This window comes from Leptosomus discolor, chromosome 20 (assembly GCF_034619465.1).
Source record: "Leptosomus discolor isolate bLepDis1 chromosome 20, bLepDis1.hap2, whole genome shotgun sequence".
Classification (NCBI taxonomy): Eukaryota; Metazoa; Chordata; class Aves; order Leptosomiformes; family Leptosomidae; genus Leptosomus; species Leptosomus discolor.
Window position 1 is genome coordinate 1413813 of NC_141410.1, and position 72089 is coordinate 1485901.

At 44.6% G+C, this 72089-nt stretch overlaps 1 protein-coding gene across 1 annotated transcript; it reads right to left on the reverse strand.

Annotated features, from left to right (window-relative positions):
* Positions 1-22787: 22787 nt before the first annotated feature.
* Positions 22788-35373, reverse strand: LACTBL1 (lactamase beta like 1). Its single transcript, XM_086476272.1, has 6 exons — positions 35235-35373; positions 33706-33815; positions 30840-30997; positions 29685-29932; positions 25542-25647; positions 22788-23766 (listed from the first exon to the last, which is right to left on the reverse strand). Exons 1-6 carry the CDS (start codon positions 35338-35340, stop codon positions 22788-22790), a joined length of 1707 nt encoding a protein of 568 aa, XP_086332398.1. The 5' UTR covers positions 35341-35373.
* Positions 35374-72089: the final 36716 nt, after the last annotated feature.

A 72089-nucleotide genomic window follows, 5' to 3' on the forward strand; every position in this document is an offset into this window, starting at 1 on the left:
GGGTACAGCTTGAAGGCAATTACACAGGGAGGCAGAGCCAGACCACACAAAATGAACAACAGCCACAAGGTGTGTTTTATAACATTCAGACTAGAACACATGGAAAAGTTTTTTCTCAAGAGGATGGTGCAGCCTTGGTAAAGGTCACCAGAGAGGTGGGAGATCTCTGTCCTTAGCAAGATTCAAGATTTAACTCCATAAATCCATGTGTATACTGATCTGGTATTGGGCATATCCTTACTGTGAGGAGGAGACTCTGGTGATCCTGTCCCTGTCCCACCAGCCCTGTTGGGATCCTGTGATTGTGTTCTTTGAGGTCACTATATTTCCAGGGCTATGTCACAGAGCCACAGAATCACAGAGTTTGGAAGGCATTTCTGGAGACTGTCTAGTTCAACCTCCCCACTCAGAACAGGACCAGCTAGTACAAGCTGGCCAGGACTGTGTCACTCAGGCTTTGAATATCTCAAAGGATGGAAACTACAATCTCTCTGGGTAACCTATGCCAGCTTTTGACCAGCCTCACAGTAAGATATACTTTATGAGGAACTTTCTGTATTTAAGCTTGTGCCTATTGCCTCTTTTCCTCTCAGTGATACCACTGAAAAGAGTCTGGCTTTATCTTCTGAACTCCATTCCATCAGATATTTATGTACATTGATGAGGCTTCCTCTGAACCTTCTCTTTTTTTAGGCTAAAGAATCCCAGCTCTCTCAGAGCTCTTTGTAGGCATTAGAGGTGGATGAAATAAGGCAGTTGGGAGCAAAATGATTGCTGCATACATCCTTATTGTCAAAGCACGGGACAGGTCTTGCAGGCCAGGGTATTTCTCCAACACGCACAAAGTGTGTTCATCCCTGCAGGCCCAGAGTATGACAGTATGGATATGGGGTCCTCTGCAGCACTTTGGCCTGGACTGACAGCAAAGACAAGAGGATGGAGTCTGGTGCTCTTAGAAACAAGCGGAGGGAAGGGGAAATATTCCTGTTTTATGTTTTACCTGATTGAAATGTTCAGTGAGAGAGGAAACACTTGGTCTTGTTCTTCAGCGAAGAAAATGTCTGGAAGAGGAGTGAATTGGCTGAAATACATCACAAATGTGAGCTGTAAAGCAGTTGCACACAGACGTGATATACAAAGGATTGTCTAGTGTATAATCTGTCCTGGTTTATTTGGTGATAGGGAAGAATTTGTGAAACAGGAGTGTGCTCAGAAGACTCTAATTTCAGGTTTGTTTTCAAGAACAAGCAAGGATTGGATGGGCTCCTGTGACTAATTCAGATTCACAGCATACAAAACTGATGCAGCTCAATAGACTTCATTGTCTTAACTGCTTGAATATTTAGAGAATGTACCCAAATATCTTAGAACAAAACCAAGAATCAGAATGAATATTCAGACCCTTGTTCGTAGCAGAGAAAAGCACTCTATACTCTGGAGACCACTTTTTGACTGAGTCTGCAAAAATAGCTAATGTTGACATAGCAGCAGATATTTCCCACAAACCTGTAGTGACAGGAGCAAGCTTTCTGGATTTCCATCTCTGAGCTTTGTTATACCCCGTGGAGTCATCTTCAGTACATGTCACTGCTTGCTGGAAGAGCACCGTGCTTGCAAGTCTGCAGCTTTTACTAGGGTTGTCTGTGCAAAATCCCAGAACTGCAGCACTACAGGGATTAACGGCGACAGCGCTCCAAATCCAGCTCTCCGCACAATTATTTATGTCACCTTCTGTCACCCTGCTTGGAAGCTGCTGCTGTTCTGGTAATTCCCAGAGAAATCTGGACCCACGAATGTTCTGATGTAAATATAATCCTCATAGAGGCTTGTAATATCATCCCCCTCCCACAAGTCCTAATCTTATGAGTTGAAATTCCTTGACATTGTACATAATGGTGCCCATAGCTCCCAGCCTGTGTGACCCTTTAAAGTTGAATAGCGCTCTCTCAGTAGTTTTGAACTTTGAACATTTATTTTAGGTTTTTTCCCAAAAGATGGAGCTGCGAGACACAGTCACCATGATTTGTTCCAGGTGCAGATTCTTCAAAGCTTTTGCTCAGTGAAGGTTGGGCCAAAATTTTAATGTAGTCTTTTGTGGGGTTATACAAGGCACATCTTCCCAGAGCAGTGGAGTACACCATTCAGAAGTATTAATTCCTTTTCAAGTTCAGGAGGAATGTGGGGGACAGGTATCATGTAGCTTCTCACCTATCTACTGTGATATGCCACAGAAGATCAGAAAAGTGATCTTTCCTTAGGAGATTGAAGGTCACCTGCAGACCCCTGGGGCTTTCATATCCTCAGAAGCATCAGTTCAGAGCAGAGTTGGGACAGGGTGGGTCACTGCACACACTGAAGAATGCATCAGGTCTATCAGCATCTCTGATATCTTCAAATCTTCTCTGCAAGGTGTTCTCAAAAATCCAGTAAATATGACCTCACAAACCCCTGTGCCAAACCTCACAAACCTCTGTAGAGACAGAAAAGAAACACAGCTAACTCCTTTTTTCAGGCAGGGGGAAATGAGAAATGCTGTGTTGAAAAGCTAGTCTGTAAAGCATTAAGGTAATCTAGGGTACTACTACAAAAATAAATTACAGTAGGCAAGAGTAGATAAGTACATGCCCATATTTTAGCCACTGGTATGAAAAGCAGTTAACCCGTAGGTCTCCTCTAAACCACAGCAGGCCACATATAGCTCCTTGAGTTCACAGGCACACTTATCAGTCTTTTCTTGTATCATACAAAGTTTTTAAGGCTGATGAGTTGGGATCAGTTTTACTGTCTCCTCAAGTTGCCTAGGAAAAGGGAAATCTCTGCAAATCCTCAACTTCTTTGTGGCTGACACCAGCACTTCTCATCTGATCCTTTGAGACACTCATCTTTGCTTCATCTTGAAGGAGCCTTTCTGAATGCCCTTCTGCCAGATTAACAGCCAATAGTGTATGTTTTACACCCTTTTCCTCCTCCCTTGACCTCGAGGTTTATGGTTAGAGTTTATGAAGCAGGGAGTTTCTTTAACCCAGGCTCAAATTCTGGCAAAGATTTCCAGACCTTACCTTTCCCCTTACATTTCACACAATAGTTGAGTCTCCTCAACAAAGATGAAGTGCTGCTGACTTGAAGACCTCTGAAGATGTTGCTCATGCAGGGATTTTACCCTCTTTCCACAAGGAACTTTTTTCCTGGAGCAAAAAGATGAGCCTGAATGGGAAACCAAATGCTCTAACTTCAAAAAGCAGAAGTGTCTCTTTCTCAGTGGATTTTCCCTACCCTGTTGGGGTGAAAAGCTATTAAACTCATTAAGCAGTGCTTTCTATGGTGTATTGATTTCTAGCTCAGGTAGGGAAAGAACCACATCCTGCTGGTTCCTGGCCAGGAGATCAGGCCAGGGAAGACCACAGAAGAACAAATTCCTGCCCACCTAAAATGCAGGATGGGGATAATACAGGAGTGTGGGACACCACAGAGGGCCCATAGCCCATGGCATGTGCAGTGCAGCATACCATAGGCAGGACTATGTTCCAGTTTGTGCATAGAGATACAAGGGATTAAGCCTGGACATAACACTGCTTTTCTTGTCTACCTGCAGCCTAAGTGGTGGTTCCCATAATGAGTTTACAAGGATTTCTGAAATTGTGATCATGAGACCAGGAGTGAAATCACAAGTTGAAAATTCTGGGAATTCCAGCCACAATGTGCTGTTGTATTATCTCTGTAGTGAGCAGTGTAAGCAACATCAAAGAGATGCTTGTATCATATTTATCCAAAAAACCTCAAACCCCAAACACCTTAATAGGCAATTTCTTTGTCTTCAATAGACTATATTAACATCTATTTATTGTAATTTACAGTTTTTATATACACTTACATCCGCATATAAAATATTTTTTTAAAATATATTTACTACAATATTTCACAGAGTAGGAAGAAATTTGGGTTGTTCTCAGCTTCCAATCAGAAAATAAGGACCATTGATTCATCAGGAAATGCTTCCTAGCTGTTCAAATAAAATAAACATTTCCAAAGTACAGCCTAAACACGAAAAGAAAACTACATCTTTAAGCAATGTTATTGAAATCTCCTCCCATTTTAGTAGGTGTGTCATTGCCTTAGTACTTACTCTGTTCTAACATTGCTAAAAAATCAACACAGATGGCACATGAATTTCTATTGCAATGTATAAATAGGAAAGACATTACTGTAAAACCTTCCATGCTTTTTTTTTTTTTTTTTTGGTATGTGCAGAACACAAAAATTGAGCTTGCCAGACCTAATCAAAGGACTCCTCACAATAAAGCTAGCTCCTGTAACTTGTTTGGGGCTCCATGAGGAGCACATACTGCTCTTCCCCTCTCCTTCTCTTCCTCACTTCTCTCCCACAAGACCTCCAACCTGATAGTGAAATACTGTGGGCAGCTATCTGACTGGAGCAGGGGAGCTCAGGAGATGTTTTGTAGGAAAGTCCACTGTTGACATCCTCTCTAACTCCTAGATTTATATTTGCTGTAAAAAATATAAAGAGACCTTTTGCCATCTAAACGGTCTCTCTGAGTATATCTGTGCCTAGCGCAACACCACTTCTACCTGTTTCATTTTGTGGAGTTGTATGATTCAAATGTGCTATAGAGCTGATGGGAAAAGTGAGGTTGCTAAGGTTTGTAAGGCAACAAAAAAAAAAAAGGCAGATTGGCTTGCGAATGCCTTCCTAGGTGCTAATTTGAGATATAAACCTTTAGAAAGCCGTGAGTCAAAACTGCAAAAAAAATTCTGTATGAAAGATTACTGATGAATGAAGACGTACCTACTGTGATCATGGATGCAGTTCCAATAGTATGATGTCCTAAAGTGGGATGATTAACCCACAACACTGCTGTATTTATGGTGACTGCACAGCTGCTTTGCCAGAAAACTGAACTGTAGAAATTACTTTGCCAGTATTTCAGGTACAGTAAGTGATAACAAATCTGTTCTGTTTCTCAGGAATCCTGGTTTTTTCCTGCTCATTCTTCAATTAAGAAATTTTAGGGAAATGCCTGCCTTTGCCGGAAATGTGAAAATTTACCCTATGTCCACGATGAATAACAGGAGAAAAAGTAGTCAGTAGCTCATAAAATATCCTCAGATACAATTTTTTTGAATTGTTTATTATTAAACTCTTTTGTATAAAATTCATCTAATAAACCTGACAATTCTGCCATAAGGACAGTGCTGTTCCATTCCAGTAAATGCCTGACTGGCATTTCACAACATCACATGAGCTATAGAGAGAAAAGGATGGGGAAGCAGGTACCTGATAATGCATAAACCTATCTATTAGGGAAGAAACCGTTTTCCTGGCAGTGTCAGGAGAAAGCTCTTCCTTCTGCTGCAGCTTTGTGTTCCAGCGTGCACTGATGACCTTGATTCCCAGTGTAAAGACATGAGTATATTGAGATCTCTTTCAACACTACCTGAAATACAGAGTTAGATCTTCAGCCAAGAACAACTGGAAGGCCTCCAACCACTCACCCCAGATGTGTATGGCATTTTTTTTTTAAGTAAAGAGGCTGAACATAACTTGCAGAAGGGAAAACACATGGGCAGTGTTTGTTCTGATTCCAGGTAGACATGGGAGATCATGTCCTGAGCATTGCCAAAATGCTAGGTACCAAAGTGGGTATTGGCCATTGATTTTTCGTATTGGTGTGAGATGAGTAGTGTTGGTCAGATGTACTACATGACTGCCCTTTCCACAGAAAGAAATATGTAGTGTGAATAAATTCTCCAAAGCCAAAAACCAGATTAATGGAAGAGCTGAGCAGAGGATCACAGTCCTTACCTACTTGTGTCACAACTATGTTTGTCGTGAAAGTTCAAGTCCCAATGTTTTAGAAGTGCTCCTGCTCTTTCTTTCAATTCTGAGTTGGGCTGACCCAGCCTGGCTGCTGGGATGACAGAAATTTCTGTGGATGAAGGACCTCCTACTCGCAGAAGGGAAGTGCTCACTACACTAGATCAGGGTGTCTGAGGCTTTGTCAATCAAAATCTTGGATAGAATACCTCAAAGGATGGAAATACCTCACCTCTGGTGTTCTGTCCAAGGGCTGCAGAAATATTTGGGGAGAGAGTTTTTCCTAAGAGCCACCCTGAACTTCCCAAGGTAGAAGTTGTGGCTATTGCCCCTTGTCATATTGTCTGGCATCACTTAGTTTTCCTCTGTCCTCTTTGTAATTGTCCTCCAAGTAGCTGCAGCTGCTAGTAAATCAGTTCTTCAGCCCTCTCTTCATCTGACTTACCCAGCACAGATCCCATTACCTCTCCTTATAGTTCCTGTAATCCAGGCATGATCACTGTGGTCACCCTCCACTTGATTCTCGTTTTTCATCATCTCGGGATCTTCCTGGGCAGCTGGGAAGAAGCCGGGAAGATACATGGTAGAGCTATTAATTAAAGAGGTCTTGTTAAACTGCTGAGAAATTATGGCCCTGTTCACCTGGGAGACTTGGCCCTAGTGCCCTTCAACTCTGAGCAGAGGGATGAATCCATGGCCTACCTTGTGGCATTGATCTCTTCTCACACAAGAATCCAGGTGCTCTGCACTGGACACAATTAATGCTTAGGACCTTACCTACAGGAATGGATTTGCTATTTCTCTGAAACCAAGTATATAGGAGGTCTGTGGCACTTTCAGAAACCATCTGATATTGTTCAGTCAAGGCAAAACAGCAACGCTTCTGTTCTGGCTGGACATTTTTATAGGATCATAGAATCGTTTAGGTTGGAAAAGACCTTAAAGATCACTGAGTCCATCTGTTAACCTAGCACTGCCAAGTCATGTCCCTAAACATCACATCTACACACCTTTTAAATACCTCCAGGGACAGTGACTCCACCACTTCACTGGGCAGCATGTATCAAAGCTTAACAACTCTTTCAGCGAAGAATTTTTTCCTAATGTCCGATCTAAACTTCCCCTGGTGCAACTTGAAGCCATTTCTTCTTGTCCTATTGCTTGTTATTTGCGAGAAGAGACTGACACCCACCTCGCTACAACCTCCTTTCAGGTAGTAGTAGAGAGTGATAAGGTCTCCCCTCAGCCTCCTCTTCTCCAGCCTAAACAACCTCAGTTCCCTCAGCTGCTCCTCATAACATTTGCACTCCAGACCCTTCACCAACTTCATTGCCCTTCTTTGGACACGCTCCAGCACCTCAATGTCTTTCTTGGAGTGAGGGACCCAAAACTGAACATGGTATTCAAGGTGCAGCCTCACCAGGGGGCACGATTACTTCCCTAACCCTGCTGGCCACACTATTTCTGATGTAGGCCAGGATGCACCTGGGCACACCGCTGGCTCATGTTCAGCTGGCTGTCAACCAACACCCCCAGGTCCTTTCCTGCCGGGCAGCTTTTCAGACACTCTTCCTCAACCCTGCAGTGTTGCACGGGGTAGTTGTGACTCAAGTGCAGGACCAGGCACTTGGCCTTGTTGAACCTCATAGAATTGGCCTTGGCCCATCAACCCAGCCTGTTCAGATCAGCCTTTCTACCCTTAAACAGATCAGCACTCCCACCCAATTTGATGTTGTCTGCAAACTTACTGAGGGTGCACTTGATCCCCACCTCCAGGTCATTGATAAAGATATTAAATAGAACTGGCCCCGATACTGTGCCCTGGGGAACACCACTTGTGACCGGCCACCAGCTGGATTGAACTCCATTCACCACCACTCTCTGTGCTGGACCATCCAGGCAGTGTTTTACCCAGTGAAGAGTACACCCATCCAAGCCATGAGGAACCAGTGTTTCCAGGAGGATGCTGTGGGAAACTGTGTCAAAGGCTTTACTGAAGTCCAAGTAGACAAAATACATAGCCTTTCCCTCATCCACTAAGTGAGTCACCTTGTCATAGAAGGAGTTCAGGTTAGGCAGGTACCTTTCATAAGCCCATGCTGGCTGGGCCTGGTCACCTGGTTATCCTGTACATGCTGTGTGATGGCACTCAAGATGATCTGGTCCATAACCTTCCCCAGCACCAGAGTTAGGCTGACAGGCCTGTAGTTCCCCAGATCCTCCTTCTGGACCTTCTTGTAGGTGGGCATCACATTTGCTAACTTCCAGTCAACTGGGACCTCCCCAGGACTCCTGGTAAATGACCAAAAGTGGCTTGGTGAGCACTTCTGCCAGCTCCCTCAGTAGTCTGGTGTGGATTCTATCCAGCCCCATAGACTTGTGTGTGTCTAAGCAGTGTAGCAGGTCACTAACCATTTCCCCTTGGATAATGGGGGCTTCATTCTGCTCCCCAGCCCTGTCTTCCAGCTCAGGGGACTAGGTACTCAGAGAATAACTGGTCTTGCTATTAAAGACTGAGATAGAGAAGGCATTAAGTACCTCAGCCTGTTCCTCATCCTTTGTTGCTGTTTCCTGCCACATCCACTAAAGGATGAAGGTTCTCCTTAGCCCTCCTTTTGTTGCTAATGTATTCAAAGAAACATTTTTTATTGTCTTTTATGGCAGTAGCCAGATTAAGATCTAGGTGGGCTTTGGCCCTTCTAATTTTCTCCCTGCATAACCTTTTGACATCATTGTAGTCCTTCTGAGTTCCCTGCCCCTTCTTCCAAAGATCATAAACTCCTTTTTTGCCTGAGTTCCAGCCGAAGTTCTCTGTTCAGCCAGGCTGGACTTCCTGTCTGGCTTGTCTTTCAGCACATGGGGATGGACTGCTTCTGTTCCTTTAAGATTTCCTTTTTGAAGAATGGCCAGTCTTCCTGGACTCCTTTGCCCTTCAGGACTGCCTCCCAAGGGACCCTGTCAACCAGGCCCCTAAACAGGCCAATGTCTACCCTCCAGCAGTCCAAGGTAGCAGTTCCGCTGACCCCCCTCCTTACTTCTCCAAGAATCGGGAACTCTATCATTTTGTGATTGCTATGCCCAAGACAGCTTCCAACCATCACATCACCCTCAAGTCCTTCTCTATTCACAAAGAACTGGTCCAGCCAGGCGTCTTCCCTAGTTGACTCGTTCACCAGCTGTGTCAGGAAGGTCTCTTCCACACATGCCAAGAACCTCCTGGACTGTTTCCTCCCTGCTGTATTGTATTTCCAGCAGACACCTGGTAAGTTGAAGTCCCTCATGAGAACAAGGGCTAGTGATTGTGAAACTACTCCCAGCTGCTTACAGAATATTTTGTCTGCCTCTCCATCCTGGTTGGGTGGTCTATAACAGACTCCCACCATGATATCTGTTTTATTGGCCTTCTCCGTAATTCTTAGTCATAAACACTTAATCCTATTGTCATAATTATTAAGCTCTAGGCAAGCAAAACTCTCCCTACCATATGGGGCTACCCCACCACCTCTCTTTCCTTGCCTATCCCTTCTGAAGGGTTGATAGCTATCCATTGCAGCACTCCGGTTGTGCATGTCATCCCACCATGTTTCCTTGATGGCAACTATATCATAATTTCCCTGCTGCACAACGGCTTCCAGCTCCTCCTGTTTGTCGCCCATGCTGTGTGCATTTGTGTAAGTGCACTTCAGTTGGGCTATCGATCCGACAACCTTTTTGGGGATAGAAGTCCTAATTCCTACATGACCATTCTCAGGCACTTCCGTGATTTCTAACACATCAATAACACACAGCACTTCTGGATATTTTGATGCTTTGCAAAGGTCATATTTCTTTCACTAATCTTCCTTTGTTAGATGGAATGAGGCCTATTCTGGTTCATTTATTATGATTTGTATTTTTTAAAGCTGAATTGTGTATTGTGTATCGTATTTTAATTTGCTTAGTAGTTTCCTGAGTTATGTTATTTGTTGGGAAAAGGTCTTTGTAAAAATATAACTGTTGGGCCCAACAGATTCCCTGATGTAACACTTCAGTGCTGATACGCAAAGATTACAATTAGCAGTCGAGGGTAACTAGAGCATTATGAGGTTATGAGGATTTCCTCATTGTAAGAGAAATAGGAAACAATTTCTTAGGGAGAAGCTGCAAACAGCTGTGGATGACAGAAAAGCAGGTCTTCAGTGTTTACATGAATCATAGCTACATATCAATCTGGCATTCACTGCTGGGGCTGGGACAACTTCACATACCAGAGTCTTTAACCGCTGTATGACAAAAGCAATGTTTTGTATCTCTAGATGATCTCAATGTCTACACCAAAGCTGGGCAGAGAAGTCCATCTGACAAGAAGCTAATATTACCACAGGAGGCCGGGGGTTTGTATGGTTTCTTACTTTGAAAAGAACATCCTAGAGAGGGGACACACTCCGGAGCAATTTCTGAGGATAGGATGGAAATGGGAAAGAGGCAGAGAAGAGATTGGTCTTCAATGTCTTGTTGGGCAAAGAGATTCTGTGGGACAGAGTAAAGATTTTGCACAGGGATTATGTTATATGATTGTGCTGTTGAGGTGCTTAAATGATTGTTATTGACTCCCAGATGTCACCAAAAAGTTTCTGAATGCATTGAGGGACCAACATAAACAATGTCATCTAGAAAGAGTATTCCCTGCAAGCTTGCCCCAAATCTAATCACATTTTTAGTTTTTGGGGTTTTTTATAACAAAAGCCCCTTCAGCAGAGCACTAACAATGTCAAAAAGGGAACTGTCATGGCCGTGAGCACTTTGCATACAACAGGTCTTTCCTGCAAGTGTCTTCAGGACATTTCCTGTCCTCATAGGCAGCCCTGTATGCTCGCAACACATCAGACTCTGCTTCTCTAAAGTCTGCTTTCACTGCCATCCATTTCTCCCTTATCTTTTCTAAGTTTCTGGTACAAGTGTTTATCTATCTTTTTTCTTTCTACTCCCTTTCACCCTCACTTTTCCCCTGTTTGTGGTAAACTCAATGATACATTTTTAATTAGATGAAAGAAAAAACTGCTGCAAATATGTTCATTTTAAGCATTGCTTTGACTGTTCTGAATGGGTTCCAGGGGGCATGCTTGCAGATGGTACATAGTGTAAAACCAAAATGTCAGCACATAGTGACTTTAATTACATAAAAGAAGTTTTCTGGTATGTCTTACCCTTGTGTGGGGGGGTAATTGGTGATTGTACCCATGACCATTTTGAGCATTTGTTCTCTGCGCCAGGAAGCACTGGGTGGTTACCAGGACACCTAGCGTGGACTGGCTTACTTCCCTACCACTCATGTTCCAGGCTATTGGAGTGACAGATTAAATCCCAGCTGCACATCAGCAGGAGCACACTGTGGTGCTCTAGCTACCCCAGAAACATGTGAATCTCCACTACAGGTGTTCTTTCATATTCATTCTCTTCCCAGTTCATCAGTGCCATGTGCACTTTGTGAACATGCTTGTGCTCTGCTTAGCCTTGAACTCACATTGCAGATAAGCTCCTGATAGCTGCCAGCAGCACCACAGTTTCCACTACAGAGGATCACTCTTGGGAAATCCTCCAAACACCTTGCAAAGACCTCACTCTTTGTCTCAGAAGCAAGGGCGTCAGGGCAATAGGATGTTACCTGTGCTTCTTCCCTCCAAGGACATACCAGAAAAGGCCAAGGACAACAATCCTGTTGCTGAACCCACTGCCTCCTGGAAGAATTAAATCACCCTCCATATACAGATCGACCAAAGCTGACTGTAAAACTAGGAAGCCTGCCATCCTGGGAGCCTTCTAGAGACTGTACACATGTCTTTGTAGGCATGTCCCATTTTTGCATGCATTGCCATGGCAAAAAGTGACCATTACCCCAGTGAAGTCTGGCCCCTCCTGACTCTTACAGATCCGTCAGGAAAGCACCCAGCACAGATACAGGACTTTCTATGGCATCAGGTGACACTGGAATAGGGCCAGACTGTGTGCCGACATCTTCCAGATTGGACAAGAGAAAGGGAAGATGAAGGGTCCTTTTATTCCCTTATCCCTTTATTTTCCCATGTTTGTTCCTCTCCAAAACCCCTTGATCCGTCCTTTCACCCACTTCTCCTAAATATGTCATAGTAACTCTTATGCAATACTCAAGTGCCCTTCTCCTGTGTCCTATAGTGTGTTCCATACCCCCAGCCAGTAACCTCACTTTGTAAGGTGGTCAGAGAGAGCATGCCATTTTTTGTCCCAGTTTGTCCCAGCTATTCTGGCATGCACCAGGGAACACATACACACATGAACAGTGTCACGTGATAAAAGACTTTTCTGCACACTCACAAGGAAGGAGCACAGAGGTGCAACAGCAGGTAAGGGAACCAGAATAACACCCCTGAGGGAGTTTATCTGTTACAATAAGCACAATGTTAACAGATGTTCAGGGATGATGAGACTGAACCCAAAACAACCCCAGCCAAACATGCTGGCTTAGGAGAATCTGCACTGCACACTATCACAGTGAAGTTTATTGGCAGGAGAAGGTATGGCAGCTCAGAGGCTGCTTCTCACACAAGTTGTGAGAAACAGCCCATTTTTCATTCTGGAATTGGCCTACTATTGTCAGCAAGAGATCATTTCACCCACAGTTTGAGTGAACGCAGAACACAATGTGCTTCAGTTGCCTGTTTGTAAGTACATTGCTCCGATGTTTCAGATTTTCTGTTTAAGCAGCTGCTTTTGTTATGTCTTCATCTCTTCATCAATATATTCAATAATTACCTTAATGTAATTGGAAATCACATTTTTATTCCAGGCAGTATCTCAGAATCCCTTTACATTCTGCTCCCTCTTGTGCACATTTCATCCTCCTGCTGACTTCTCTCTTCCCATGTTTTTTCCATAGCCTTTTGTTAGCAGGATCCTATTGCATCAGGCCATCAAATCCACAGTGCTCAGGTGGAACCAAAATTAAATGAAATGTGCTTGCCCATCTCTAGCAGAAATATCACTCCTTAGAGGAAGAAACTGTGAACTAAATGAAAACAGACAGAGAAACTTCCAGGAAGAGTTGGCATCAAATCGTGAGTCTGATAATGGGGTTCTGGAAAAGGAATGACTATCAGGGGAGGCCTAGCATCTGTCTGAGAGCAATTATCAGCAGACCACAAGTGGGTAGGGTGGAGGCATTCCCCTCCCTATTTCTCTCCTGCTTTCCTGATGTGGCACTGTGCAATGCAGAACCTGTGCTGAAGGCAACAGCATGGGAATGAGGGACAAGTGCAGAAGTCATGAGAGATGGACACTCCAAGAAGGACTGCAAAGCCAAGAATAAGAGCAACAGGGAGGCTGAGTGACATCTCCGCGAGAGGCTGCATGGCAGAGGTCAGTCTGGACTTGCAAGCCCCATCCAATTTCCTTCCAAGCGCCTAGTAAAAGCAGTTTGGCACGAGCAACAGGCAGGAGGATTGTTCTGATATGTAAGTCTTTCTCTCTCATACTGATCTTTGTGTTTTGATTTGGGATGAATGACCAGAGCTTTCAGTGGCCAAACGCTCTGAAGATAGGTGACCTTGGGTATGTAGTGGACTTCCAGTGGGATTGGAAAACAGGAGCTTGCAGGCTGTCAGGACACAGGTCTATAAGTTTCCCAAGTGGCCATGATAAATAATTAGAAAACTGCAGGTTAAGCACACCATTTCAGTGTTGGCTGAATCGTATATTGAACTACTGTTGCATTCTTACAATTCCTGCTTATACTGCTGACAAAGGACCTTGAATCCTCCTGTCCAGTTAGGAAAGTGAGACTTTTTTTTTTTTTTTCCTCTGTGTTCTGAGATGTCATTGAGTGTACTTGGGCATGAAAGATCCTTCTTTTTTTTTTTTTTAATAATTTTTTAATGTGGCTGATGCTATAGACTGCAGTATTACAGTATTTCAGCCTGGCAATGCCAGCACTGTCTGTGCAATAATTCTACCTTTACCATTAAAACTATATCTGCTTTTTAGCTGTGAGGGGATGGACTGGGTGTGCCAGAGTACAGCAAGTTAAGAAAAAAGTGCTTTCCAGGATAATCTATGAGAAATGTGAGCTTAAGGTATATAATTTGTTTCAGGGTCTGAGAAGAAGGAGTTGGAAGGTGTCTGCTCTGTGTGCTGGATTAGCCAGAAGACACACAAGCTTGAGAAATGAGTGCTGGGGGTAAATGAGACATAGCTGCAAAAATGAACAGGAGAACGGTCATCCCTATGTCAGCCATATCAGTCAGAGATGGCTGATATGAAGAGAAGCTAAAGCAACTACACAGAGTCTGAAAAGGAGTAAGAAATCTGACAGAAAGTTGAGGGCAATGGACAGACAAATAGCTAGAAAGTTAAGCAGTCTATTCCCAGCCAGGACACGTTAGTTGGTCACTTGGTTAAAAACTGGACCACTAGTCCAGTGGACTTTCTAGTCTCTTTCTGTACTGACAATTCTTCAGCTTCTAGCTGGCAGCCATCTATTTGCCCGGCTACCAGGGGGTCAGAATTGACCAGGACAGGCAAAAATGTCACTCTTTGTGAACAGGAAGCTGATCTGAGAGAAGTGTGTTCAGGCCCCTTGGACTCATTGCTGTAATGAGAAAAAGACACCTTGTCTCAAAGGAAAACGGTGCCATTGGCATATTGGTGCAGAAACAAAGTTACGGAGAGATGCTGATAGAGAGTTGTCCAGGATGAGATGAGAATTTTAGAACCTCTCCTGGCTCCAACTGGAGGATGTATAGTTTGGGCATGGGCTTTAGGTCATGCACAGCATTTCAGCTTTGCTGCTGCGAACTTTGCAGTACTTCCAGCCCTTTTTGGACTGATTTTTTTGATATTTCTTACTGGAATCCTCAAACAAAGAAAATAATGAATTTTTCTGATGACTGATTTTTTTTTTTTCCCCCTCTGTTTAGGGGAAACTGTGGTAATCATGAATCCCTTCCTTCCAAGAAGTGTCAGATAATAAAACTATCTGAGAGGTGCTTTACCCAGTAATTTTTGTCTTTTCCTCCACGAACTCAGTTTTGACAATTAGAGTTGGTTAAAAAGTTTTAAGATGGAGGCATCTTTCTACTCACATTATAAGACTGGTCATATCATCCCCTCTGAGCTGCTGATACCCCTGAGTATTCTACTGGAACTGCATTTACTGATATCAAGATGCAAGGACCCCATTTCAAAAAGGATGTAGAGAGACTGTAAAGAGTCTAGCTGAGGGTGATCAAGATGATGGTCAGTGACACATGACGTAAAAGGTCTGTTTTGTCCAGCTGAGAGGAAGGGATGGTGGTGTCTAATAGCAGCCAACAAACTTTTTAAGGGCATTTACAAAGAGGACACATTCAATTCCTTTTTTGGTAGAATTTGACAATATGTAAAAAGCATAGGCTGTTCAGTTTGAACATCAAGAAAAGTTTAATGTGAGAAACGCGGTGCAACTAGGGTTCAGGTATCAAAGCAGTAGGAAATCTTTGTCCTTGGTGGTTTTCAGGACAAAGCCATTGCCAACCTAATTCGGTGTTGGGAATAGACCAAGTACATTATGATCAGTGTCCATGCCAGCTTGTCCATTAGTGCACTTTGAATATTGCATCTAATCTGTGCCATTCCCATCCCCTTTCTCCAAAGTACTTATTATCTCTGTCTTCCTTCTCTAGGGAAGATACAGGAAAGTGTCATATTAATTGGGCTGAAAACTACCTAGATCTATAGACTGGTTATTCAGATCACTGCCATTGACTTCTTTTTCCCCATGATCATTATCACAGTGCTCTGCCTGATAATTGCCTGCTGTCTCACCAAAGAACAGCCATCTTTGAGGAAGCCAAAGAGAAGCAAAGGAAGATGTGAAGATATCAAGCTCAAGAGAGATACGCACAGGAACAGCAGAAGGCAAAAAAAGATCCACAAAATGTTGTGTATGTCGTCAAGAGAAGATACATGAATCTGCCTGATCTCTTGGGTGTGTTGAGATATAGCATTTCACAGTGATAGCAGCTTTAAGTAAGTTATTTAAAAAGCACACACAAACAGCTTTTCAAAATACTTTGGTATCTTTCACAATTATCATGCCCTTTCTTAATTTGAATTTTGACTTGCTATTGAAAATGTTTTCTGGTTTTCCCCATCTTGTTTTCATTTTAATAGGGAGAGGACATCTATGGAGCTACAAGGGCCTGATGTGATCAGCTTTTGTTATAGTCCCTTCTATAACCGTATCTAATCAGTCTTAGTCCAGCTGTTTCATCTGCAGGTCACTGGATAAATCAGTGAGACACCACATGCCTGCAGTCCTTTCTCCAGCACAACTATCTGCCCAGTGGTTTTGTGCCTCTACAAGCATTTTCTCTGCATTCTGCAGCACTTCACATCTGCTCTGCATCCTGAGGCTGGTCTAATAATTTCTGGTCTAAAGACCATGTGGTAATTGGACAAAATGGTAGCTGGTTTTTAATAACAATATCCTGATTCCGAGATTTTAACCAAAGGCTACCTCAACCACCATATTCAACACATACCTATCTTTCATCTCCTTTGTCCTCAAAATTGCTATGCTAGCTTTCACTTTTCGAACACTGGGGACTATCATCATAACTGCCTAAACAAACACTGGCAGACACAGTCTGGGGGCTGTAGGCCATTCCTCTGTTTGGCAATGATTACCAGGACAAAGCAAACTGTACATTTCAAATACCAAAAACTCTCTGTCTCATGATGAACAACTGAAAAACATAGAATAGGCTACCCACTATGGGGCTTGACTGCCCCCAGTAGGTCACAGAACATCACTTGTGTGAATATTCTGGGAACACATACCTGGGAATACTGCCTACTGCAAAAGTTACAAGTAAAAGTGCCCCAATTTATGAAAATAGACATCATTTATAGCTTGTTAAGAGAATAATACGGAAATGCCTGGTTCGTATTACCTAGAAGCATTGACTTGTCAGGGTCATAGTGATCCAAAACACTTTCCCTCAGTTCCCTGAGGGCATCCAAACCAGGACAAATCCTACTGAGCCCAAACCTAGGCAACTCTTCACTGCTTTCAGATGACTAAGGCTCAGCTCTAGCTGCACTGCCTCATTCAGATTGTGGCAACAGATGGAAAAATGTCGCCGGAAGCAAAAAGCAGAGCCTTTCTTGGTCTCCTCACTCATTTTTCCCTTTTTACTTCAAACCTGAAGACCCTGAGACCTATTTTCCTTTATCCCTATGTTGAGACCTGACGTTAGCATCAGGCTAGCAGATCTCTTCTTTCTTTCTAGGAAATGTGGAGTCCTTTGTCTTGCTCCCTCCCTCTTCAGGTTTTCCAGTTCCTGATGGGTGATAGTCTTTTGTGGGCAATTTCTTACACTTTTCAGTCATTATATTCCACAAAACAAAACCAAGCCAAATGCCTGGTTAAATAGCATCAGATGGTATGAGTTGCACTTCAACATGTCCCACAGGAGCAATCCCTCACCTAACAGCATGCAGAGTTTTGTCCAGGGTCCCTGGCAGTCCATAGGGATGTTGTTAACAGTGTTTCTAAGACAGTCCTCTCTGCTTCTGAGCTCTACTTTTGTTTAATGCTTTGTCTCACTCTCATTTCCTGATTCCTGCATGTGTCATGGTAGTAGTGCTCATGACATGCTGGATGGTGTTTCAAGCAGAGAGGCTGCTGTGGAGTTCTGGTGTCCACTGGCTAGACCTGGTGCCCATCATCTTCTAGGGTGTCCATATCCTGCTAAGAATCTTCTTCTACATGAGTTCTGACATCAGTCCTATCATCTGCAGTGTCTCCTTCTCATTTCCATAGCTATTGCCAAGATCTGGTCTGCCGCTGAACTGGGTGTGCCATCTTCCCCTCCCCTGGGATTCACTACAAGGCCAGGACACCACTACAAGATGCTTTTCACTTGAACACGTTGTTCACATTATGACACTGGACTTCAGATAGTAGCTATGTCTCTTACTGATTTTGGAAACTGCCCGCAGAGCGTGTCCTCCACAGTCACAAGGTCAGGAGCACAAAAGTAAGACAGGGCTGAAATTAAGAGCTCTTTCATGCAAACACAGGATTTTGCCTGGTGAACTAAAGTAGGGGTTGTCTTTGCTGGTGATATACTACTGTTATGTTTGCAAGGATGAACCCTACAGAGAGACGTTGCCACATCAAGCCAGAACCTCACCTATTAGATGTAAATGGAGATTGTCTCACTTCTCTGAAGACAATGTTGGAGATTTTCTGGAATCTCTTATCATCTTGACTGCTGAACTGCAGCTCTGTAAACTGAATCATGACATGTCAGGCTCTTCATAAAGGAAGAATTGAATGAACAAAAAAAGATTAAACTTGCAAACAGGCTTCTAGCCTTTTCATTTTGAAACATACATGACCTTACTTAGAGTGAAAATCACTCCTAATAGCAATTTATATTGAAGCCTCCCTGCTAACTGTGAAGTACTTAAATATTTGTTGATATGTACGTTGTCACATTGCTCTGGTTGAGGAGAAGTATAAGTATGAAAAAATGAAGCATGTAGGGATAAATTGCTGTTTTCAAAATGTAAGTTGAAGGTTGGAGCTTGAGATCATTCTTACTTGAGCTAATATTCCAGAAGGTGGAGTTCTAAAAGGGAAGTTGTCTTAACTAAGGTTATGTTAGCATGGGACGACAACAAACATCACCATGTGAACTGCAGGTCTTCAGGACAATGTTGATGCAATAAGTTGAGAACTGGCCAGTGACCTGGCAGGCAGATTATGAAAGTGTTTCACTTGTAACTAGAAGAGTTGCTTGTCATAGTGAAGGCTGGGTCCATCTCAACTAACTGGAAGCTGGGGATTCATAGAGTGTGATTCATCAACTTATTCCAAATATGTGCTTCAAGACAAGATGAATCCTCTCTACTGACTAGAGTCATTAAATCACAGAATCATAGAGTCACAGAGTCATAGAGTGGTTTATGTTGGAAGGGATCTTAAAGATCACTTAGTTCCAAACCCCTCTGCCATGAGCAGGGACATCTTCCACTAGACCAGGTTGCTCAAAGTCCCATCCAATCTGGCCTTGAACACTTCCAAGTAGGGGGCATCCACAGCTGCTCTGGGCAACATGTGCCACTGTCTCTCCATCCTCACAGTGAAGAACTTCTTCCTAATATCTAATCTAAATCTCCCCTCTTTCAGTTTGAAACTGTTACCCCTCATCCTATCACTACACTCCCTGATCAAGAGTCCCTCCCCACCTTTCCTGCAGGCCCCTTTTAAGTATTGGAAGGCCGCTGTAAGGTCTCCTTGGAGCCTTCTCTTCTCCAAGCTGAATAACACCAACTCTCTCAGCCTGTCCTCATTAAGGGAGGTGGTCCTGTCCCCTGATCATCTTCATGGCCCTCCTCTGGACCTGCTCAAGCAGGTCCATGGCTTTCTTGTGCTGGGAGCCTCAGAAATACACGCAGCACTGCAGGTGGGGTCTCAGGCGAGAATCACCTCCTTCAACCTGCTGGCCGCACTTCTCTTGATGCAATCCAGGATGCAAATGGCTTTCTGGGCTGCAAGCGCACATTACTGACTCATATCTAGTTTTTCATCCACCAACACCCTGAAGTCCTTCTCCACAGGGCTGCTCTCAATCCATTCATTGCCTGGCCTGTATCTGTGCTTGAGATTGCCCCAACCCAGGTGCAGGATCTCACACTTGACCTTGTTGAACTTCACGAGGTTTGCATGGATCCACCTCTCCATCCTGTCAAGGTCCCTCTGGATGGCCTCCCTTCCCTCCAGCATGTCGACCACACCACACAGCTTGGTGTCATTGGCAAACTTGCTGAGGGTGCACTCGATCCCACTGTCCATGTCACCAACAAAGATGTTAAATCTCGCTGAGTAGAAAGGAGTTTAAAGGGACTAGCTCAAATGTAGGTCTTTATATTTTGCCAGTTTAATCTTGTTCTTAATGTCCCAGAACGTTTCAATTTGTAGATTAAATACAGTTTTAACAGACACTATTACAATATTACATGCTTTCACCAGTGCTCCTTAGAGCAGAATTTGATGTTTTGTTCCTGTCTGCTGCCGAGTCCAGCCTGGGAATGTCCCAGTGCCAGCCCTGCAGTGTCAGTGGTGATGTATTGTCATCACGGTGGGGGGAGCTGTGTTCGGTATTGATTTTGTATCTATTTGTATATATTTCATTATTTTCTTATTATTATCTTTTTTTCATTATTAATATTTCATTAAAGCTGTTTTAGTTTTCTTTTCCAAACCGTAAAGTCTCTCTCTTGTTCTCTCTCCCTTTCCCTTTTGGGAAGGAAGAGGGGTTAATAGAGAGAGTCTGTCATTCATTAGCGGCTTGCCCAGCCTCAATCCGTGACACTGGTTCTGCTCTTCTTAGGATACTATTAGGCATGAAGTGACAGAAAGAAATTGGACATTTTTGTTTGTAGCTTTGACTCAGCATTGTGACTCTGGCTGCTCTCCACAGATGACTGGAAGTCCTCCAAAACTCCACCTTATCCTCCTGCATGCCACACACAGCCAAATCTTCTGTACAGTCATCCCAAGTTCTTCTTTCTCCTCTCCATACCAGATAAGGACACTGTCCTGCCTACACAAACAGGCAGTGTAGGAAGCTCTTGTTTACCTTCCAAGTGTGACCCAAGATTTGGTGAGATGAGCTCTACTGCAAGTGTGGGTTCACACTACGAATGGCAAAGAGCTGTACTTTGCTGTTATGGGAATGAACAAGAACACCAAAAAGTGTCAGTGTACAGATTTGAGAGTGACTCACTGGAAACAAAAAGGCTTGTCAGTGTCTGCATTACTGATGGAAAAGTAAAAGATCTTAACCTCTCCATCAGACAGATGGAGACGGTCCATTGTGGTGTTTCTTCCTGACCAGTGAGTGACATGGGATATAAATCCTAATTTTTCTTAGAAGCTTTTAAAGGTAGCTGTTGGGTAAACAATCACATCTTTTGTTAGAAAGTAAGAACAGCCCCAAACTGACACTTAGCCCTCACTCAAAATGAGCAGGGTTAAACCGCTCAAATATTTTGCATTCAGACATTACATCTTGTGAGCTCAAAGCCCAGAAAGCACTGTTGTATCAGACATGCTGTGACAGAGTGTAGGCACCTCTACAGGAAATCGACCATAGTGCAACATATCTGCCTGCACGTGTACCTTTGGGCATGATCACACACGACAGCAGCAAAAATTTGCACAGAGTTTATTGCTCTTGCCATAGCCCAGATTAAATACTTGAACATATGAGGCTGTGCAGGGTATGAAGTGTAATCACATACAAAGTCCAGAGGAAACCAATATAGCAGCAACCATGACTGCCTGTAAGGCAAGGTTTACGTTATTTCGTATGTTTATCAGGGAAATGAAATTGTCTAAAATAAAAGGCAGGGAACCGAGTTTTTGAATCATAGATTTCTAGACCTTCAGTGATGGTCTCTCTACTGAAAACTGAAGCTGAAGAACTGCACACAGAGTGAAAACAGTGAAAGACAACAAGAGAGAAGTGAGGCATGGAGATTTATTTTCTCGTCCTCTCTGAGATGTATTCACTTTCAAGACTCTGTGTGGACAAGCAGCAGAAGGAGGTCATTCTGCAACCTCATACCAGTTATGTTATGGGAGAACACACGCTTTGAAGGGTCTTTGATCGTATGTCTACCCTTTTGCATTTCCTTCAGGATTTCCATGCTATACAGCCGTTGCCATACTCTGCAGCTAGGCTATTTTAAGGTAAGAGTTACCGTGCCCTGACCCTCTGCTTGCTTTTATTTCAGACTCTAGTTAGGGCCGCAATCGCAATACTCTCCTAAACTCGAAGGAGCATTGCAGGAGCCAAGAAGCCTCAGTCAGTGGTACTTGCCCTGTCTGGCACTCCTGCCTGACACTGTTCCCATCACAGTGATGTAGTGCTGGCCTTTAATGGCATATCATCTGTCCTGCCTGCCTTGGCATTGAGTGGGCACAAGAAGGCAGAAGAAAATGCACCTGTGGCTTTGCAGATTGCTTGCAGGTGCATTTGTCCTGAATGTAGTACTCCCCAGGCTAATGCACTTTCCCTTAGCGTCCTCCCTCATACCCATAAACACAATGGGTATGTATCCATACAGACACTCTGCCCAAAACACATGTACAGGTCCCCACACATCCTATATTTAAACACCACACTCACACACTTGCCTCTATACTGAGATAGTCGCAAACCTGAGTCTAGCTGGAATATACCCATATATGTTCACAGGAGTAAGGTTCAGCTTCTGTATTAAGTGCTACAATATCCTTTGTGTTACCACCGCTTTTGCAGAAAACCATGGAGCTTATACATAACCACATTCCTGTCTGTTCTTTTCACAGTTTTCTTGCTGTGACCCAGGAAAGAAATGGACCCTCATTTCCCAGGTATCACAAGCAAGGCCTGGTAACAGGCTGATGCCGTTTCCTAGCACATAATGATTTGGCAGACCCAGGTGAGGAATCTTGTTCATGGTAGACGGGCTCCTGAAGAGCCCTGGAAGAACCCTTGGGGTGAAGAAGATATATTTTCTGAGAGACGCGGAAAATTCTCAGCACTTTGATGATACCAGTCAATCACCACAATGGCCATCAAACAGACAATGTAAGTGTGGAGACTGAATTGCTCGGCTTCTTTTTATGGCATCCAAATGCCATCTCTCCAGCACATTCCCACCTTCTTTTTTTTTTCCTGCAGGCATCCCCAGTGGCTAGCTGGCCTGTTGTGCACTGCAAGGGATCGCAAGTAATTAAAGACATTTTAAAAGTAGGATATGACATATTTGTTAGGCAAAAGAGTAATTTGCCACCATCTTTCCCTTTTAAATGGCATCCATAAAGCCACACAGACAGGAAAGTCTGGTAAGACACAGATTTGGAGCCAGCTCCCAGAAGTGGTCAGAAAAGTAGAGGGGATATTTAGCTATAGAATACAGGTTTACGAAGTACACGCACCACATTGTATGTGTTCAGCCCTGGTGCATCAAAGCCAGGAGACAAACCCTTGCGATCAAATGGATAAAAGTTAAAGAGCTGCCCATTTTGGGTCTCCAGTGAGATGGAGGCAGAGCCCAGGTGCAGAACACATGGGAACTCCTTGTCAAAAACAACTTGGAAAACGCGATCTTCCAGGTGGTGGAGCTTGATTGTCCGGTACTTTTCAGGAATCAGCTCTTCCACGTGTGGCCCAAACTGCTGCATGACCAGCACCCCACCAGGTCCAACTTTAATCTCATAGAAAGTCAGGTTGGAATAGGTATAGTAGCCAACATAAGGGCCTGGACTTGGAGGAGGAATCAAGCTTTTCTCTGCCTCTCTGAATGCTGTCTCCATGGCAGGAATAAGATGATCATATGTCTGAGTCACAATATCTCCACCCTGAGGCCTAGGCCCTGCCATCAGCACAATGAAGCTCAGGCGGAGCTTGGGGATAAGAGAGAAGGTAGCTGAATAACCATCGAGGTCTCCATCCTTCCTGATGACGTCATATCCCAATTGCTCATTAATCTCCCAGGGTGTGCCAGTCTTGTTAGCAAAGTATTCAGTGGAGCACTTAAACAGAGGGGTTAGCATTGTCTTCAGTGTGTCAGGCTCTAGGAGACGACGGTGGTAGGTGCCTAAGAAGACCATTGCCAGCTTGGCAAGGTCAGCAGCTGTGGAGTACATCTGGCCAGAGGGCCTGTACCAGCCAAGGTCATAGAGAGGGGCCGGCTGCCGGCTGCTGTAGAAACCCACCGCCATCTGGGAGCGGATCGGTGGCGTGATGTCGAAGCCAGTGTCCTCCATGCCCAAGCGGTCCAGGATGTTCTCTGAGATCCAGCGCTGGTATTGCCCCTCAGCTGCATGGTCAGCTAACACGTGCGCCATCAGTGAGAAGGCCAAATTGCTGTAGTGGCACCTTAAAAGGAAGAAGAATATATCTGGGTCAGCCTTACTTCAGTGATCCAGACTGTGCAAAAACAGTGTCTAGGTCTCTCTTCTCCAGGGAAAAATTCTTATTTTATCAGTTTACATGCTAAAGAGAGAGCAGAGACGGAGGAGGGACAGAGAAAAACTGAATGTTGCTGCCCTGATTTGTTGTTAGGTCAAAAAAGAGAAATTTCTTACAGGAACATCAGCAGAGCTATTTAACCACTATGTACAGAAAGAGAGCTGGAGATGGAAAAGTAAAAAAACCCACAACTTTATGCAAAACCCTATGTATTTGCCTATCCTGTTTATTGTTTAAGATTGTGCACCAAAGAATATATCCATTCTTTTTAAGAGCAGAGTTGAGAGCTACAGGTGCTTACCTTAAAGGTCTCAAAATCCCAGGCAAGCCTCTTTGGAGATTTAACATGGTATAATCACTTAAGCACCTAAGCTACCTTAAGATGGTAAAAGCACTTTAAAAGCACTTAAAAGTCTACAAAGCAGCATCCAGCAATGTTGACTCATTAAAGAAACCTGAATGATTCAGAGCCTTTATACTTGAATCAAGCTTAATGGCATGAAGACATGAATGGGCAACTTTTTTTCAAACACAATTTCAAAATTCATGTTTTCAACCTTGTTTGATGGTGGTTTTTTTAATTCTCTGAAGCCACACATGTCACTGAGGCCTATTTAGGTCATAAATTTGATACTCACTTCAATGATTTCCAGTCCATCTAGCTGAATAAAAGCATGATGAACATATATATTTCTTCCCCAAGAAAATATATATATATATATATATTCTGGATCTAAAATTTTATATCTGAAAAGGAGCTGAATTTCAACATAACCCCAAAATTTTTAAAATTTCTATACCAATGATGTGAATTTCCTTTAGGAAGAATGATCTGTTAGCTGTGAAGTATATTCAGAAAGAGACAGAGTTAAAACTATCAAGATGTCAAGTTGTAAGTGGTGGAGAGACTATGAGTGAATAACCTTATGTATCTTAATGGTGAGCAGAATATAAATACAAAAGAAGATGATGGCAATAAAGTCTTAAAATCCTTTAAGGACCATCTGCTGTAGTCTTCTACATGACACGGGACAGAACTAATACAAGGTTGCCATGATCAAGTGATTGAGTTTTTTAAGTTTGCAAACTTCAAGTCATGGTGAATCCTCAGCAACCCTAGGAAAAATATTTCAGAATGTAATTCTATTCCCTAAAAGTTTTGCAAACTTCAAAAGGTTTTTCCCAGTTAGTCTGAACCCTTTCCCTCACCTGCTCCCCACTGGATCCTGTTCATATCTTTGAGTCTTCACAATTCAGGTAACAAACACTTAACCAGCTATATAAGTTGTTACAAACATTAGTAGAACTTACAGATAATTTAGAGACTTGCAAATCACTACAGACATGGCATGTTTTTAAGCAAAATCTATGATGATTTAACATTAACATTCCTTTTCCCTTTTGAAAATCTGCATCTTTCACAATTTAAGGCTCATTGGACCTAACTATAGTAGTTTCATTTGCCTCACCTGGGCTTCCCACTCAGACTCTATACACATTAAAAAAACCCCTGGCACTTCCAACAGTCACTCTTTCCAGCCTGACAGGTGTACGGGTAGATGGCTGAAGCGTCCTTTTGGAATGGCTGTCTTTTATCCACTGGCCATGGACACTGCAGGTGGGGCTAATATCAGTGGAGAACACAAACCCAGACCAAAAGCTCATAAGTGAATAAATCTGACCTGGTTCCTGGGTCAGCAACCAAGACATCATCTTTCAGGAGAGCCAGAGCGTCTTGCGTATTGCCCTTCCACAGCAGGCTGGTAGATCGCAGCCTCCTGGGCAGACCTGTGCCATGGAAAAGAGAAGTTAACAATTTGAAACAAATCATGGTCCAGGAAACTTTGAGTCTGATGAAGAGTGAACAAAAGGCAAGATTCAACGGCAAGATGGAAACAATAACGTTGCACACATGTGCTATATACATAAATGTGCTGCAAAGACCTGTTTATACTGGACTGCAGGATGCAGTATTCAAGACATGGACTACTAATCTGAGTAATGTAAGTCTCTGGTGGGTTGACCCTGGCCAAAATGCCAGGTGCCCACCAAAACCACTCTATCACTCCCCCTCCTTAACTGAACAGGAGAGAGGAGAGGAAAAAAAACCAAACAACAGGCTTCTGGCTTTGAGATAAGGACAGGACATCACTCAACATTTACCTTCATGGGCAAAACAGACTCGACTAAAGGAAAATGTAATTTATTACCAATTAACTCAGAGAGGAGTAATGAGAAATAAAACCAAATCTTAAAACATCTTTCCCTCACCCCTCCCTCCTTTCCCGGGCTTAACTTTGATCCCGTTTTTTTTCTCCCTCCTCCCCCCTAGTGGCACAGAGGGGAAAACAGGGAATGGGGGTTGGGGTCAGTTCATCACTCTGTTGTTTTCTGCCGCTTCTTTCTCTTCAGGGGGAGGACTCCTCACACGTTTCCCCTGCTCCAATGTATCTTCCCTTCACAGGAGAAAGCCCTCCATGACTTCTCCAGCGTGAGTCCTCCCATGGGTTCAGTTCTTCATGAACTGCTCCAGCGTGGGTCTCCTCCATGGGGTGCAGTCCTTCAGGAACCGACTGCTCCAGCGTGAGCCCCCCTCACGGGGTCATCAGCAGCAAACCTGCTCCAGCGTGGGCTTCTCTCTCTCCACGGGCCACAGGTCCTGCCAGGAGCCTGCCCCAGTGCAGGCTTCCCACGGGGTCACAGTCTCCTTCAGGTATCCACCTACTCCGGCGTGGGGTCCTCCACGGGGTGTAGGCAGTCATCTGCTCCCCCGCCCATGGGCTGCAGGGGCACAGCCTGCCTCACCGTGGTCTTCACCACAGGCCGCAGGGGAATCGCTGCTCCGGCGCCTGGAGCATCTCCTCCCCCTCCTTCTTCACTGCCCTTAGTGTCTGCGGGATGTTTCTCTCACATATTCTCACTCCTCTCACTCGCTGCAATTCCTGCTGCGCAACAACTTTTTCACTCTCTTAAATATGTTATCACAGAAGCAAAAAACGCTGTCGCTGATGGGCTCAGCCTTGGCCAGTGGCAGGTCTGTCTTAAAGCCGGCTGGCATTGGCTGCATCTGACATAGAGGAAACTTCCAGCAACTTCGTACAGAAGCCACCCCTGTAACCTCCCCCTGGCTACAAAAACCTTGCTATGCAGACCCGTTACAAAGTCCTACCCAGCACCAGCTCTGGGTTGCTTCCTCTCAGGAAAAATATTTTGATGAATGATTAAAAATAACTTCTATCCCCAAGTGTATTTTGGAAGAGAAGGGCGTATTGGGTGTTAGGGAAATCCCTGTCCATATTTCCATGTGACCGTATGCCCTTGACTACAAAGGCGTGTAACAGACCCTTTAAACAAGTTTTTGTTCTTTACACCTCAGTACAGAGGGATTAAACTTCTCTGAACAGTTCAAGGCTTGGCAAAAGTATTTTTAGCTTGCTTTTTTTTTTTTTTCCCTCCCCAGCTTTAGCAGTATCTATTCAGGTTTTCTGAATGTAGAAAACCTGAAGCTCTTTTCAGTTTTAATTCCACAACACTGAACATGGTTTCCCTAAAAAGCTTTTGGTCAGAACTTTTTAAAAAGCCACAGCTCCTTTGCACAGGATCTGTGGGTTGCCAAGTCCAGAGCTTAGATTACAGCTGGAATGAAATCCTCATTTCAGTTAACAGCTGACTTTGATTTAAAGGTTAGGAGGAAATTGGGAAGGGTACATGACAGAAAAATGACTTGCAATCCTCTGCTTGTCCAAAGCTGAATGAGGCCCTATTCTTTTGTAACAGCAGCACCTGTCTTGCTCAATTGGCCTGGCCTTGGATTTGAACTCGGATGACAGCACTTTTTCTGCTTCTGGTCTGTGGTTATTTGTGCAGCTGAAGGACCAGCTCAGAGATGCACTGGGCATCTTCCGGTAGACAATGGGCTTCTTCATTTCCTACTTGTCACAATGGCAGCAAAGAAAATGTTGCACCGCTGGGAAAGTTCAACCAGCACCATGACAGCAGTGCAATGTCTCTCTTGAGGTTCATTAGAAATGATAAACCAGAGAACGTGTGAGCATAACAGAAAATCCACAGTCGTTGATGTATACCTCATGGGCTGCTAAGTGATGCGACAAGCATGCTGTTAATAATTTACAACAGCATCTCATACCGCCATTCATATATATTTGAAAATCATAGTCTTAACAAGCAGGAGCTTCCCTCTAGCAATGTACCCATCAAGGGCTGAAGAGAAAAATCTTTGGAGTTACTTTTGTAAGATGCAATGTAGAAAAACCCAGATAATGAGGATATATTATATATCAGTTTCCACTGGAAAAATTTAGACGAAAACCACTTTACAGTATGTCATGCAGTGGTTCTGTTCTTGATGCTAAGCAGAACCTATTTCTTTTTGGTTTTTAACAGACAGGAAATGTAACATGTGACCTCAACATTCAGTTGATTTTCTGCTGGGATTTTGAAACTGTGCTTCTACTTCTGCTAAATTGTCAGGGACCAAGCTGGTTGGTGTGCCCTGCTAGTATGGTCTGGGAAATTCGTGCTACATTGTAATAAAAAAAAACAACAAAAACAACATAGGAATGTAAAAGGAGCTAATCAGGGGCACAAATTCAAATTCAGCACGGTGATGGAAGCAATGGAATGGCTGCACATTACAAGGAATTATGCTATGTCCCAGTATGTTTTTGTGATATACTTTCTACGAGTATTTCTACCTCACTAGGTGACATGGAACTGCAGCAGGGCTGGGAGCTGCAGCGCCAGCACACACTGCAAGGAGCAGCCAGACAAGCGTCAGGTGCTCCTGAGAGTCGGAGGGGACCCCGCAGAGATGGTGTCCCTGAGGACATCATTGGGCTGGCTAGAGCAAGACCTTGTCTGCAGGGAGAGGGGCTGGGCAGGGTTGTGCACACATCTTTCTGCCTCCTGCTGCTACTGGCCACTTTGGGTTGTTTGTTTGTTTCCAGATTTCAGTTACATAATTCCTTTTTTGGGAAACATTTATTTTTATATTGGCTTGCTTCAAGTGATGCTGTACCCTGTTCTGAGGTATTGTAATTTGCCTACATGCTATTTTGATCTCATGTCCTAATTTTAAGGCATTTATTCCAATCTGGAATAATGCAGGTGCTACAGAGTTTAATCAAAATGCCACATGAGATATCAGCACAGTCTCTTTGGCCATAAAATCCTGGAATCTCTGAGTCGAGTATTAGCAGCTTTATTTCTAAGAAAGGTTAAAGTTATCCTGAGTCCGGTGAGCTCCTTCTACCTTAATGTAAGAGTTACCCAATTATGAAGGTAGCAGCAGATTAATAGTCTTCCACCAGCAAGTACAAGGCTATTAATAGCTCAGGAATCCCAGATCAGGAACCACACTGACAGCTAAATTTAGCTCAGTGATCAAGGTCTATCTGTCAAAGAAAGGAGGTTTGATGCCACTTTGACCCTCAACTCTACATCTCAGAAAAATGAGAGAATTCTAGGCAGGAGTACAAACAAACTGTTATACAACCGGAGCCTGATTTCACATCATGCTACTGTGTTAAAGGAAATATATATTTCCCAGCCCACAGTGCAGCTTGGCCCCTCTCCTAGCAGGTGGTCTGGACAAGAGCTTTTGTTTAGCACTTCACGAAGCTGCTGACAGCTTGCTTCCAAGGGTCCTGCCTGACCTCTGGGAAGTACAAATGTGCAGGGTCCATACTGGGAAATAGCCTCAACAGCAACCATTTTATCCTTGGCATATGGTCTGTTCTCTCTGTGGTCTCTTTCAAGTGGTATAGCGGTGGGCAGCAGGCAAGCAGGTAGCAGTGTTATCTCACCTGAGAGCTGGCTGGCCATTCTGCGCAATGTAACAGGTGATGGCTTAAGTGGCATTGAGCCTTTGTCCAAAAAAATCAGCCCATCTGCTCTGTATCTTTGTTCTGATTCCTTGAGCCTTCCCAAAGGGTTCTTAATAACAAAGTTCTGGGCATAGCGTTCCAATGGGTCATCAAGAGATGTGACTTTTCCTTCCTCCCACATTTTGTACAACATAATAGTGGGAAAGATCTTGGAGACACTGGCAATTCTGTTAAGGAACAAACATTTATAGAAATTAAGTATTAAGAAACCCATGAAACAAGAGGAAAAGATTGTCAGTCTCTGCAGCACAATCAGTTAGCGTATTTGGCTGTTAACGGAAAGGTTGCTATTTTGAGCCCACGCAGGGACAGTTTCCCTTTACCTGCCAATGGCAGGAGGATTGGAACTAGATGACCTTTAAGGTCCCTTCCAACCCCAATCTTTCTATGATTCTGGAAGAAATACCACGAGGTCACCTATGCAGGGTTTTTACCATGATACAGGGAGGGAAACAGGTAATCACATCTGCTGAAATTTTCCGAAATCATTTCTTTTGAGGACAACATTTGATAGGGGTTTGAACCAGTTCAAAGATCTAAGATACGGCTTTGACTTCACTGGGAGAATGAATAAGCACACAGGCCTACTTTACATATTCAGTAGATACTCTTCCCAAACCTCATTTTGTGAGACTGAATATTTTTTTTTTTAATCCTATGGCACTGTCTCCTTACTGTTCACAAAATCTGTGCTAGCTCTCAGTCTTCACGTTTGTGCTCTAGGCCTCCTCAAAGCATGGAGACATTCCTATATAAGGAGTAGGATGTTTTCACATCCTTCAGGGTGGTCGCTGCTATTCCAATTTAAAATATTGTTAGATTAAATTAAAAAAAAAAAAAACAAAAAAAAAAAAAAACAAAGTAAACTACTGAGCAAGCCACGAGCATATGATAATTTAGAGACTAGCTGAAGCATTGTCTCACAAAGTTTCAGTGTAACCCAGAAGAGGTTTCTGTGGTGGACCTGAGACCGTAGAAGACATGGTTTCTAACAGTGGCTGTATTCCCAGATATCAATCTCCATATATGTATCTGCTCTTTTTCTAGCTCTCGTGCCTGTGATACACGTCTCACCTGAAAATAGTGTACTCATTGGGCACCACTGAGGAGGGGTCCGAACCATTCTTCTTCCCAAAGTTGCCTGTCCAGAGCACAGTTTCATTGTAGATAACAATGGCAGACATGGCAGGGAGACCAGAGCTGTGAATCTTTTGGCGCAACATCGTATCTACCTGGAGAATGATGGGAAATTAAGAATTTTCAAATTAAGAGTCTTACAATGCATCTAGTCTGTAACAGAAGACCCAAACCATCAGCCCTCCTTACTTCCAAGCACTTGAGAGTGAGTTTTTCAAATGTGTTTTGGCAAAAGAAAATTTAACTGTACTGATCCTTTGAATTGCTTATGCTGAATTATCCAGTATCTTTCAGTCTACATGTCCATCATGTAGAAGGCTGTGGTGTTCATCCTTGTAATACCTATGATGCTTATATGATTAAAAACAAATGCTAAAACCTAATAATTATAATATCTTCCTTTTTAAATTGTACTGTGCACATCTGTTCTTTGCATTAGTATTTCCAGACTTTCCAAGTAGTCCGTGATACTTTTCATGCCATGAAACATGCTAGAGCTTGGACTCATGTTTAAACTGCAATCTGAGAAACAGCACTGAGAAACTAGAGGGCTGTGATTGCTCTTTGCTCCCTGTTGTGCCAAGGTTGTGCAGACCTAATCATCCATCTATGCTCCACCAACATCCTGCAAGCAGAATGCATTGGTCCTGCTCTTTTATAACTTTTTCAAACCTATGTCGTCATTATGCATAAGTTACCTTTCACACAGAAAGGTTAAGACATAAGAAATGGCCTTCCAAGCCCAGCATTTGAAACAAGAAAGGTCAAGCCGAGTCATGTCCTCGAGACCTCTTCACTGCATGGACTGGTGAGGTGCACTGTCAGCCAGCAGTGGAAACATCCAACTTCTGCCAAATCCTTCTGTAGTGATTATTTGCCCTCCCCTGCCCATGTGTCAGTGGTCTATCTAGTACGGTTAGGTACATCAGCACCTCCAGAGAACAGACGAGTCTCATGTCAGTGATCATGATCCTCTTTAGAATTTTCTCAGAAAGAGTCTGGCATGTAGACCTGCCTGGATCTGCAGAAAGTTGACAGAAATACGTGATGCTCTTCTAGACTTGAGTGTCATTGAATCCAATACCCAGTGTTTGGATTTGGCCACTAGCATGACTATTCTGAGGAAAATGTAGGCCTTTCTAATAAGCAGAAGTGTTTACCCTTAGAAGAGAAATGTTTCCTTAAGCCTTATGCACGAGTGAATGTCACTCTCCTGTTTCAAGCTGCCATGGGCTAAGAAAAAGTCCTCAGCTGTATGCAATATAATTGCATCTGGTACTGTCCAGAGTCCGAGTTCCAGGGTCCCTGGCCTGGCACAGGACGGTACCTTGTCTCAGGTAGTGCAAGACCTTTAGTGTGGGTTCGAGTGTCCACAGACTGAGGCAGAACCTAAGGGCATCTGAAGATGCTGGTGCCTAAGCCCCCTTCAAATACCTATGTCTTTGACACAAGTAGCGTTCAGGTTTTCTGTGCTTTATTTCATCTTCGAAATAGAAATAGTTTCACCAGCCTACTTCAAAGTGCTTGGATACTTCATTTCTGAGGAGTACAAAGAATGACTCTCTGAGGGACACTCAATGTTCTGCACATTCCCCCAGCTCTCTGACTAATTCTAATTGAATAAATACCTCTCTACAGTAACCCCAGAGACAGTGGCAGGTACTTCATGAAAGTGAATATGAAGTGATAGCAATTGAAATTCAGTGTCGCTAAAGTGATGTGCGTGCAGGAAAACAACCCTGAATTCACAACACATACACATAGATGGGCAGTGAGCTCGTCATTAGCACTCAGCAGCAAGACCTTGGGGCTGTGATGGACGCTCCTATGTAAATGTTTGCTTAGTGCCCTATGGCAGAAAAAAGGTAAATAAAATATGAGGGATTATTAAAGAAATTTCACAAAATAAAACAGAAAACACTATTTTATCACTGTATAAATCCCTGATCCACTTGCACCTTGAATACTGTATACAGTACTGATTTCCTGCATCTCCACAAGAGTATGACAGAGCTGGAAAAGATTCGAAGAAGGGTAAAAAGAATGATCAAAGCTGTGGGACAGCTGCTGTTACGACTAATTAAGCTACTCATGAGAAAAAGAGAAATGAGAGGGTAACTTATATGATAGGGATCTACAAAATCAGGAGTGTCCTGTCAGAGCATGGCCGTCCTTATGGTCCGTACAGTCACAGCAACGCTTCAGTATTTCTTCACTGCAAACAAAGCCTACCAGATTTTCAGAGTGCTTAAATTTCAGAGACAGTATATCATACTGAGGAAAAGCAGGTGTCTTTTTCATTCAGATGCAGGTCCCCTTCCTTTTCCCCTTTCCCTCCATTCAATTCCATGAAGTTACCTACAAGTAGCTCTTTAATTTTTAAATAGTGGCGTGGGGAAAGCCAGCAAAGCAATAAAATAACGAACTGGCAGTCACTGATTAATAGAAACTAGTTACATGACTCACCTACTTTCCAGGTCACGAGGGCTGCCTAATAGTAGACAAGATGCCAAGAGCCATCATTTTGGGATTATGTATGCTCACTAGACCTTCTGATGGACAAGTAATAATGTTTCTTCATCACAGCTTACCCTTTGGATAAGATAACTGCTTATTGACCTGTTCTGTATGTTCAGTGAAGGAGTTTTATATACCCATTTCTAAATTCACATGTTCTCCATCTCCTCAATTCCCTATCTCCTTCCCCAGAGATGCTCAGGGGCAAAATACATATTCTCCCATTTACACCTTCGGAAAAGAAGTTATGAGCTCTGTCTCTCTCTGTTCCCTTCTCCCCACAGACCTTCTCCAATGCATCTTTCAGAATAGGGATTGGGTGGTCCAGCGGTACTGGTTCAGGATAGCGGGGGCACATCTGCACAGCTTCTGATTGCACTTCCACCACAGATGGTCCTGGAAAACATTTCAAAGATAACATATGTGACTGCAATAGACACACTAACAAGCTTTAACCTGATTTCTTGCTTGTGTTGTCCAAAGCTGAAGGGCACTTCCACATGGGAAAGAGACAATCTTGAATTGTTTCTATCTCACCTAAAACAAGGCTTGAAGAGGGCACTGTTCTGTCTTACTGTTTATTCCAACATGGAATTGTCAAGGGATGGACAGGAGCTGCGATAGGCTTCAACTGACTTTGCAACGTGGAAGAGTAAGGAACTGGGACTACAGAAGGCTCTGTAGGGTATCTGACAGTGGGTTTAGACCCCATGAAATTGCCCTGCCCATGTCCAGGGGAAAGTCTGAGTTTTGGTTCAGGAGGACAGAGTTGTCCCATGCATATCGTAACCTAACAAAATGGATGTAGAGGTGAATTGTGGGTGCCACCTGAAATCTAACACTGTAACAACAGTTGATAGGCTGCATACCTAGTATATTAGCTGTCTTCTGAATTAGCTGTATCCTGCATGTGCCAGAGACATATCTTAAATCTTGTGGCAAGCAAAAATCTCCAAACTCAGTGAGAGATGGGAACTCTCTTACTTGGAGGCACTGTTTTCCCAGTTGATCTCAAGGTGTTCATAAATACAGCTCCTCTGCTCTGTAAGCTGCAAACGAAATGCTTATTTACCTTTTCACTTCCCAACTGAGCATGAAGCACTAGAAATACAGATGGGAAGAGAAATGACACTATGAAAACTTTGAGATGAATGGGAATGGATACAAAAAAGTCTACAGGCAGCCTCTGATACTCTGTGATAAAAATGTAAGGTCTGAAATCTTTTCAGACATTGGTCTATGAAGTACTTGTGGCACCCTCATTGTGGATTTTATGCCACCTTTGCACTACTTAAAATTGATTCAGTTATGCTGTATGTATTTCGTGCTTCAGTATACAGTGCTTTGAGTCTATCTGTTGACTTTTCTATAATCAACATAAGGAAACTCTAGTGTGAACTGGGGGCTTGAACCAGTTCAAAGATCTAAGATTCGGGGAATAGGAAAAGTAGCAAACCCATAAGCTGAATCACACGATAAGGTGTAAAAAAACCCTTGTTCTAAACTGGAGTGAAATTTACAACAGGATGCTAAAAAAAAAAAGAGATAGAGAACATAAAAGAAAATGTCTCCTTGGTATATCAATTAACCTAGGTTGGTGGCAGAAGCAATGGAGCTTCTCTGGACACCACATGGTACTCTGTCAACCCAATGTTTATCTCCTGTGTGTCCTTGCACCAGCTAGGAGGAGGCAAATTTTTGTGCTGTTTGTGGAAATGCCCTTTGGTGAAAAATGTCCACAGGGGGAAAAAGGTGTTTATTGGTCTCCCAGATTTCTGTGCCAAACCATGACCAAGCTTAAAGATGACTACTCACTGGGCTCCAACTTGGGGAGGCTGTACTGCCACAGAAAGCAGCCTGTCATTGCAACAGACAACAGGAAGAAGAAGATGACCAACACGTGAATCCACTTCACCTCCATAACAGTGAACTTGAGGAGGCTACGACTGCTGGATGCCTGCTGTAAGCAGAAAAGATATGATCTCAGAGAGAGAAAAACTGCCTTTCACGCATATCAGCTAGGTGAAAGACGCACACTGCATTGTAGAATAAAGCTACTGCAGGGACACGGAATAATTCCAGTACTATTGTAGTATCAGAGGTGGGCATACCAGCCCACATTGAAATAACTGGAACCAGAGATGACTTGTCTTCCAATGAGATTTGTAACATGTTACACTCCTTATTTTGTTGGCCTTGTTGGTTGTTGTAGAAGAACACCATGCACTCCTTTTGCCTCTTCCCTTCCCTGCAGGTGAACTTCATCAGCCCAGGCTGGCACGATTCTCTGTTACAGCTCTCATTTCCTCCCTTCTGAACTGTCACAACTTATTCCTGGATATCTTTCCAATCCCTTTTTTCCAGAGTCCAGCATCTGTTCATGGCAGACATCAGCCAGATCATCTGAGCAGATCCAGCTTTTACAGATGAATAGTGGAATTTTTCCCCATGTACTGCCCTTACCCTTCTATTTTGTGCCTGTAATTCCCATTATATCATGTACCATCTGTAAGCTCGGCATTTACAGATGCCGTGTGTTGGAAAACTGGCTAATATTTCAGGTCTGTGCAGGTCTTACAACACTGGAGACCATCCAGGTTGGTGATGCTACCATAAAAATATTGAAGAAAAACAAGGAACGAATGACAAATGATTAGGTGCATGGGCTATGCTCTTTGACTGACTGTAGGAGGTCAATAAGGTGCTTTTGAAAGTTTAGCAATTAATGTTATAAAACATATGGCCTGCCATTTGCATCCAATATGGCCGATATTCCAAAGCTATGGACTCACTTGTAGGATAGACAGACTAAAATACTCCCTTTAGATTTCCACATGTCCCTTTTTTTCTTTTTTGAGATACAGGATAGTTCATGTAAAAGCTTCTGCAAGTCAACTGAGCCTTGTCAGTCACAACTAGGGAATTTGTAGAGCCACTTCAAGACTTGCACATGGCTCTGTGGCTCTGTAAGAATCCAGCTGGGGAATCTAGCTGAAACTCCAGGTTGCAATTCTGCTTTCTGTACAATAACAGAAATACGTCACAATTATTTCTGAAGCCCTTTAGCCTGTTCAGGCATTCCCACATAATTTTCTGAAGGTAGCTTACTTTAGGTTCTTCCATAACATAATTAAATCTTCAAGGATGGCTTAAGACCATACAGGTGCCTGCAAACCTGCTCAGGCCTGAGCCTGCCAGAGTACACGTGCAGTTCATATTCCAGCCTAAGTGACAGGTTTCTAAGTAGGGGAATGCCATTTTGACAACAAAACCAGCTTGATTTAGAGATACTAACCTCATACAGTGCCTTAGTATGCAGGAGATCATATCCACACAAGAAGAAGCCTGTGTATTGTGATCCCTTTAATCACCCCCACACCAGCAGGCTTCAGTTTGTGCTGAAGTATGTTGCCTAGAGCTGCAGTGAGATGCTGTTTTCCTGCAGCAAGGACTGGGATAGGGCCCTCTTTGCCCTGGAGTAGTCATGCGGTGACTTTCTTGGGTTTAGTCCCATCATAATCAGGTGACTCCCCCACCAACCTGCAGTTCCTCTGATCATTTTTCTGCCTCTTTCCTTGCTTCACTGGGAAACCCTGATTCTAGGGTCACCAAGAGCGGGGTGAATACAAAAGGCTTTCTGGTACATGCCTCATCTTGTGAACTCCAAACTCCCTAGACCACTAGCCAAGGACCCAAAGATACCAACAGTGAACTCTCATCCTTTAGTCCGAACTTCCCTTTACCTTTTGTGGATGATGAGTGCTCTGAATATCTCTTCTGTTCTCTGACCCATAATCTAGGGGCACTGCAATGAAACCATAGTAATGCTATAAAACTGGAGACACCGATTTTGCTTTTATTGACAGGGCACAAAATATGCAGAAGTGAGAAGAATATTCATCACCCTGAGGAGATGCTCTACCCTTTAAGCTACTTTTCAGGAAAAATACCACTATTTCCCTGGTCTGGGAGACTGTCAGACAAACAGATGGATAGATATGTACAAACAGACTCCTCACACTTCCCACTCCAGGGACCTCTCTGGTCTTACCTGTCTTGCAGCTGGTTTCTCCATCTCAAATACATGGCTTAGTGACCATCACTGTGAACAGCATAAACACAGCAAGGTAGGGGGAGGGAGGCTACCAAGCACTTACACGCATGCAAATGAATGCAAACACAAGCAGGAACAAGTGCACACAGTTTCCCGTGGGTAGGTTAGCTGTAAACTACATTTTTCCCCTGATCTTTGAAAAATTAGGATGGGGTGAGGGCAATAAATGGGGATTTCACATAGACCACCCAGGCACACTGCCCCACCATGCTTATCTAGGCAGACTCCCAAAGATCCTGCAAGCCACTCAGTCAGAGGCACGTCTCAACACCTGTTAGGAAGAGCCAGAAAGAGCCCCAGTCCCCTGCACATACCATCACCAGAAGCCGTCTAGGTCCCAGAGGCTGTTGTCAGGCATCCCAGCGCATGCGTACCATAACAAAACCACACCGTCTGAACTCAGGCCCAGTAAGGGTGGAGAAAAGCACCTTGCCATGCTCCTAAATGCAGCTGTATATCATGGGCGGGTGCTGCTCTGTCGCTCTGGATGAAGCGGTGTTTTTTAGCTCCATAACAGTCCTGCTCCAGTTTTCCCTGTCCATTTGACTGACTCAGACCCTCTAGAAAGAGCTGCTGACCTCCCCTGGGCAGGGAGATTAAGTGACAGGGACAGAATGGCATTTGCATTCAGGAAAGTGCCTGAGAGATTGAACGTTAATTCTTCCTAATGCTTCTCTGCCATGTGTGTGAATCACAGCTGAAACCATGAGGGCTTCACAATCTATTTATAGCAGTTTCATCTCCTCCTGACATCTGAACAGGAGGCGATTAACTCATGAGATGGACAGCCCCTGTGTGCTTCTAGCTGGCTGTGTCTGGGCGAGCTTGGGAGGGGGCAGACTGGGCTATTCACAGCAAGGGGAGGTGGGGGACCTTAAGCCCGGAGCTCAGGCACTCTCTGAGCTTAATCCTGAATAGCTTCCTGGAGTTCCCCCACAGTGATAGACAAGGAAGTAATTCCCAGCTAACAGGCTCACTAGACATAGATGGGGCTGGTATTCTCTTTCCCCTTATCTGCTGCAGAATCTAAAGGATGGTGGAAGGTTGTGATTTGCACGAGACAAGCCTTACCTGCAGCTGTAACCTATCCATGTCTGCTCGGAAGTCTCTTCTCATCCCCTGGCTGCCTGTCTCCACAAACAAAATGTTCATAAAACCCTGTGATGAAAAGAAACAAAAAGTTAGTGCAGGAAAAAAATTGAATCGGAGCAAGAAGGAAAGCCCAGAGTAACAAAGCCAGCTCAGATAAGCAGACCAGCAGGGAGGGTTTGGATAGGGAGATAAACCACAGTAATCACATGAGCTAAGTCCTCAGTAACACCTTCCCGCTCTTTACCTCTGGTTTGGCAGCGCCTTGTGTTTGCTGCGAGGGCTGGACCCAAGCTGTAGGACTTGCCAGGGCCCACAGTGATCCTCACTCCACCTCCCAAACACAAGGAACTGGAGCTTCGAGGTCTTCAGGGCTGACACATTTCCATTGTGCATGCTCTGTAGGATCCTTCCAGCCCTCTCCCTGGCTTCTCAGCCTTGCTCCCTCTACACAGCCGGTAACACCCTCCTTAGTCTTAGGAGTCACAGACAGATCCAAGAAACTGTACGACAGGTTCCAAGATAATGGCATGGCTGCCACCTTTCCCATAAAATCTCCCTCTTGTCTCACTACCCGGCAGTGGCAATTCAATAGGCAAACCCCCTGATAAGAGATCTTACCAGCCTTGCTGCTACCCTCCGGCTTCCAGTGCTGATGAATTTGGGGCTGTCCTGGAGCTGCAGATGTTAAGAGCATCTGAAGCACTAATCCCAACAGTCAGCCTCTCTTAGCACAGATTAATCCGCCATGCCTCACCCCTCCTCAAGTAATGCAACATCTGTCCAGTGATGCAACCGAAAGGTTGCTGGTGATTTCATGGCTCAAACAACACATCAGAGTAGAAAATGGAGAGCTGGGGAGGCAGGTATCCTTAATGCACTGTTAGCTGGAAATGTTAATAATGAACTTCCACTATCATGTAAAGTACTTTATAAATGTTCTTCGAAGAGGAGGGCATGGTCATTCCCCTAGTTATGCATCAAATCCAGGGGGATTATATACCTCAAGGGTTCTGCCATCCTATTGACTCCTTTAGATCTTCACAGGTGTTCTCTTCTATACCATCTCTTCATTTCAGTATCTCCAGTAGTGGCCCAGGCTCTGACAGTGTTTAAAATACTCAAGTGGAGCCTATGCAGCCATGCAGCTTGTGCTCCACAGTTGTGCCCAAATTTTGCTGAAAGGGGCTGCAGACAACCTCCTTAGAGTAGATCAAACTCCTCACAGTTTTGTTGTTCCTCATTTCTGGGAACTCCTATTTCCTTCTGTCCCTGCTACCATCCTTCCCAGATATTTCTTTACAGACTGTGGAATGATCTTCCCTCAAAGCCAAAGAGAAGAAAGGCACATGTCACGTAGGTAACTTACACTCTTTACGTATTACACATTGTCATCCCATTCCTTCTTCATTTTCACTCCATTAAAAAAAATAGAGCTTTTCAGTCTCCAACTCAGCGTGATTTGCAGCAATTCCCTCAATATCCCCATATTTCTTGACCTTCCTCTGAGCGCCATTGACTTTGTGCTTCCTCCCAGAAAAGGACCTGTGTATCCACAACCATGATGGATTCTCTTTTCCGGCTCAGTACTGTTTCATAAGTTTCACTTTCAAGCTTTTCAGTCCCTCCTTGCATCTGAATGGCCTTCCACTGGCTCAGAGAAGGATCACATCTTAGAGAAACCTCAAAATGCAGCAGAAGGGGGGTTAAGAAGAGCTCATGCCCACTTTACCCTGAGTGGGTTTCCAGAGCAGTCGCTCCCTCTTGTGCTGCTCCCTCAGAGCATCCCTCTGACCCAGACAACCACAGCCAGGAAGGCAAAGAGCAGTTGTTCTCCCTGCTGCCTGATGGAACATATATTGCACATAAGTGACTGCACACAAAAGTTGTGTTTACAGCAAAGTGACACAACCCCAGGCTGCGAAGGTCAATCCATGAAATAGCTTTGACCTGGAAGCACCCAGGAGTCCAATGGGATAGGGAACGACAAAACCAGACATCTGTCCAAGGGCTTTTTAGGGTTCTCTACCTCTTCAGGTGCAGATTGACACAAAGATCTCCACAGGTCCTGGGCCACCCCAGCAGAGAGCCTGGCTGCATCCCTCTCTGTTTTCAGCTTGACTGGAGCCAGGCAAGCACTGCTGCAATCACAGGCACTTTGCGTGGTGCAGGCTGTTCCTGGAGCAGTAAGCCAGAATGCCCAACAGGCTTTCTGCAGCTAAATTAGTTGGCCAGCCCTGCCCAGAAGCAATCTTTGTCATTGGTGTTAATGGGGCTAATGCAGTTACATTGGAAATCAGAAGTGTGACACACCACCCTCCACACACAACCCTTTCCCACCAGCAGCATCCTGCTGGGCATCCCATGCATTTCATTCTTCCAAAATCTCAATCTTCTCTTCCTTCTTGTGTTCCTCTCCCACCCCGTTTCCCTAGCTGAATTTGGGGGATACAGTTTGCCATGCTGTACAGGGTATGCAGAAAGGATTTGGTAGTAGGTGTTCCCAGATGTGGCTTCTGGGTAAGGTCGCAGCCTGCCTCGTGCTCGTTCCAGTCAGCTCTGTAGTGGACCCACCACAGGCCAAGGCTGAGTCCATCAGCGAAGTGGTGATGCCTCTGAAAATATATTTAAGGAAGGGAGAAAAAACCAGATAGAGGGAGGAGGAAAGAACAAAGTGAGAAACAAAAGAGGAACAGCAAGATCAGAGGAGAAGAAGGAGGAGGTACTCCATGGTGGTGCAGATAATCTCTGCAGCCCATGGAGGACTCATACCAGAGTAGATATTCCTTGCAGCCTGTGGAAGGGACCATGCCAGGGCAGATATTCACACAGCAGTGCATGGAGGAACCACTTCAGGGCAAACGGATATTCCTGAAGCAAATGCAGCCCACGAAGGACCCACACTGGAGAGACTTTCCTGAAGGACTGCAGCCTGTGTGGATCTCATGCTGGAGCACAAGAAAGGTAAGGAGGAAGGAGTGGCAGGGAGAAACCACTTTGTACTGACCTTGACCCCCTGCCCCCAATCCCCCTTGCACCACTTTTGGGCAGGTGGTGGGTAGGGGCTTGTGGAGACGAGTGAAATTGAGTCTGGGAAAATGGGGAGGAAAGGCGTTGGTTTAATAGCTGTCTTGTTGTTTCCCACTACCCAAATTTGTAACAGTGTTATATTCGAATTGTCAATAAATGAATTTACTTTTCCCCAAATTGTGTCTGGTTTGCCTGCAGCAGTAACTGGTGACTTCCTTATCTTTATCTCAACCCAGGAGCTTCCTCCTGTTTGGTTTTTTTTTTATTTCCCCACCCTTTCCTGCTGCGCAAGGAGAATGTGTGGGCAACTGGGTGGGAGTTTTGCTGTTAGCCAAGGCTAACACCACATATGCATAAGGGAAAGCTCTCCAATATGACTTTTTCCCAGTACTGTTCTGTAAGATGGTGTATTCTCCTACATTGAACAGTTTTAAGACTCAGCTTGACAGGGTGCTGGGCCATATCATTTGGCCATATCATTTAAACTATATTGTTACCTTGAAAGTTTGAACTAGATGATCCTTGAGGTCCCTTCCAACCTGGCATTCTACGATTCTGTTCTATGAAGATCTCTGCCCTGAAGGAAGTCCTCCGGAATGTCCCAGCTGCTGCCCAGGCCACGGTTCAGAGCAGATCCTCATACAGAGAACATGTTAAGGTTTGGGTTTGCTAGCTAGTAGGAACTGATAAGAACTTTTGTGCTGACAGGTGTGCTGGCTCCTAGACTGGGAGAAAAAAGCACCTCTGAGCTACTCCTTTGCTTACAAAGTGAACAGGCCCAGTGACAAAGCAGTGAATAATCATATCTCTGCGAAGTATGGCAGTGAAATGCACACAGAAGCTCAGGCTTAAAAAGACCCTGTCCCACTGTGGGTATGCCTTTTTTCAGGCTCTATGTTGATGATCCAAAACCAACAGAAGTTGTCTGGGTGAAATTTTACCGCGAATACTTGCACAATCTCAAATGAAACAGTCTGATTGGATCAATTTGGTCTTGATGTATAAGTAGCTTAAAGATAAATAAAGAATTAGAAAACTAACTGAGGCAGGCTCTTGAATGAATGGCCCAGGCACTTTCCGTCTGCCAGGGGGAGTAGCGAACATGTTTCAGGGACGTGGGCTCAGCCACACCATCATCTCATTATTGGGCTGTCAGTCTTTTAGCACAAGAGGGGAAGCTGCAGCAGGAAAAGCAATTGATAGCTCTAATTGCCCTCCTCTCAACATCAGCCTTTGAACCAGCATGGTGGTGAAAGGGGATTTTGCTCCTTCCACAGTCCCACATTACACAGCTCAGCCAGGGACTCTGTTGTCTCACTCGGTGTCTTTTGTGTCCTACTGGGCACCATTGTCAGTTTTCGCATCCTATTACGAGCTGGTTGTTTTTCTTGACAGTTTTGTATGGTTGAAGTGAGCTTTAGAAGTCAAAAGATAGAGCAGAGTGCCAAACAGGCTCTGGCTTCATGTTCCTCTATCCAGGCATGCTAGCAATGGTGCGAACATGGATGGTGATGGAGTTGGCGGCCAGCCTTGTCATTTGCTGGGATTGCCCAACTCAGGAATTCAGAAAGCAAGAGTCAGAAACCTCAGAAGTGATATTCAATACTGGACACAGCCAGAATATAGTTTCAAAGGTTTCTCCAAAACAAGAAGTACAGAGGCACACTGTTTTCATAGAATCATAGAATCATTCAGGTCGGAAAAGACCTTTGAGATCATCGAGTCCAACCATCAACCCTATTCTACCAAGCACACCCCTAAACCATATCTCCAAGCATCACATCTAAACGACCTTTAGACACATTAAGGGATGGTGACACAACCACCTTCCTGGGCAGCCTGTTCCAATGCCTGACAACCCTTTCAGTGAAAAAAATTTTCCTAATGTCAAGCCTAAACCTACCCTGGTGCAGCTTGAGTTTGTTCCCTCTTGTTCTATTATTAATTACCTGTGAGAAGAGACCAGTACCTACCTCTCTACCACGTCCTCTCAGGTAGTTGTAGAGAGCAACACAGTCTCCCTTCAGCCTCCTTTTCTTAAGACTAAATTTTCCCAGTTTCCTCATCCGCTTCTTGTAAGACTTATTCTCCAGATGCTTCACCAGCTTTGTTGCCCTTCTCTGCACTCCCTGCAGCACCTCAATGTCTTTCTTGTATTGAGGTGTCCAAAACCGCACACAGTACTTGAGGTGCAGCTTCACCAATGCCAAGTAGAGGGGGACAATCACTTCCCTACTCCTGCTGGCCACACTATTCCTATTAGAGTCCAGGATGCCATTGGCTTTTTTGGCCACCTGGGCACACTGCTTGGTGTACATGTCCTAAATGCCACAACTTTACTGAATATCTGCAGGTCATTAACGTACATGAGGCAGTACAATCTGTCTGCCACTGAAAAACTACAGACTGCCTACTGTGCATTCTGAGATTTTTGACAGTTACTTCAATCTGCAGGTCTTGGAGTCATGTGATTAGTATCCACCATTTCAATGAAAACCTGTATTCCTAACCCTCTTGGTTACAACACAAAAATATCATGTTAGAGGCTGATTCTAGAAAATAAATTAAAAGGCAGAAACTGTTACTTCTGGCCCTGAAGTGTTATCCATTTCTTTTTTGTTTTAGATCTGCTGATGTTGAAGTTGGTTTTTTTAAACAATGGGAAATTCCATCCTCTTTCTGGAGCATAACTATGGCAACATGGCACATCCCATTGTTTTCTCTATTTAAAGCTCCACCAAGCTACTCTGCATTTAGATTTTGCAAGTCCAGGTATACAAAAGAGTTTAGCATCCCAAGCAAGGATCTTTAGCATGTCTGCTCCAGGGAGAATTTCACAGAACCAGAAGGACCGCTGCTAGCATGGGATCTGTGATGCATGCACAGTGTGTTTACACTGTTAATAGAACCTCACGTGAGAGTGAGATGCTTGGAGGCATTCAGTCATGGTGGCACTGCCTGGCACAGCCTGGGAATTCCTCCAGGCTCTGCCAGGGAGCAGCAGAGCCATGATGTTTTGGGATTCATCTCTTTTTCCTCAGCTACAAAGCAAGATGAAGACTTTCTCATCTCAGAAAGGGAAGGACGAATGTGAATTCTCATCTGTGCTCTCACCACACAAACAAACAGAAAGGAAGAAAAACTGTAAAATTGAAACTGTGATGTTTGCCTTATTTCATCCAGCTGCCTTGGGCCTCAGAAAAACTGTTTGTCCTTGAGGATTAGGCCTGACTACATGCCTCTGTGCAAGGATCTTTGCTATATCTACTGCAGATTTAGTTCAGTGGAGAGGAACAGGACTGTGGTGTTTCCCTCACTTCCCTTTTACAGTCTGGTGACATGCTTTTGTGCTGCCAAGAGATGCTGGATTGGTGTGTGGGTATGCATGTCCTCCATCCAGCATCCAGGCAGCAGCTTGATGCAGCTGGATTTGCTGCTCTCCCAGCTCTTCTCTGCTGCTGGGAAGACATGGTGAAGGACCAAAACTCAGCACAAATAAAATCATAGAAACATAGAATCATTTTGGTTGGAAACAACCTTTAAGAACATCAGGTCCTGCTGTAAAGTCTGACACTGCTAAACCCACCACTAAACCATGTCCCTAAGTGCCATGTCTACCTGTCTTTTAAATACCTCCAGGGATGGTGACTCAACCACTTCCTTGGGCAGCCTGTTCCAGTGCTTGATAACCCTTTGGGTAAAGAAATTTTTCCTGATATCCAATCTAAACTAATAGTCCAATCTTATCTAGTATCCAATCTAGAAGAATGACTCTGTAAGAACTCCTTCACACCTTGTGCCCCGGCTCTCACGTGTTTTCTCTCATGGCTTAAAGACACCTTTGTATTTTCTTGGCTCAGCAGGGTGCTGGCATTGGCTTGGGCCACAGGGAGGGGGCCTGGACTCAGGGCAGAGAGCCCTGACCTGCCACAGGCCAGCAGAGCCCCTAAAGCTCTGCGAAAGCCTCTTGTGCTGGGTCCCTCAGTCCGTGGAGCAGTAGTGAAGCTGCCACCACCCCACGTCTGTGCAGATCACAGCCGGATCCAGCTTTGACTCCCTTTCCTCTTTCATACACATCTCAGAAGTCCTCAGGGAAGCTGAATTTTTACTGAGCTGTTTCAAAGCTCTCTCATTAATGGCCTGCCAGCAGCCAGTTCTCTGATAATGGGTATCGCCTCTGGAAGTTGCAACCCCATAGCAACAAGGAGTTTAATGGCTATTATTACTAAATGAAGGACACAGCTCTAGTAATCCACCTCTTCCCTCTAGCAAAGTCCCTTAGAAATGGTGATTTCCCTTTTCGGGTAAGGCAGACAAATACACACAATCGCAAGTTTATTAAAAAGACAGTCTGGCCTGGCAGTGCAATTTTTAACATTTAAAAATACTACCTTTTTCTTTTTTTTTTTGTCATGGAGTCAAGTGAAGATATGGGAATCCTGTAGGCATTGTGAAAATTCAAGTTTCTAATCTTCCTTACAAGAAGCAACAGGAAACCTGATTTCAAGGGTAGGACTCATTTCACCTAATTTCCAAGAGAGACTTTTGGAACCCTGTTTCAGTGCTTGTTCACTTTCAAGTTGAAGAAACTTTCCTGTGTATCCCATCGTATGGCAACATGTGCCCATTGCTGCTGTGCTTTCTCTGTGCACCTGAGTCTGGCTCTGACCCTTCCCCAGCCTCTTCAGGCAGTGGAAGATGCTGTTAGATCCCACTCAGCCGCCTCTCCTTCCATTAGACCAAACTCAGCTCTCAGCTCTCCTCAGAAGTCCTATGTTCTATCTCAAATCATCTCAGCAACCCTCCTCTGGACCCATTATGGTTCATTAACATCTCTCCCATACCAGAGCATCCCAAAAGTGGACATGATACTCCAGGTGTGCCTTCATGACTGTTGAGTAAATGGGAAGAATCACTTCCTTTGACTTGCCTGCTATGCTTGGGTTAATACAGCCCAGGATGAAGTTACCCTTCAATGACAGAAGGGCACATTCAAGACAAGGGCAGGAAGAGCTGGAAAGATCATGTGTAGGCCTTTTACACCATCCTTATCCAGGCAGGCAATGATGGGCAGGCAGCATGCATGACAGTGACGAAGATGCTTCGAGAGGCATTCTGAGGGGCCCTGGGCCTCATCAGGCACTCAGGCTATTTTTCTGTCCCCAGTAAGTCCAAGCTGACAACTTCCCTCTCCACAACAGACACACAGACCATACCCCGCTATTGCAGGAAGCCCTGGTGCAACTCTGCTCAACCCTGTCTTCATGATCTCCATGCCACTGGCTCTCACAGATAAATTCCCTTCCCCATCAATTTTTACCCACAGCAACTCTGTCTCCCCTGGCATGGCCAGCAAGGTTTTTTTAGCTTCCTCGGACATGATAAGACTGACTTGGCAAGATGAATACCCTGACCAGCTCCAGCCAGAATGAGTTAAAACTATAGATGGTCCCGGGTGTCCCTATGATAGGTAGTAGCCTCAATCTGCACATGCCCAGGACCACCCCATTACTCTCCTTCCCTGCATCCCATGTGCCACCTTCCCCCACCCTGTCACCAATGGGGAGAGAAATCAGAATGTTTGGAGTTACAGAGAGGGCTGGTAAAATAGGAATAACAGCTTGCTTGTGTGGAGGGAAAGGGTTTAGAGAGGCTACAGGGTGGGAGAGACTCTGCAGTCTGAACTGATGATGTGCACGGATAAGCAGCAACCCTGGACAGGGCTGAGAGCAACCAGCAGAGAAGATACTGTCTGGACACAGAATCAAGAGTACACTCTCCAACCCACCTTCTTCATCACCAGGGAAATCACAACACCCCAGAGTCATCCTTTTTCCTAAGTACAACTCCACCTGGTGAAAGCACTGTCATCCTGCAGGCAGGGCCTGGCACAGGAGGTACTTGCACGTGTGACATTTGTGTGCAGGACCAGGTGTACGTGTGGATGGGGGAGCACCTGACTACAGAAGTAGCTTCATGCAACTCTGGCGCTGGGGTGCACCAGCTCAGGCAGGAAGGACAGGATGCACAGCAACAGTGCCTGACCCCTGTAACTACCTGCACTCACCGAGACCAGTGGCACTGCATGTCCTAAGAAATACGCAGCTTGGAGGACAATGACTGGCTTAGAAATATGAAATTTCTAAGTATATTTCTCTCTGCAGCTGGCTTTTGGAGCTCTCAAGATTGCATCACCTATCTTTTCTCTATGCCAATGGGGCTGCAAAAGCTTTCCAAATTTTTTAATGAAAGCAGCATTTCTCCCACAGCCGTCATGGGACTTCAAGAGTTGAGAAACACTGAGTATTATAAAACTCATAATAACCTTTTAATGTCATTGTACATCCTCATAGAGTGGACAGAAGCCTTGACCTCTATGTATGCCTGAAGAGCCACCTAACGCCACCAGGCAATTCTGGCCAGGTACCAGCGTGACTCCAGGGAGAGGTTTCGTAGCAGCTCTGCACCTCTTCTCAATAGAGCAATATCCTGTGGCATATTACAGGATGTTGGAGCTGGAGTCTGAATGCCTCCAAGACTGATTTTCAAGCCAATTTGATACCAGTGTACAGTTAACTACTACAGTCAATTCCCATGGTTGTGCAAATCAAGCCATTGTGAGAAACAGAGTTTATTCAAGCACAGCTTGAAAAGCTGCAGATCCAGTGGCAGCTGATACAGGGAAGCTTCTCCCTTCCCAGCCCAAATGAGCATGGGGGTATTTGGGCATGTGCTGAGAAAGGATACAAATGGGTCCCCAAAGCCTGAGTGTGCAGGCTGGGCCCTCTGTGCTGGGGAGCGACCTCCCTGAACCTGGATGCAGCTGGTGGTGGCCAGGCTCGTGCAGCCCCATCACTTGCCAGGCACCCCAGACTCTGCCAAGCAGCACACCCATAGCACCAAGTCTGACCAGGGGCAGAGGCAGAGCAATGCTGCCAGCAGCACCAGCTTGCCTGCTTGCGACATCCAGGCTGAGAAGAAGGTGTGGGCACCCCGTTGCCCAAAGAGGTGGCACCAGGATGCCTCACCTGCAGCCTGACCCCGGCTGCTGCAGGCCAAAGCAGCAGCAATCTGCTCTGTCCTGCCTCTGGGTACTTTAAATAGGTCAGCAGCAGGTGACTGGATGAAATTACCCTTCATTTTATTGTAAGGGAGCTACAGACGAAGTCCTTCCCTGTGGCTAACAGCAGGGTTTTTTTCAGTGACAATATAATGATTTTAATCCAGCAGTTTTTATTAACTCCTCATGTGCCGTGTGCCTGTGCTGGTTCAGCCTTGCCCTGAAGCACCACCAGCTAGGTCAGAAGGATGTTGTCGCTGCTTGTAAATGCACACAGGCACATGTCCCAGATGTCATCGTGGGCCACAGTGGTACAAACCCATCACAGGAGAGCTGGTGACGATCCTTTCTCTGTGTTCTCCTGACTGACTGCAGAGACCAGCAGCCTGTGTGGAGGTCTATATCAACAAAGTGCCAGTTTAGCCAGGAGATCAAAATCTCTCAATTTCTGGAGGTAAAGAGAGAACAACATTGGTCTTCATGTGTCACTGGGTGCCAGTGGACTTTCACCATGGCAGAGAGCAAGTGGAGTCACAGTAAAGGGCATGACAAGCATCAGTGTATGAACACTGGGGGGGCAGCAAAAGACCAGGAGAGGCAGGGGTAGGGATTGACTGGTGGATAAAACAGGTTCTGATGGTGAGTGAACATGAGGGCAGGGACACCTCACTGGGGAAAAAGAGCAGATGATGGCTGAGTTGACAGTGTGAATCAAAAGGGACTGACCTGTCTTTATCCCTTGTGTTCTGATGTTAAATCTGCCTTCTTATTTTCCCAGTCTCTAGCAGTCCTCTATGATAAGCAGGGCTGACATACCACCTGAGATGAGACAGCCCTGAACAGTGCTGCTGGGAACCATTCCCATTTGGCTGTGGTCACTTCTGCTCCTACAGGAGCAAATATTCTCATGGTAACCTCTTTCCTTTGCTCTCCATTAGACCAGGTGATGGTGATGGCTGAGAAGAATGTGGTCAATGGGGAACACTCCATGTAGTTTCTTCCAGATGGCTGTGTCAAATTCTTTCCACATGCCATTGTCATCCAAAGCTCCTTTAAATGAGCAAACCTAGCGTAGCCCAGGGCACCATTTCCATGTTTTAAAGTACACACTTATAGCACTCCTCTGAGTGGTACCATATGACAGGCCATAGTACTTGATCGGATGGTCTCAAAAACCTGCCTTAGCTGGTCTCAGGAAGACAAGGAAGAGGGGTTTGTGACTCTGCACATCTCATGGTGCTTACCAGGAAGGGCGGCAAGTACTGCTGAGGACAGCAGTGGTAATGTCTTGAACTCCACTTTTAACATTTGGATTTGCCAGTCAAAAGCAACATAAGTGAAATTCCCAAGCAGGGGCTGCAGCCTGTCATGCTGCCCACTGTTGTGTACTGTTGAGGCTGGGATTCATGCAACTGTCATGCATTTGTCCATTTTAGTAGTGGACCAGCCTGCAAAAGTGTGGATGTTGAATGCTTGGCCTTGGCAAGAGTAGTCAATAAATATAGAATCATAGAACCACAGAATTGTTTGGGTTGGAAGGGACCTTAAAGATCGCCTAGTTCCAAAGCTTCTGACATCAGGGACAACTTCCACTAGACCAGGTTGCTCAAAGCCTCATTCAACCTGTCATTGAACACTTCCAGGGATGGGGCACCCACAGCTTCTCTGGGCAACCTGTTATGATGCCTCATCAACCTCACAGTAAAAAATTTCTCCCTAATATCTAATCTAAATCTCCCCTCTTTCAGTTTGAAACTGTTACCCCTTATCCTATCACTACACTCCCTGATAAAGAGTCCCTCCCCACCTTTCCTGTAGGTCCCCTTTAAGTATTGGAAGGCCGCTGTAAGGTCTCCTTGGAGCCTTCTCTTCTCCAGGCTAAACAACCCCATCTCTCTCAGCCTGTCCTCACAGGAGAGGTGAAGAAACACTCTCTCTGCAGCAACCATGTAGGATTTCCAGCACAGACCAGCAACACGAGGGACCCTCATTTAGCAGGTGTGGCAAAGAGGCAGGAGACAATCTCTGAGATGGACAGATCAGGAGAGGAGTCTTACGGCATCCAAAAAATTGAATTCACTGTGTCAGAAGCTGTCCCAGGCAAGGTACTTGGAGACCCAGTGCAGCTATCCTTGCACACACACGGGTACATGAGGCTGAGCTGACTGAAAGGTGACCAAGTAACACTGTTGTTGGTGAAGGTAAAGCCAAACTAGTTGGCAGCAGAAGTGACCCTGTGGGAGAAGTGCTCTAATCTGGACAAGTCAGAATCAGTTGGTTTGGCCTGAAGACACCAGGAATGACACTGGGGCAGCAACTGGCAATTAGAATGGTTAACTGACATTTTTGTCACCCCTTAGCATGCAGTGCTGAATGGCTCCTTTTGGGTTGAGGACCCTCTCCACAGAAGTGTGAGAACGCCTTCAGCCATGATAGTTTATTTGAGACTGGAAGATATAAAACTGGGGTTGCCCAGGAGTATCTTGGTCTTTCAGTATGTACAGAGGCATGACCTCATGCCGAGGTGATTTTCACTGGATCTCAGCTTGTATGTTGGCTCCCTGAGTACCACCATGAAATGTTTTTGCCATAGGAGTTAGCTTCTGGCTAGTCTGAGATACAGCCTTCCAGCCTTGCTCAACTCCCTGGTCTCAGAAGAGGCATCTGCATTTTAAATTTCCTTGTTGAGAATAAATAAGGCCCATAGCGGCTGTGCAGGGCTAGTATAGGGCAGCCTACGTTGGACAGAAACAGGAGCAGGCTGCCAGGGCCAGAGGGGTGACAATGCTTTCAGCTGAGGTGGCCCCAGTGCCAGACAAGACTATACAAGCAGCCGTGCTGGGATAGTCCACAACCTGTTTCTGAAACTGGGATGCTCACAGATCCCAATAGTCAGCCCATGAGGCAGAGACAAAAGAGTATGTAACAAGGACAATTCAGCCAGTTTAGTTGCTCCTGCCACTGAAAAAGGAAAGCATCCTCTCCTCTTGTTCCTCTTCCTGCCTCCTCCACTCTTTCTTGACCACAGTGTCTGTCCCCTCGCAGTATCTCATGTGCTTGTCAACTTTTCTGCAACGGGGTACAACTCACAAACCTACTCTAGGAGAGCCCGACACCACTGAGGCGTCTGCTGAGCACTTCTGGAGGACTGGAAGGTAAAGCAAGACCTCCCCCTTGTGCTGAACTCTCACATCACTGCATCTTTTAAAACTGCAGCCTTGGACAAATACTGCAGATGTGAAATTACTAACAAAATATTTTGCAGAATCCAGAGAAGAAAACTCCTTCTGCTTCAACAGGTAGGACAAACTTACTCAGATCCTGTAACAGCAAGTCAGAGATGCTGTGCTTCTTCTCCTGAGCTGTGATTGAGTTTTCCCTGTTTTTTCACAGGATGTCCTTCAAGCTGGAAGGGACCTTAGGAAGTGATTAATCCAACCTACTACTCAAACCAGGGTCAACCCTGAGGTTACACGAGATTACTTATGGCTTTTCCCTGTAAGGTCTTGGAAATCCCCAAAGTCTTCTGGTCTTCTGACAAATGGTGTTGTATCAATACGGCTCTTTTGAAGTCTCCTTAAGGAAGATTAATTGCTGAAAGATACAGCCAATGACTACTGTTTGCCACTGGCTTGGGTTTTAGGGTTATGACTTAAAATCTTATTAGCTTGCCCAGGTAATATCTTGAATGTGCTAGTTATACACTGTAAACAGTGGCCTCTCCTGGCTCTCAGCCCGAAAATAGAGTGGACACCGCTGCTCCATGTCCAGCGTACTGAACATCGGTGAAAGTGAGGTACAGAGGAGGGCACCCTGCTCCCACTGTGGCATGGATGCAGTTCAGCAGCCCAGTGACACAGGACTGTCTTTACCAATGCAGGAGGCTTTCCTCCTCCCTATTGCCATGGGACAGGTGCAGGGCATGAGCAAGCTATGTGCCCAGAAGTTGCTGCGATGTACGATGCAGATGACACACGCACTTATTAAAAAAGGGGAAAGCCTCTGTGCAGCAGCTCCATTCTAGAATGGTCAAGCAGCATGACTGAGACCCTGAGATGTCTCCCACAGCTCCCACGAAACTTGTGCAAGGAATAACTGCCACCTACAAACCAGGCTTGGCTACATTTGAACTAGCCTCTAAGCTTCAGAGTAATGTTCTCTATTAATGAGATTATCCTCATTTATGGCAAGTACAGTCTTTTTGATTGCGTTTATCATTTCCATTGCCGTTAGGCATTTGCTTTGCCCATGGTATATGGGAAGGAAACAAGCCATTAACTCAGGAAGGCTGGAGATGAGAGGGTTGTTAGTGAAGGAGAGCTTGGAATACCTTTGGAGTTTAAGTAGGAAAAAACTGCCATTCTTGTCAGCGGGGCTAGACATGTTTGCAATATGCCTATGGACTAGGTTCACAACTACAAACTTCCTGATCTGTTCTCCTCTTCTACAGCCATGAGGGTTTGTTCCCAGGACCAACCAGCTCCACATGATGCATTTTACATGTTAACCTTGTGCTGCTGTTGTGGAAAACCTGCCACGTACCAGCATCTCACACAGTTCTGACATACGCCCAGGACAGCAGCCTGGCTGTAGCTGTGGGCTTCAGCTGGGTAATGTTTCTTCTCCGTTGTGCATGTCACCCCAAAGGCCTAAGAGACAGTTCTTTCTTCCAGGCAATGAGCAGCCACTTCTACCTTGGGGGAAGAGCAGATGCTGCAGATTCTGTTGCCCAGGGGATATGGGTGGCAATTTCTGAAAGAGCAAACACACAAAGACAATGCTATCTATCTCTGCTCTTTTTTTATTTGCTCTTCACTGTCCCATTCACTTCAGGTTCATGAGTTCCCACTGCCACCCTACAGTCTGTCTCCAGATACTTATCTAGGAGATGAAAATACAGGTAAATGCTGGTCATGCCTCAGGAGATGAGGTAGACAGCAGCAGTCTCTGATATGCTCTTGTAGGACCTAGACTAGTTTGTCCTACATGTTGAAGCCAAAGAACATTTTCTTTTGGTAATGCAATAATATTTCTCTGATGCTTAACACAATTTCTGGCAGAGGCTTTACATTGGACAGGTGGAAGCATGAGACATTTAAAAAAATAAATTTCTAAGGTCACACAGTGCAGTGCTGTGCTCCTCTGCAGCTTGTCAGAAGGTGCCACTGACCAGGCTGAGCTGTCCTTGCAACCGCTACCTTCGCAGGGTTGTCTTCACTCTACAAAGACAGCCATGGTTTTGACACCACATCCAAACCTATGGAAACAGCATATGGAGTGTTAGGTTTAGCCTTAGACTCCTACTAATTTCTCATGCTTCATCTGTCTAACAGGGAAAGTGTGTCTTAAAACTGACCACACTAAGCTGTTTATCATTTGCACAGGATAAAAATACTAATTACCAAGCAAACTGGGTACAGAGGAAATAGGTTCCCAGTCATGGCCTTGATGTGTATTGCAAAATGGCTTTAGCTCTTCTTCAACAATGGTGGACAGGTCTTCACAGGTTTTCTGACAGCCCTGTACAAAGCTTAGAGCTGGGACTTACTATAAGATCTGGCCTGGCATCATTGAATCATAGAAGGAGTTGGGCTGAGAGGTGCCTTTAAAGATCTAGTCCAGCTCCCCTTCTGTGGACAGGGACATCTTTCACTAGATCAAAGCCCCATCCCACCTGAGCTTGAACACTTCTAGGATTTGGACTTCCACAGCTTCTCTGGGTAACCTGTTCCAGTGTCTCATATGTCATTTCCAGGCTCTGGTTTTACTCTCTTGGCAGGATCAATACAGTTGACTGAGATCTGTGTCTCAGATCAGAGAGATACTCAGTCAGCAGGTTACAAAATGAAAGGAGCAGAGAATAAACTCAGATGAGCTGAGTCTCTTCAGATTAAGGAGGAAGAAAGGGAAAGGAAAAAAAAAAAAAAGGGGGGGGGGGGGGAATAACATCCCAGAAGATACCAGAGAAAAAAAGTCGAGCAAATGGTTTAAATGAAAGCTATGCAATTCTGAACAAAACCAGTACAAGGGAAGGTGAGGTGAAAGAACAGGACCCTTTAAAAATAATTTCAAACTAGTTGATATTAGGAACCCTCTATCATCTAAAAATAGCTTTATCTGGATCATATATATGCAGTGGAGTTGGATCTGGACTCTGTTTCCACTACATGCTTTCTAGGCATATGTAGGGCATACAAAGATACTCAGGGCCAGGGCAAGAGTAGCAAGGCTTGTGGTTCTTGATTTGGGCACTCGCACACAGTTCCAAAGGTGGGGCATATTTTAAAAAAATTTGGTCCAAGCCATGCCACCGAAAGAACCTGGCTGACATCTCTTCACACTCTTGCCTATGTGTGCTAGTCACACAGGACTGGTTCATGCCAGTGCTACCAAATGCAAACATACACATACATGTGCCCATTGAAGCACAAAGCCTCTGTAGAACCTGGACTTTTACCATTATTGTCCTAATCCTACTAAGGTTTTGGGGTGATTGGGATTTCTGGGTCCATTGGGATTTTTGAAAATTATTGTCCATTAACTTGTGGCAGAGCAATGCTATTGTGCTAAAGCTTTGAGACTTGGGAAATAGATCTTCAAAACAGACATTGCCATGTGCTAAAAGTTCAGTTTGCCTGTGGAAATATCCCAGTTCACAAATTCAGAGAATAATTTGGGTTGGAAGAGACCTCAGGAGGTCTCTGCCCCAACCTCCTGCTAAAAGCAGGGTCAGCTACAAGGCCAGACAGGACTTTTCAGAGCTTTTTCCAGCCATGTCTTGAAAACCTTCAAGGACAGAGGCTGCACAACTTCTCTGGATAACCTCTTTCAACACTTGATCGTACACATAAAAAGTAAGATGCACATTATTCCTTTAACTGTGGTGCTTTTAAACACATGCCAATCTATTTGATAAAAAAAAATATCCCTAAAAATGTGCTTACTGTTTTATAAGCAACTGTAGATACTAGTTCCTGCCCTGTGCTACTTCCAGTCCCTTCTCCTATCCTCACAGACAAAAATCTTGTGAGCATCACAAGAGGTAAGGGTAGGATGGCGAAAGGAATCAGGAAGATGTTCAGATGGCTGCTCAGTCTTCAAAGCTGGGTGTTGATACTGACATATACTTTCCAAGCAGATGTGTCCTGGTGGAGTTAGTGGTGCCCTCAGATGTGTAGCTTTATATATTTTAATACTTTGGTCTCTCAGAACAATTCATACAAAGCTGTTTCAACAAATCAGAAGGAAGAAAGAAAAAAAAAAACAACTCCCACTCCCCCCAATCCCACAATAAATTGCTATACTCCATTACAAGAAAGGAAGAGAATGTAGTTCTATTGTTTGGATGTCACATGCAGGGACCACTGGTCTCAGGAGATAAGGATGAAACCCACAGTGATGAACATTCATAAATGTTTCATTCTGAGATAATATTTAAAAATAAGTGAACTGGAAAGAAAAGCAAAGAACAAACAACTATTGGCGCTTCTTTATATGGGTGTAAGGAATGATGCTGACAAACAGAAGAATTGAATTCTTCAATACAGAGAATCTAAAATACAGAAGAAACATGCATGTGAGAATACAAACACAGACACTTCTGAATTGGTCTTGGAGAAACCAAAATATAGAACATTTCTGTTCTCACAGTGGTAAAATTATTGGAGAAAGGAGTTGTAATGACCATCAAATTCAACTGTACATATTAGTCCCCTGACTTGTTCCTCTGCCCTGTGTACCTGGCTTTCCCACGCTGTCTGTGGACAAAGTGAGGACATGTTGTTAATTTTGGAGTGAGAAAAGGGCAGCAGAACTATAATCCCAGTCTCTTCTGTGTAAATGCAGTCTATTAGCTTTTGTCCCAGGGCTGTGGATCCTCTCTGTAATGTACTGCAATGTTTACATTGTCGCTCACTTTTAACTTCCTACTTAGTCATGTGTAGTCACTAAGGCACAGAGACATTGGATAACTTGCCAAGAGACTGATGGTATGTGCTAATTTTCATATAAATTTATATGAATTTGCATACATCTCCCTCTCAGTTTGCATTCATTCCCTGTGATGTCTTTAAGAACAAGTAAAATATTGTCTACTCTGAATGAGTCAGAATTTTCTACTTTTACGCTTTCTCTTTTGCTGACACTTTTTCTGCTACTCGTTGATTTATTTTCTTCCTTTTCTACTGCATTTTCCACCTCCCTTCCACCCTTACCTATCATAGTAATCTATACTTTCTTTTACATTGTATGAATATTTTTATCAAAAATTATTATACCAGTTGTTCACAAAGTAGGTAGTACACCAAAGTGCATCATTGAGTATCCAATTTACACAGCACTGATTGTGTGCAGCCTAATTTTAATATGCTGCTTCATATTTCATTTCCTTTCCTGTATAAAAAGATCTCAAGTACATGTCTGAAATTTGCTTGTGAAAAGTTTCAGGTAACTAGAACTACATACAAAAAAAAAAAAAAAAAAAGAAGAAAAATTATCCTAATATGTATTTACTGTGCAGATGAGAGAACTGTATGCAAGATCGTAGACTGGGAACATTCGTTTTGTATGGAGCAGTGTGGGTCTGGGGAAAAGCAGATGTTTTGGGAAATGTCTTAGAGGTCACTGTGGGAGCTAATTGAGCAAGAGCTAATGCCATGTTGACATTTTTTCCTAATATCCTACCTGAACTCTTTTTGTCTCTGCAGCCCTTGTTTTACTGTTTGGTTATTACTGTGAAGTGTTGGCTTCATTCCTGGTGCAACTGCCCCTCGAGTATTTGTGGGCTGTGATTACCAGCACTTCAGCATCCTCTTTGACTGACAACACAAAACAGCCCCTTCTACCTGTCCTCAGGCCATGTGTCTGAGACTCCAGACATATCCACCCTCTGCTAGACCTCCTCTGGGTTTTTTCCCTATCCTCCTTGTTCTGGGTGGAGGGAAGGGGCTTGGGGATGGACAAACACAGAGTATTCAAGATGAAACAGCAGAAACACTGAGTAGAGGGATATGATAACTCCTCCCTGCTGGTCACAGTCTTAATGTAGCCCAGTTTGTGGTTTCCCTTATTTGCCATGAGAGTGCACTGTTGATTCGTATTCAATTTGTCCTCCTCCTGGTCCTTCTCAGCAGGGCTGATCGATTGCTTCCCAGGCTGCACTGATCCCTGGGCTTATCCTTCCCTGTGTACAGAGCTTGGCCCTCCTAGCAGCTGAACTTTGTGAGGTTCCTGTTGGCCCAGGCCTGAAGTTTGTTGATGTCCCGCCACACTGAAGATCTGCCATTCATGTGCCATCTACTTCTTCATATTTAGTGCTTGCAAATTTGATGACGGTGCATCTGAATTAACGTCCAGAAAGTATTTGAAGATATTGAACTATATCAGTCCACTGCTTGACCCTGGCATACTTGACCGTTACTCGAAGTCAATCATACTTCAGTCTGATTGTACCCATTGATTACTGACCTTTGACATGGGTGGTCCATTACTGCAGCCTTTAACTCAAGATCTTTCATTGTATTAGCTCAATTGTGTCCAGTCTTTCCCGAAACTAGTCTTCTATTCTATCACCTCCACACTGCCTCCAGTGCATCCTGTCCCACTCCCTCTACTTACCACCTCAGCTTACTCCTCACCTGTTGGATGCACCAGGTACAGTCAGGTCCCCCAGGTACAGTCAGGTTTGGCGAGATGTGAATTGCCCAGTCATGGTCTGGGTTGCATAGCTGAAGTTTGGGAAGCCTGAATGCATTCCCATGTGGGTCTGTTTTCTCTGGCCAGGCATTATCCCAGTTACTTGGCATCTCAGTGCAGGGTAGCATGATTCACATGCTGCAGGGAAAAGGCAAAAGTAGATGTACAGGACCTATTTAGCTAATCATGATAACTGCTAAGAGGGAAAATTACTTCAGTGACCAGGACGGGACTGTTTATAGTCAGTGGGACAGAGGAAAAGAGATATTGATATTCTTGGACTTCCCATTTTATATAAGATCATTGTCACGCTAAGAGAGATTCTTTCCTTGATTTTAAGTCACAGGTCAAATATGTGCTCATTTGTACATATACTCAATATTGACTATGAAGCACAAATCTAATCAAATACCTAAACTGTATAATCAAACCCTAAGAAAACCCCAAAGATTACTCCCAAGGTTGGCAAATAGATGCCAACAGAAACAGGTGAGGCCCTCTAAGACAGGACTTCCTCCTGATGCAGGGGACTTCGCACAGGGAGTTCTGCAAAAGATGTCATTTGGGAAGCTCAGACCCTAGCAGAAGTCAAGTTACTCCATTGTCACAGAGGGAGGATGGAGGGGCAGTGATTCTGAAGGATGTAAAGTTGGAAGAGGACCTCTTTAACCACCCCCAATGGAGAAGAGGGAGCAAGTGCATTTCATCTGTGATTAAAGAACAAGGAGGATATTCTTCAAGTCAACAGTCATTACTCTCACCCTCTCTTTTATGGGGTAAGATCCAAACAAGGGGAACAGTGAGCTTTTACTGACAGTACTAGCAAAGCACATGTTACAGCCAGGACATGATGTTCAGGAAGCCCAGCACCAGCCACCTATGTGATAAAGAAATGTCTTTGACTTTAGTTAAACCAACTTCATTGAGAAAGAAAAGCAGAGGAATTTAGCAGGTAAATACAGCTAAACTTAACTATGCAAGCTTTAGCTACAAACAATATTTAACAGATGTTTAGAGTTATTTTTTCAAACTATGTACCTTTTAATTAGCAATTTGCTCTGCTTACTCTTTTTAAAACTCTAAGAGGGCCAACCGTAAATGTGATCTCTATCTAAGAAAAAAAAATATTTATAGCTCTACTCACCCTCCAAAATCCATTCCTTCTCCTTGTTTGGAATCAGATCTTTTTACTTTAGCTCAGTTCACTGCCTTTTTACCTGTTTTGCTGGAAGAATTGCTCAGGTTATTAGCAATTTGGTGTCTTCTCTCATGCACCTCACAGCAGGCAGTGTACCAAGAAGGGTTAAACAAGCCTGTAAGTGTGAGGGAACGTGCTTGACTTTCACTAATGGTTATGGCATGTAAGACAGAGAACCCAGCATGTCCTTTTTAAAAGAAAATTGTATTCCTTTGCTTGCTTTAAATGTGCAGCAAATCGGTTGTGAAGGATACAATTTACCTAGTCTTTCAGAAGCCTTTGTCAAAGTTCCTCACTAAAGTCACAGAGAACCAAAGGCATCTTATGAAACTCAGTCATGTGACAAACTCCAGCCAGCCCCTGGGCTACAATAGAGACTCCCCTGACATGATGCTGCAGACTCACGTGTGAACCCAGAAAATGAGAGCCTGCTCTTCAAATTAAGTGCTTTCTTCTAAATGCCACCATCCATAGTATCCATCCTGCCTTTGCTCACAGAAGAATTGTATGAGTTGTCTTGAGGTAAGAACAGGCTGATTAGAAGGATGTGACTGATAACAGTAAAAAAGTGTTGCTTGCACAAAGACCAAAGGCTCAGGTGACTTGTCAGCAGAAAGCCTGTTCTCTGGCAACTCTGGCAGCCATACACCAGAATGTACGTGTCATTTCTCCTGTTATCCCACAAGAGGCCTAAAACAAGGAAATACAGGAAACAGAATGCAGTCTTGCTGAACACTTACAGAATCAAGCAAAATTCTAAAGCAAAACATCACATTGCAATAAATGTTAGTTCCTGGGTCAAAACTACTGCCCAAAAAAACCTTTCATTGCCAATCAAGAACATCCAAGGAGTCATTGTAAGGACACAGTAGCTGACACCCTTTGTTTTCCATGCTGCACGCAAGTGATCTGGTTGAGACCACCTGGGCATATGTGTCCTGGTGTTTGTAAATGTGCATGTAAGAATGCAGGTGGACATAATCAACTTCCTTGGGAAGTTAAATTAAATCAAATCCTTTTCCAGTTCCTTAGAATCTCTCGTTATATGGCTCACAACAACAGGCAGTGCTGAGCTCCTCGGGCTCTGCATTAGCTTGCAGGACAGAGCCTTTCTTTTGCATTCCTGCAAAGGTATGAAGCTCCTTGGGGCTAATTAGCATGGCTGAATGGATATATTTTCTCCACAAAGGGCTCTGTCCCTCTTTCCTGAACCACAGGGTGCCTGTTCTAGCTTGCATGCAAATATCAAGAGAGATGTATTTCTGCAGACGTTTTCTGTGAAAAGATGAGAGGTGAGCAGGCCCAATGCCTCCCAAGGGGTTAGAAAAAGGCCAGGCTGTCTAGTCTGAAGATACCTGACAGCACAAGGTGAAGTACTAGGTCTCTAGGGAAAAAAAAAGAAAGCCTCCTGCTTCCAAACACCTATTTGCCTTTCTCTGCCTGCAGACAGCAAGCACCTGATGGGAAAGATGAGAGGTAAAGACTTGGAGAGCAGAGAGACAGAGGGCTTGGGCAGGGTTGGAGACACTGCCAAAAATCTGTTTCTCCAGGCAGCAGAAAGGGAGTGGTTTAAGCCTGAGTAAGACACATTTTTCCATTATATGGTGGCAGATCATCAGGGGGCCAAACACCGTAAGTCACAGAGCTAGTATTTAATTGCATTCCCCAAAACGCCTGCAATGCTTATTTTCTTAGAGAGCTTGGTTTGCATACCCCAAGTCACCTAGCACCGAGTGTTCACATGTGCCCTTAACCACAAGCTGCACACACAGTGTCCACCACTGGAGAAAACCTGTACTTGGGATTCGAATAGGACTAACTGGGGCTACAAGGATCCATTCAGCCACTCCATCTGCACTCTTGAACAATGCCTTTGGACATTTGGACTTTCCTTCCTGAAAGATCCTGCGTATTCTGCCTTTGTTTTACTCATACAGAAAGGGCATGGGACCTGTTGTGTGGTAGAAAAAGTCAGTAGCGGTGATATGGTTAAATTACTGGTCAGATACAGGTTTGATTCCTGCAGTCCTCTGCCTTCCTTCAGGCCATCACATGCTTCAGGGCCAAAGGGAACCAATGAGTCAATGTAGCTCAGCTTTGTACTAACACAGACTATTGCATTTCACCCAAATGTTATGCTTCAACTATGTGTTATCTTCTCCAGAGAGAAAACTTCTATGCACCAGAGATGGTAAGGGGCAGACACCAATGTGCAACCAACAGCCAGGCCTTACAGCAGAGCATAACTAAGAGAGACATTCTTGATTGAACCCAGTGGCTGCATGGCAAGAGGTAGCCCATGAGGAAGTGGCAGGGAAGATACCTTCCTCAGATCAGCACTGCTTGGAAGGAAGTCCTTCCTTCCCTCCCTCACTGTGGTAGTACTGGCTTATGGAGTAAGCCCAGAAGCCAGAACAAGGTATGCAGTGCTCTGTGAAGGAGAAGGAAGCTGCTGTTCAAAGCCCCAGACACACTCCTCATAGGGGATGGTAGTAATTAAAGCAGCTGAGCCCCAGTTATCCCTTCAGACCTTCTGCCACTAAATCCTCCCACAGTTGTGCAAAGGATGTAGGGCACTGAGGAGGCTAGAAGAGATAATCAGAAACTGTCAGTCAATTTAGTTCTAGCTGTACCCCTGTGCAGTGAATGTCACCTTGAATGCCCCCCCTCATGCTTCAGCACAAAGATACGCATTTTCTCATTACTGGGTGACGTTGTCTTTGGCATATAGTGGTGGTTGACCATAGTTGGTCACCAGCTGCTACCCCAGTTTACTGCTGAGCTAACACTGACATTTGTCTTCATGCTGAGCTTCAGCCCTGATACGGGGAAAGTGCTAGCTTTACCCTCCCAAGTGGAGATCGATGCTTTCATCTTGGCCTGAGGGAACTGGGAGCTGCATTTTCAGGACAAGTCAGAATACTCTGATGAAGGCCACCTCAGCCTTTCCCACTGACAGATGCTCTTCATTGTGAAATAGTTAACTCTTGCCCAACACTGCAGACCCAGCCAAGATGATCCTGCAAGAGCTAGTGGAAGAAAAAAATAAAAAAAGGTGTAAATTACTTTGTCTAAACAAGTTCCCATCACAAAATCCTGATCCTTCAATCCATCACCGGTGAAAAAAAAAAAAAACAATATACAATTCTCTCCAGAGTGAAAACCGACATGGTGAGCTGCTGCAGCAGGGAGAACAAATCCCTTTATGGTGGAAGGAGAATGGTCCACAGATCAAAATTCAGCAGTTACCAAAGATGAGGAGACTCAGCATGATGACCTGCAATTCAGAACAGAGGCATATCCTACCACCCTGCCATCACTACTGCCAGAGATGTTTCAGAAGCAGAGAACAGAGGAAAAAAATCATTCCTACATACAGCAATAAAGAGCTCTGTGATGAGAAAGGAACTGCATTCATCCAAACCATGGGCTTACCCCAAATGCTCCACTTGGGCCAGGGGATTTCTCAGGTACAGGCTATTTGTTTCCAAGCCAGCCCAGGGAAGCTGCTTGGCAACACTTCAACATGTTCTCTGTCACTTTTCAAGTAAGTCATTGAAGACTCTAGGTCAGCTCAAAACTGGTGTGAATTTTAACAGCACCACTAATGACATCAGTGGAGCTGCACTGATGTGCACCCACAGAGTCTCCACTGTTTGCTAGTGCCTCTGCTCCTTATGACCACTTTCTGGATCATTGTAAGGCTATATCATTTTTCCACAGGAACAGCTTTGGTTGGAGATACCCTTCCTCCTACACATAGGCCCTTTTTAACTTTTATTTAATCCTAAATACTCTTCCGGGCCTGACTGCTTCTTACATAGAGTCCGTCTCACCCCGATTGTATACCCATCCTGAATGAATACTAATATTCATCACAGAGCTTAGAAGTGCCTTATGTCTTAATAAAATCTGTCTCAGTCAAGGGAAAAGATTTAGACAGGAATCAGCTCACACAGCAGAGGAAACTGTTCTTCTAAAGTGCCTAACAAACTCATCAAGCCATTTCCCATAGGAAACCAGTTCCAAATGCATGTTGGCAAGCAGCAGGCTAAGACAAAACTAGATCAATTTGTTGGATAAATTGCACACTGCGGACAGTAGGATGACATAATTCTGTGTTTTCTTCTTGTGACAGGCAAATTTAAGACTCAGGCTACCTTAGATCATATAAAATAATTTGTTAAGGAAACAAAGTTTTATCCTGGCTTACTGAGTCCTAAACAACATGGAAAAGGGGAAGGATTCAGTGTCAGATGTCTCAGAGCTGTAAGGAGTTAATATATTTATAAGAACACTCTCCAAAAGGTACTCAGTAAGAACGTGTAAAGTACCTCACAAATAATTCAATGTGTATACAGAGCCTGAAGCTGCCCAACACATCCACGTCCCCCAAGAAGCACTGACGACAGTAAGGCTGGAAGGGGTGGGGGAAGCCATGGTCTCATGGGGAACATGACAGAGCTACGATAGCTGAGAAGCAGAGATTTTGTCAGCACTGGACTTCAGCCCATGTCCTTTGGTAGTCTGTAAACCTGTAAACAAAACTAACGCCTACTGTAACTCTGTGGCCAGTTGTGTTGACTCCTTGACTGGGTGACACAATTCACCATGTGAGTATAATAAGTGTCAGATCCGGCTCCCAGTCATGTGCAAGGGATAGAGTCAAACTTCACACCTTGTTTCCAGCCTTGCTGGCCCTCACATAATAAAACTGTAAGTTAAAGTCACTGCTAGAGGCATCACGGAAGGTCTGCATAAGTACCTGCAAATCAGGCACTTACCTCAACAAATTTCCCTTGTGGATTCCTGCTCCTGCTCTACCAGTGAAATCTTCTATGTCTGCTATCTCTTTCTCTGAGGTATTTGCATGCACAGCCCCTGCCACATGCTCTTCCTATAGAGATATATACCTGCAGGCCCATGGGACTTTCCACCCAAAATGAATGAATAGGAACTTTTTACTGGAGAGATGTGCCTTGCAGTCTTCACTGTCAGTGCTCCTGCTCGCTGCCCTGCTGCCAGGCCTGCTTGCACGGTTACCAGCACCAGCCTCTGCTCAATGTGGCATTTTAGCAACCAAGTCACTAACAATGGCAGGGTCAGAAATGGTCACTGTAATTAAGGTCTTTATTTTCCAGCACGTTTCACTGTCAGGCATGCTCCTGAACTTTTGAACTTCCCTGACATTGAGCTGGGACTCCCGGGGATGCCTTTCTGCTAAATTTTTATCCCGCTGTTATTTCCACTTATCCCTATCACTTTGGTGCTAATGGATACCCAAACCCCACAGCTCACAGCTTTGGGCAGTGAGACAGAAGCTCCAACCCTGATGTTACACACAGGTTCCTGGAGCTGACTGTGACTGAATCGCTGTGCTTATGACTTCATGTTACTGGGGCTACACTCAGCTGTAAGTACCCCCATGATACATGTTCAATCTAACACACTGTAATTCATCCATCAGTTTAAATGCCCCCATCACACGGATGGTAAAGCTATCCCTGCGTACACCTGACATTTCTGAACATGATTTTTCACTGCCAGCGAAAAGGACTTCACACTTTTGACTAAATACTGGCACAGGTTGCCCAGAGAGGTTGTGGAGTCTCCATCCTTGGAGATACCCAAAAGTCATCTCGACATGGTCCTGGACAACCAGCTCTTGGTGGCCCTGCTTTAGCAGCGGGAGTTGGACCAAATGACTTCTTGAGATCTCTTTCAGTCTCGGACAGTCTGTGATTCTATGATTTTCTGATGGGTTCACTGAAGATTTGTCAGCCCAGACCAGTGTACAGAAGTGCTAGTTGAGACTCATATCAGTAAGCCTGAATGACCCAGTGCAACATGTAATTAAGAACTCATCACCATAGGGTGCCTTCGTTGCTGAAAATTGTCATGGGTTCAAAAAGCAATTAAATGGATTAACAAAAGAAAAAATACCACCTCTCTTTTGAAAAAATCTATAAGCTACAGATGCTGGGAGAAAACACTTAGGAAGTTTAAAGAATAGTTTTTTTCAGTTCTTGCATCCACCCTACTACTAGTCTTGGTGAGAGCTGTGTGGCCAGCTGGAGTGTTCCTGCAGAACAGCGTGGATGGAAGTCAGACTGAAGGGTATCTGTATATATCATTCATCTTAAAATTGAACTCCTCAGGAAAGGCTAGAAAGATTACCTTCCAAGTCAAGACTAGCAGAGCAAGCTGAAACCTGCAGGTTCTGTTGATATTAACCAGCACTCCACTATTTGCCTAGGGGTCTTTTTTTGGATGCTTCTGTTCTTTGACCTGGTCTCATGCTCATAGCACTGTTCTAGCAGGATGCTCTCAGTTCATCTCCTCTGTGTTCTGGATCTTCTTCCATCCACCCCCATTTTTTAAGGTCTGTTGCAGAGTTGCATGCAAAAAAAAAAACCCAGGAATTGAAGCCCTTGTTGGAAAATTATCTCTGCTGATTCAAGGTTTAAAGCAAGCATCAGGCAGTGCTTTCCTTTCATTCCAGACCCAAAACAAGATAGGAAACACCAAAATCTGCAATGTGGTTTAGAACAATAAGAAATATCTCCAGACAGTGGTCCAGAGGACGTCATCTAAATGGACAGTCAGACTGAGGCCCTATCCAAGTCTGCATGGCATCTTGAGGTTCACCTATTTTGTTACAGGTAGAGTAATCTGCAGTTAACTTTCAATGTAGCACTGAGATGGAATTCAAGACCCCATGTTCCAGAAGCAGCTCCAACTGTCCCTGGCCCATGCCAGGAGAGGTGATAGCCTTCCCCCATGTGGGAGCAGGTGGTCTTGGAGGTGTCACAGGTCATTGATTCCTGCAGTTTTGTGTATTCATGGGATCGCTGCCTTGCCACATAGCAATGCAAGCTTCTGTGCCCACCTCACTGTTCTTAGTCTAATGTGTACTCTTCTGTTGCTCTCTATCCCTCTTATTTCACAGGTATGGCTCTGCCTGGAGACAGACAAGGCTCAAGAACTCTCCATGGGATCACCTGAGTTAAAAGCACTGCTCAGATGTGATCCTGGAGGTCAGGGCATGCCACTAGATTTCCTGTTTGGCAGTGGCCTTCAGTACATTTCGCAGAGTAAGGATGTACTTGGGAGGTCTGGGGGTCTAGTCAGCAGTGGGAGGAAGGGGAGCAATGATAAGAGGTCATGAGGGTGAGGTGGTGCGAGGGACTGGGGTGTGCTGTAGGCGGATCAAGATCCATCACTGTTCTCCAACCACTCCTGCCCTAGAGAGACTTTCCCTGTAAAGCACACACTGCCACCTAAACTGATCCTCATAAGGCTCATAGATCCCCCATCTGCTGGAATAAGCTCTAAGATTGCAATGAGATTAATCTGTGGCTGCCACAAGACTCTCAGCTAATTTTGTATTGGGCTTGTGCAGCAGTCTTATCTGTCTAACTGGTACCTTCTCTCTGAGTGCTGGTTTCCTGCACCACTAGCCACTAGCAGAGTACGTGGTTAGTTTGGTCTTCAAAGATTCATGAGGACCCAAGCCAAGAAAAATGCTTTCCCAAATGATCTTTCAGACATTTTGTCATGAACCCATTGCTGGAAGGATTACATTTACTTTCTGGAAGTGTTCCCACCACTCATGTAGGTGAAGCTGTCACAAATTTCTGCTGTGATATGTCAGAGCAAAGACTTCAGAGACTGTATATCATCCCTGACTCTGTGCCCAGAGCCTATTGGAATAGTATGACCTAAAGAATCACAGAATCACAGACCAGTTGAGGTTGGCAGGGACATCTGGAGGTCATCTTGTCCAACCCCTCTGCTCAAGAAGGGCCACCCAGGGCTCATTGCCGAGAACCATGTCCAGATGAGTTTTGGATATCTCCAAGGGTAGAGAATCTACAACCTCTCTGGGCAACCTGTTCCACTGCTCAGTAACCCTCACAGTGAAAAAATGTTTCTCGATGTTCAGACGGAGCCTCTGTGTTTCAGTTTTTGCCCATTGCCTCTTGTTCGGCACTGGGCACCACTGAGAAGAGCCTGGCTATGTCCTCTCTGCACCCTCCTATATATATATCCGAATATACTGATAAGATCCTCCCCTGAGCCTTCTCTTCTTCAGGTTGTCCCAATTCTCTCAACTCTTCTTCACATGAGAGATGCTCCAGTCCTTTCATCATCTTGGTGGCCCTTTATTGGACTCTCTCCAGTATGTCCATGTCTCTTTTGGGTTTGCCAGTGAGTAGAGAGTCTGAGCTGATGTGAAGAAGGGACAGTGCTCACTGTTGGATACAATAATGACCTCTCTCATTCCTCCCTCCTGCCAGAGACACTGGCCACAGGTTTTGTACCACAGCCAGCGCTGGTTTCAAAGGACCTGGCCACCACCTTTCAGACCCCCAGTGTTCACCCACAGTGGGTTTCTGCCTTCTCATTGTATGCAATGCGTCCTGTGAGCAATGAATCTTGCTGCATGCAATGCATCCTGCGAGCGTGTAGGGCTCTTCAGATGAAACAGCAGCGTTTTCAGATGCTCCGTTGTTAGTGGAGGCTGACTGCAGCCTTGCAAAGTTGGGCCGCTCTTCTCTGCATGTCATGCACACTAGAAATCCCATCCTGCTTCCTAGTCAGAAATGTATGGTATGAAGAGGGGAGGTGACTCCTGCAGCTCTCTGCTCCTCATACACCTTGATGTGCAGAGCAGCACCTGCCATGCAGCAGCTTCTCCTCCAGCCCATCCTCCCCGCCCACTCCAGGCCTCTAGCTGGATTGAGACAGCTGGATTGCATGCAGCTAGTCTGACACTGAGTGTCAGCAAAATCATGTTTGAACCTGGCTCCTTCATGTGATTTCGATAGGCAGAGACCTGGCTTCAGTGTGACAAGTCCTGTTCTTCCCTTTCATGAGGACATGCATGGGTCAGGGCTGTTTCTAACTGCTCAGGTTTTGCAAAGGTTCTACATCAAAGCCAGCCGTTGGTTTCTTTAATATATCCCACAGTGGTCTTGTTAAATCACAGAAACCTTTTCAGCTTTTTTTCTTTCTTTTCTTTCTTTTTTTTTTTTTTTTTTTTTTTTTTTTTTTAAATAATCTTTTCATTTGGGGGAAAATAGACATGGGAAAGTGGTTATTTGGGGAAGGAAATTTCTTCCATTATATTTATTTAGTGTCTTTCTTATCAAAGCAATGGAAAAGAAGCACCCAGGAAAATGCAAGCAGATGGGCAAAATGCTTTCCTTTTCTTTTTTTTTTCCTTTTTTTTTTTTTTTAAATGTGATGTGCCTTTGATTTTCTCACTCTCCTGCTATTTACCTTCAGTCTTCAAATCTGTCTCTGGAGAACTGGCCAGAATTGCCCCAGTTGCCCATGGAATATCCCTTTCATCTTTCTTGCCTCAGACTCTCAGCTTACAGGCTGAGAAAACTGCTAAAACCAAAAAATTCCCATATTTGTGCTAGGTTCCCTTGAGCTCATAGGAACCTAATGCAGCTCTAAGAAGGCCAAACTACCTTAAGGTTCATGTTTCTGATGCAAAAGGTATAAGTAATTTGGCCCAAACTGGACATGTCAGGTTGTGTTAAATCATCTAGGGGCCTGTCAATAAATCCTGTCAGGTCCCATCCACCTATGGCAACCCAGCCCAGAACTTCTTCTCTACAGTATCACCCACTACCAGGCAGCTCTCTCTTGAATTTGTTATCCTTTTTCATTTGACTTACCTCCTCTGAATTTTCCTCCCTCCTGACATGAAACTGGAAGTTTTCTCCAGACTGCTGCTACCACTACACCTTATACCACCTTAAGTTTCCAGCCTAAATTTAGATGGATTGTGAATTCATCCCTATCTTTTCTTGAGCCACCATTATACAACTGCTTAAAATATCTCCTTCCCAGGTAGTCCGAGTCCCCCAAAATATTTACAGATAGTGGTCCTGTCTCCTCCAGACCATCATTTTATCTCTGGGTGAAGCATGTTTTGTAGTCTGCTCTCCTAACAGTCAGTCCCTCTCCTGTGATAGCTCTCCTAAGGGATGTATCTTGAGCGGGAAATGCAGTAGGTGTGCTGATGCACTGGGCATGTGTCCTCACCACACACCAATGTAGATCAAAAAAAACAGATGGACATGCACCAAAGCTAACTCTTCCCCCTGTTTCCCAAATGGCAGCACATCCACAGCCCAGACAGGGCTGTATTAGGAAGAGCATAGCTGGAAGCATGGGGGGTGTGGCTTATTCCCATCTTGTCAGCACCCCTGGGGCCGCATCTGGAGAATTGTGGACAGTTTGGGGGTACTTCAGTACAAGGGGGATGCCAAGAAAGCCTTCAGAGTCCAGAGGAGGTTCACCAAAATACCCAAGGGTATTGAGCGTATGGTGTATGAGGGAACTGGGTCTGTTTGGCCTGGATGGGGAAGGATCTGTAGCAAAGGTGTGGTCAAAAGTCTCTGGCCCTGGAGATTTTCAATACTTGACTAGACAAGACCATGGGCAACCTGATTTGGCTTTGAAGTTAGCTTGGGGAGGGATCAGGAGGATAGGTTAGAGGCCCTCAGAGGGCTTTTCCACCTTTCTGTGACTCCATCAAAGTAAAAGCCAAGGTGTAGGGCAGACTGCACTCATTAACCCATGCAGATGCTGTCTTCACAGCTCTTCTTCATAGCTGTTTCAGATACATCGGTGACCAGAACATGCCTGACTAGAGGTGTAACACAATACTGTTTGAGAGGTTTCTAGTTCATTACATTGTGTACTTCCCTGGGTTGTAGGAAAGGCTTGCTATTACACACCGTAAGAACTACACCAGCCTTTCATTGTCATTTCACATACAAGTTCACACCCAAGTGAAAGCACCAGGTGATCACCCTCTAGGAGCATGATTCCCATTTTTCCTACAAGATGTGCTGTTTGTATTCCTCTCCTGAATGGCACCCACTTGTTCCTCTCAAGGATGCCAATGCTGTGCCAGCAGGAACTGCCGTATCACGCAGGGACCATCCCTAGTTCTGCCTACACATTATGTCTGCCATGGGCTCTGCCTGACCCTGTTTTCCTACCTGATAGAGGAGGCCACACTTCCTCTGGTTCCTATATGCAATCCTTTATAGAAATGTAGTCCTAGAGAAGGAGCAGACAGAGCAAAGAGCAAAAATTGGAAGGTGAGATGACAAGAATTTACTATCTTTCAATGCCACCTCAGCATTAGAGAACTATATCTGTTGAATCAGGTTTTGGGTCTGCATTCATGAAGGCAGCTGCTGGGAGTTTAGGGCTGTGGAGTTATCAGAGTGAGTGAGGTGAAGAGGATCCTCAGCAGAGTCTGTGTGAAGGGTCTGGGTTTAAAATCAGGAATAGTTCCAAAGCAGTGGGGCATTGCTGCATGTAGAGTGAAAAGAGCAGCACAGTGTCCAGAAACTTGCAGAGGGTGGGGAGGGTGTTATTGCCTTTTCTGATCATTCTACCATCACAAACTGCCTCCAGTGTACCAGTGTTCTCATCTGCAAGTATACAGCCTCTGGCTCTCCAAGTCCAGCCCCAGAGACTGGCCCGAATCCAGAATGGCTCTGTTCGCTCAAACATGCCCTTGAGCAATTGCTCAAAACTTGACTTGGACTGGGATCAAGCGCTGTGACAGTACATCCTGAACTTATATTTTATCACAGGTTAAACCGGTCCAGGCAGGAAAGATACATTAGCATCAACAATCTGCTTCCCTTCCCCATTCAACTCCTACCATAAAAGCTGACAGCTTCACTTGATAATCTTTCGGTATCAGAGAAGATCAAATGTCCTCAGATGTACACAAAGTATTTCAAAAGTAATAAGCCACTAGAGGAGGGCTCAGCACGACTTCCCCAACCAACCCAGACCTTCCCTGCTCCATGTGAGAAGCAAAGTACTGCTTCCCCAGTCCTGCCTTTGGCTGTTGTGGGCCCATGTTTGTTGCCATTTCTCTCCCCTATGGGTGCACCATACTGTGTCCCTCCAACTGTCACACTGAGCCCTGCAGGTGCTGAGTGCTGAGGTCCAGCTCCAGGCTGCCATGCACAGCACAGAGCAAGGACAAGCACTTTCTCATCCAGCACCCCAGAGAAAGCAAGTCATGTGGGGTGGGATTCACAGTAGCCACATGATGACTGGTGGCACAGCCAACCAGTAGTAAGCGCAAACGTGTCTGAAATTCTTTCTTGCCTGGATTTATGACATCTCTCTGAAGCTAGAGCTCAAAGGTGCCAGGCTATTCTGGGCTTGGCTGTGTGGCTCATTAAAATTTAGCTGGAGGTGGGGGACAGCATCAGTGTCTTTTAGAAAAGCCTAATGGGCAGAACATGCTCCAGTGAAAAGTCACCAAAAAGGCAGATTGGGACCCCCAAATTCAGAGCTACCCTTCCTCAGGACAGTGCCCCACCCACCCAGGAGGGTGCTCTGATGGGTGGGGAGGATGTAGCCAACCACTCTGCTGTGAAGGTGGCCACAGCATTCCCAGGAAGGTAAATTACATAAGTGCAAAAGGAG

Coding starts and splice junctions, on each gene's coding strand:
- LACTBL1 (XM_086476272.1), bottom strand. CDS start 35,340: ATGGAGGTGAAGTGGATTCACGTGTTGGTCATCTTCTTCTTCCTGTTG. Junction 33,816..35,234: donor CCTCCCCAAGTTGGAGCCCA/GTGAGTAGTCAT, acceptor AATGTTTTCCAG/GACCATCTGTGGTGGAAGTG. Junction 30,998..33,705: donor TGAAAGATGCATTGGAGAAG/GTCTGTGGGGAG, acceptor ATCATTCTCCAG/GTAGATACGATGTTGCGCCA.